This window comes from Podarcis pityusensis, assembly GCF_964106645.2.
Source record: "Podarcis pityusensis genome assembly, chromosome: 14".
In the NCBI taxonomy this organism is placed as follows: Eukaryota; Metazoa; Chordata; class Lepidosauria; order Squamata; family Lacertidae; genus Podarcis; species Podarcis pityusensis.
This window is the reverse complement of record NC_138039.1, coordinates 1514900-1585880: the sequence shown is the minus strand read 5'-3', so window position 1 is coordinate 1585880 and position 70981 is coordinate 1514900. Positions and strand designations below refer to the sequence as shown.

The following is a 70981-nucleotide window of genomic DNA, read 5'->3' as shown; positions in this document are numbered from 1 at the left end:
GGTCTGAGACAGACCAAAGCCATCCTGGGTAGGCTAGCAGCCCTCTCCACCTTCATGAATTTGTCTGAATCTCTTCTAAAGCCATCCAAGTCGCTGGCCGTCACTGCCTCCTGTGACAGGGAGTTCCACAGTCTAACTACGTGCCACATGAAGAAGGACTTCCTGTCCCACCGCCTGCCTCTGGCTGGTCACACAAGCGTGAGAGGTCCTCACACGACCCCCATTTTTTTTGCCATCACTGCCAGTCCAGGTGCCCAGTGTGAAGGTGTGCTGGAAAATGCAACCCACTGGTTGGCTACCTGAGCTTCAGAAAGGAGCATCTCCCTGGGTACCAAAGTATTTATGTTCGGGCTTTGGCTGGGCTCCACCCACCCAAGCTGCCCATTGGTCCCTTCCTAGCCAGGAAGTCCTATAAAGGGCTTCCTGTTCTGACTCAGGCGTTGGTCTTTCCTGGCACAGCTGCACAGACTCCTGGCATCGTTCCTGTTTCCTGCCTTCAACAGCCATTCTGCGGGCCATTAAAAACAAGAGAGTAAAATCAAACGGCTGTTCTGGCTGCATTTGTCCAGCAAGAAATTGCAGCTTCCTCCTTCCCCCACAAAAAATAAAAAAAGAAATTCTGAAAGGAATTGGACGCATCAGATCTCCAAGGCACCAAAGACCCCGGCATTATTGGCAGCTGATGTGCTTTATTCTTCAAGTGTTAGCTTCTTCTTCTTTTTCTTTGGCGATCCCTCGTAGCTGAGTAAGATTGTCTTCCATGAACACGGTCTTAACAGTGAGTCCGTAAGTGACTGTGGAGGCCAATTCTGGATCCGCACGTCCTTCCACAGTGGGGACAGTGGTTTCCAGGCAGGAGTTGATCCCAGCGAGGGTTTGCCAAGTGTGCCTTCCTCTTAGCACATTTCTCCCTTGTGTCCTGAGTTTGAGTGTCTTCAAAGCCCAGGACACCTTTGGTAAAGGCTGTTCTCCAACTGGAGCGCTCGCAGGCCAGGGTTTCCCAGTTGTCAGTGTTTATGCTACATTTTTTAAGATTTGCCTTGAGACAGTCCATAGGACAAGTGTGTTTTAGGACATCTCTGATCAAATTTGTTGTCCATGCGCTGGATTATTGCAATGCGCTCCATGTGGGGCTGCCCTGGGGCCTGGTTCAGACGTTCCAGATGGTGCAGAATGTGGCAGCCACGTGGCTGACGGGAGCGGCTGGTCGAGAGCATGGGGCGGCAATTGCAGCCCGATGCCTGATACTACTGAGCCGGGTTCAAGATCCTCGTATTCATTTACAAATCCCCGAACAACTTTGGTCCAGGGTTCCTCAGGGATCACTTGATCCCTTCTATCCCAGCTGGATCATCTGCAGGAGCATCGCTGGTTGTTCCCCAAACTGGTGAGGCTCATTTGGCAGCGACGAGACACTGAGCCTTTAGTGTCGTCAGCCGAGTGCTTTTGCCCCTCTGAATGCATGACTATTAATTATCAGAGCCAAATGGAATATGCCTGGCAATAACATTTCATTACATTTATCCCAAATTTTAATAGCTGCATCCTGAATCTTCCTGCTTTCGCTCTTTCTTGTTTACTGAACCACATCCAGTCTCTCCCCACACATCTATAGTTAATCCCCTGCTCACACATCCATGGGGTCTACCCATGGGACTATTGCTGTGTCAAACTGTTGTCAGTAACTTCACGGGCATTTTCTCACTTTTTTGGGAACTTGTGTTTCGGTGGGTGCCTAAACAAGGCTAGTTGGCTGCACTGAGGCCAAGAGGCCACCTAGTGGTTTTGCAGCAGAGGCGATGTTCAAAACTGGGATTTTTGTCTCAGCTCGGAAAAGGCAGAACTTTATCCTCCTAACAGACAGGGCTCAGCACCAGTAATCCTGGGGCATTTGGTTCCAGAATCCACATGCCAGGCTCTGGAATGGCTTCCGAAACAGAAAGAGATCCACTTTCCCATGGACCTATACTGCAGTGAAATCTACTTGGCTGGTTGTATATTTTAATTTTCCCGACTTAAGGAGCATGCCAGGACTTTCCTGGGAAGCCTCCCTTTGCTCATCCAGAACAAAATGTTTCTGGAACGCATTCAGAGCGCTCATTTTCTCCCACCAGCCTGGCAAGGGGAGAGCTGGCTTCGGTGGCACTTTCCCATCAACGGCAGCTGAGTGTCACAGCCAGCATGCGAGGAGGGAGGGGGGTAGCAAATGGGGCAGCCGCCAGGACCTGTCTCTTGGTCCCAGGAAGCGAGCTGAGCAGCAGTCCAGCAGACATACCTCTGGCTGAGCCCTCGGATGGGGGGTCTGCGCTGGATCTGGCACAGAGATCTTGCATAGACCTCTCCAATAAAAGACAGGAGGTCATAATAGCCCAAGGGGCTGGTGACTTCCAAGCCATGGGTGCTCTTCAGGTCTTCTTTTTGACCTTTAAAGCCCTTTGTGGCTTAGGGCCCTCGTATTTCCTGTAAAATACCGCCTCTCCTGGTATGTCCCACGGAGGACCTTAAGGTCCATGAATATCCATAGCTTAGAGGTCCCGGGCCCTAAGGAAGTCAGATTATACTCCACCAGGGCCAGGGCCTTCTCAGTGATGGCTCCGACCTGGTGGAACGCTCTGTCCCATGAGACTAGGGCCCTGCAGGATTTAACCTCCTTCCGCAGGGCCTGTAAGACAGAGCTATTCCGCCTGGCTTTCAATTTCAACTTAGCCTGATCGTTTATTCCCCTTCCTTCCCTCCCCCTCCCCTTTTTATGAAGATTACCCACTCTGGGATCCCACAGCTAATTCTCCCCTGGTCTCCTCACTGGCCCAAATAGGACTAATTCAGCCAGCTAGCCCTGGTGATCATCTAATGTTTATTGGATGGATTTCCCCCCTAAAATGATTTTTGAATTCTGAATTTATTGTTATTCACATTTTATACTGTATTTCATGCTGTTTTTTGTTGCATCAATTAAGTGTTTTAAATTTGTTGTTAGCTGCCCTGAGCCCGGTTTTCTGAACCGGGAAGGGCGGGGTATAAATAATAAAAAATTATTATTATTATTATTATTATTATTATTATTATTATTATTTATTATTATTATTTTTATTATTAACATCATCATCTTTCTCCTCCTTCATTCCCTCTTCCATCATGGCTCACTGTCACCCCAAGCTCCTTCACCACCTCTTTCCCAAGGTCCCACTGTATGGGCAATTTATCCGGAAGATATTTGTATTTTGAGGAGACAGTGCTCTAATGTGGTTTCCTTTCCTGCCTCTGTTTGCTTCCCCCTCTCTAAGCTCTTTGATGGCTGAAGAACAGCCTTTAGTTTCCTAGTCCTAATCTGTTGGAAGGAAGTGATAATACTTGGCACCTTTTGATGTGGGACATTGTTTTAAGAAAGTGAGGCACTGGGAGAGGTAGCTAATGAATAATCTGTACGTAGCTAGTAGCACGCAGGCAGTCAGGCAAGCCACACAGGTTGTTGTTGTTGAGTTGCGTCCGACTCTTCGTGACCCCCTGGACCAGAGCACGCCAGGCACTCCTGTCTTCCACTGCCTCCCACAGTTTGGTCAAACTCATATTGGTAGCTTTGAGAACACTGTCCCACCCTCTTGTCCTCTGTCGTCCCCTTCTCCTTGTGCCCTCCATCATTCCCAGCATCAGGGTCTTTTCCAGGGAGTCTTCTTTTCTCATGAGGTGGCCAAAGGATTGGAGCCTCAGCTTCAGGATCTGTCCTTCCAGTGAGCACTCAGGGCTGATTTCCTTCAGAATGGAGAGGTTTGATCTTCTTGCAGTCTATGGGATTCTCAAGAGTCTCCTCCAGCACCAGAATTCAAAAGCATCAATTCTTCGGCGGTCAGCCTTCTTGATGGTCCAGCTCTCACTTCCATACATCACTACTGGGAAAACCAGAGCTTGAACTATACGAACCTTTGTTGGCAAGGTGATGTCTCTGCTTTTTAAGATGCTGTCTAGGTTTTCATTGCTTTTCTCCCAGGAAGCAAGCGTCTTTTAATTTCGTGACTGCTGTCACCATCTGCAGTGATCATGGAGCCCAAGAAAGTAAAATCTCTCACTGCCTCCATTTCTTCCCCTTCTATTTGCCAGGAGGTGATGGGACCAGTGGCCATGATCTTTGTTTTTTTGATGTTGAGCTTCAGACCATATTTTGCCCTCTCCTCTTTCACCCTCATTAAGAGTTTCTTTAATTCCTCCTCACTTTCTGCCATCAAAGTTGTGTCTTCTGCATATCTGAGGTGGTTGATATTTCTTTTCTCGCGCCACTAGATGGCAGCTTTGAGGCACAAAGGCACCCACGAATCCGCCCTCTGGGCAGTGAGGAGGCAAACAAAGGATTTCTCTCCTGGAGCCAAGCTATGCTGGGGGGGGGGCATGTATGGAATCTGCCCTAGGACACCTGCTTCGGATGCAGAAGGTTCAGTCCCAGCAGCATCTCCAAGCAGGGCTGGGAAGGGCCTTCTTTCTACCCGAGACTTGGGGAGAGTCGCTGCCAGTCAGTGTGGGGCATATGGAGCTTAGCTGGTCCAGGGGTGACTCCAAGGGACAGAGAATCATAGCATCGTAGAACTGTAGAGTTGACCACATATGTGGTGTTGGACCTGTAAAAGGGTAAAAGGGCATTGGGAAATGATTTATAATGAATTGGGGGGGGGGTGTCTAAAATTACTTTCCCCAAAAACAACAACACAGAGTCCTTTTCGTTGGGGATAATTCAGAGGGAAATGCCCAGGTGTCAAAAAAGGTTATTTATGTATGCCGCTACTGCGGCCCGTGTTTTGTTAGCCCCAAAATTGAAAACGAGTGAGGTCCCGACTAAAGAAGAATGGCAACTTAAGTTGACGGAATATGCGCAGCTTGCGGACCTAACATATAGAATAAGAGAACAGGAAGAACATACATTTAGAGAAGATTGGAAGATGTTTATTGAATATATGGGGGGAAACTGTGCACACTTGAAAACGTGGACAGCAATCAGATATATTCAACAGTGTAAACAAGTCTTGATGCATGTATTAATGGAATACTGAATGGTTTGGTTTATGTAAAATAGCCAGGGATTTATGATATGCAGATTGAACCATGGAAAGAGAAGAAGGAAGTCATTGATATTTTAAGGTTGTTTAAATGAATATTTTAAATTGTAAAATGGAAAACTGAAAATTGTAAAATAGAAAATTATGTACAAATTATTGTTTTTAGACGGGTTCCTGAGGGTCATCTAGTCCAACCCCCTGCCCCGCATGAGGCTCAAACCCGTGACCCTGAAATTAAAAGCCTCATGCTCTACCGAAGCTGCGTTACATTGAGTCAGACCATGTGGTCCATCTAGCTCAGTATTGCCTGCACTGACTGGCAGCAGCGGCTTTCATAGAATTGGAAAGGACCCCCAAGGGCCATCTAGTCCAACCCCCCCATCCGCAATGCGGGGGTCACAACTCCCCAGGGTTTTTGGCAAGAGCCTGACCTGCAGATGCCGTTGAGGACTGCACCTAGGAAATGTCTGCATGCAAAACAGATGCTCTACCCACTAAGCTGCAGACCCTTCTTCCCCCACAGCCAGGGTCCTGTGTGGGGTGTGACAGGATTTGAACTCAGAGCCTGGTCCTGCAGGAGGGCGAGGGGGTCATCCTGTTCTCCTGCTGCAGCATTTTCTCAATTAAAATTGCATGTGCTCCCCCCCTCTGCCCGCCCCCGCTTCCTTTCTTCAAAGCCCACGACACCTTTGGTCAAGGCTGTTCTCCAACTGGAGCGCTCGCAGACCAGTGTTTCCCAGTTGTCGGTGTTTATACTACATTTTTTTAGATTTGCCTTGAGACAGTCTTTCAACCTCTTTTGTTGACCATGACAGGCAGAAGAAATTACGTTACAGCTACATAAGCAACGCTTGCTAGTATATTCCTGTATTTTAAACTGAGGCCTAAGAAGCAAACTCCAGCCGTGACACAGAAATAAGATGAGCTGCCATGTTGACAGTGGGCCATGCACATAATATAATCCCATACGCTTTTAAATTGTGGCTCTTGGGGGGGTATTATTGGGTTTTTGATTTTGTTTTTATTTTATATACTATGATCTTTTTATGTGAACTGCCCTGAGACCTCCGGGTATAAAAGGTAAAGGGTAAAGGGACCCCTGACCATTAGGTCCAGTCGTGACCGACTCTGGGGTTGCGACGCTCATCTCGCTTTATTGGCCGAGGGAGCTGGCGTACAGCTTCCGGGTCGTGTGGCCAGCATGACTAAGCCACTTCTGGCAAACCAGAGCAGTACACGGAAACACTGTTTACCCTTCTGCCAGAGGGGTACCTATTTATCTACTTGCACTTTGACGTGTTTTCGAACTGCTAGGTAGGCAGGAGCAGGGACCGAACAACGGGAGCTCACTCCGTCTTGGGGATTCGAACCGCCGACCTTCTGATCGGCAAGCCCTAGGCTCTGTGGTTTAACCCACAGCGCCACCCGTGTCCAGGTATAGGGCGGTATATAAATTCAATAAAGAAGATGGAGAAGGAGGAGGAGGAGAAGAAGAAGAAGAAGAAGCTGATGTACACTTCAAGAAATCATGACCTCACTGACACTAGCCAGTCAGTTCTAGTGAAGTGGGGAGATTCAAGCCGGAACTCTAGGTTTGTGCAAGTACAATGAATAACATACTAAAAACATTTTTGTTCTTAGCAAGCCTACCCAGATCCCTAGAAAGCTTAAGTTTATTGCTGGTTTCAATTTTTCAAATGTTTTAAATCCATGGTCCTCAAAGTAGGTGGTTGCACCCCTCCCAGGGAGGCGGACATGGGGTTGCTACCAGGCAAGGGGCAACTGAAGGTGTAAATTAGGTATAAATTCCCTGTTCAGGGAAGTTTTTTTATGTTGGATGTTTTATCCTGCTTTTAATATTCTGTTGCCAGCCACCCAGAGTAGCTGGGGAAACCCAGCCAGATAGGCATGGTATAAATAATAAATTATTATTATTATTAATTACAGTACTATCAGAATTTGAAGAGCTAACATGGCTGGATCACGTTCGTCAGTGTTGTCAAATTAATTAAACTGAATAGCTTTACTTGGTTTTGAAGACTGTAAAAGTGCAATTGACTGTCACTGTTTTGCATTTTATTGTCTAATAAAATGGGGTCATGCAAACTGCAGTTCTGAATGATGTTTGATGTTTTTTATAGTGTAGGGTGGGGAGCACTGGGGATGAGTTTATGGAACCAAGGAGGCAGAGGCCCGAAAATTTTGGGAACTACTATTAATATTTTTATTTATTACATTTTTATACCACCCTTCATCCGAGGATGACAGGGCAGTTGACAGTATAAAAACACAAAGATATGTAACATAATAACAAACAAAATAATAACCTCCCAACACAAAGATTGTTTTCAGTCAAAGGCCTGGGACAAGAGGGATGTTTTCACCTGGTTCCAAAAGCAAGGAAGGCACCAGGCAAGCCTCCCTGGGGAGAGCGTTCCACAAATGGGGAGCCACCACAGAAAAGGCCCTTTCTCATGTTGCCTCTCTTCAGATCTCTCATGGAGGGGGAACACAAAGAAGGGCCTCATATAAAATTTTATAGTTGTTTTCCTTTTTTTTACCAACCATTTTATTGTTTTATTCTTTTCGCAAACTGCTTTGAGGGTGGGGTTTTCGTTTTGTTTTTCTAAAATCAAGCAGCATGAAATAAAAATAAAGGAAACAATTTCTTTAAAGCTCTCTGCCCCCCCCCCCGGCAGCACAATGAACCCACTTAAAAGCAGCAACAGCACGCTTTTTGCAGTTAGGAAAGCGATGGGGAATTCCGCTGGGAAGCATGGGATGAGCTAAGAATGTGAAGGTGTGTAAATATCCCACAAGGAAATTGAGATGGAAGCAGGATGAAGGCTCATGGTCATAAAACCGCCCCGTAAAACAAATGGGAGAATATATATATATATCCTTTGGAGTGCAACAGAAATGTTGTTTCACTTCCTGGGGGGAAACCATCTGGGCCTCTCAGCTCGTTCCTGTTTTGCACAACCTCATCCCACAGATGTTGCAGGAATCAGGATGCCCAGGTCTCCCAACATATCCATGCAGGAGAGAGAGGGAGTAAGATCAGCAGGCTGAAGGGAAGCGGGGGGGGGGGGGGTTGCAGAAGGAGAAATGAAATATTTTGCGGGGGCGGGTGGAGAACCTTCCAAAATAATTCTGTACCACATTTAAAAGTTTGGGGCTCTGGAAAAGCTACATGCAGGTGATAAGAAGATTTTGTTGAGGAAAGAAACGGGGAGAATAAAAATAGTGGGGAGCTCTGGAAACCCCCCCCCCCAGGGCTTGATGGGAAGGGAAGGGACAGAATTTGGAGATGCTCACTCGGACGTCCTTGCAAGCGTGTTGGCAAAGAAAAGTCCTTGATTTCTTAACACAAATTAACACCACCTGCTTATGATTTTGTAGCAAATGTGTATAACTCGTTGCTTTCAGATAGTCATTCCAGTTGCCCCTTTAAGTGAAAGAGTGATACAATTAACAGAGATCTCTGCAGATTTTGAGCCAGTATATGCGGACTTATATACAATTCGTACATATACAGTGGTACCTCAGGTTAAGGACTTAATTCGTTCCAGAGGTCTGTACTTAACCTGAAACTATTCTTAACCTGAAGCACCACTTTAGCTAATGGGGCCTCCCACTCCTGCCGCGCCGCCGGAGCACGATTTCTGTTCTCATCCTGAAGCAAAGTTCTTAACCTGAAGCACTATTTCTGGGTTAGCGGAGTGTGTAACCTGAAGCGTCTGCAACCTGAGGTACCACTGGAATTGATTTAAATGTTGACTGTCTCTGGGATGTATCGTCCTTTTTTACAGTCCCTGAGGAAGGACCCCTCAGCAACAGGATGAAATTGGGCTTTAAACAAAACAAAACAAAACCAAAAAAACTCTCCTTTTGTCAGCATCTTGAGATACTGGGTGTGTTCTCATGACCATTTCAGCTGCATCCATCCACTGCTAAATTTTGAAGCCATGTTCACACAACAATCCCTCTCGATCCTATCCTTTCTGGACAATTACTGCCACTGGGCGCATCCCTCCCCTCTCAAACCAGCTGGTGGGTTTCCCTATGGGACATCTGTTTGGCCACAGTGGGGACAGGATGCTGTGTTAGATGTCCCCCCTCCCTTTGGCCTGATCCAGGAGAGCTATTCTTAAAGTCATTTGCACCTGCAAAAGTCTTTGGGGAGGAAGCAGTGCTTCCTTTCTGTTATGTACTGAGTTGAATAGGATCCAAAAGGCAGCAGTCTGATTGGTCCTAGAACAATAGGATCCAGAATGCAGCAGTCTGATTGGTCCGCAGCAGCCACCCAATCCAACTCCAGGTGGAAGTGAATCCGCAACCTGATTGGCCTACAGGAGAATCCCAGAATTAGCCAATCACGTGGGGCCCATTGTGTAAATAACGTCTATAAAGCAGACATTCTGGGGGAACTTCCATTCCTCCTCACTATTATGAGCTGAATAAAGAGCATGAAATCCGCCCTCGACTCCGAGTATATTTCACTTTCTATTTGGCACACCTCCCTAGCCCCCTGTTGAAATCCTGCAATTTTCCACACCGCAAATGTCCCGGGGGTCTTTCCAACCTGCTTTTGCTGTGCCATAGCACCAGACTTCCCCTCCAGGCACAAGAAACCCATAACATTGGAGATGCATCAGAGAATTAGCAGGATAAACCCACTGCTAAAGCGCGTTCTTGTTGCCTCTGCCCTCCCCCCTGCAAAACCCTTTGGAGGGTCCCATCAGGCTACAGCAGCAGGCAGAGGGTGCTCTGGTCTGTCCTGGAAAAAGCTGCAAGTCAGTTCAGAGGCTTATGAGCAAATGCGGAGGAACCTTAATAGCCTGAAATTCCTCTGGGGATATCAAGTCACTTCAGGTCATCACACGTGCAGAGTGGCCCATAAAAGCCTTTTTGTTCTGCAGCCCTGGCTGGATTGGTTCCCTGTTTGAGACTGTTTTTGTCACTGGGGGGGGAAACAAGAAATTCCCCTGCAATATATCTGCATCCCAACAACTATAGAAAAGGAGAGAAAAGGATTCGCTGATTCGTGCCTACTCAAAAGCAGGCCCCGTTGGCACAAGATATAGGGCATAACATACAATTGGAGGATCGGGGAAAACTGTGGAAAACAGATTTAAAATTTACAGACTGTTCTCTTTTGAAAGAAAACTATATGAAAATGATGAGTAGATGGTATATAACACCAGTACAGATAGCAAAAATGTACAAAACCGGGCCAAACATATGTTGGAAATGTAAAGAAAAGGAGGGGACCTTTTATCATATGTGGTGGGAATGTAGAGAATTAAAAAATTTTGGGAAATGATATATAATGAATTGAAGAAAATGTTTAAAATGACATCTGTAAAAAAACCAGAAGCATTTTTGTCAGGGATTGTAGGACAAGACCTGCCAAGAAAAATGAAGAATTTATTTATGTATGTGACAACAGCGGCAAGAGTCTTGATAGCACAAGGATGGAAGAATGAGGAAAAACCAATGAAAGAACAATGGCAAGAGAAATTGATGAACTATGCAGAACTGGCGAAACTGACATGCAAATTGCAAGACAAGGACAACTGTGACTTGAAAGAAGAACGGGAACTTTTTACATATTACTTAAAAAGACAACAACATGAATTGGACTCCTTGGCAGGTTTTGAATAAACATAACAAATTTATTGATTGTTAATGTAGTAGATAGACATTATAAGGATTTATACAATTTTACAGTATGCAGAGAACAATATGAGTTGAGAAATCAGAGAGAGGATCTGAGGGAAGTCTGCGGGGGGGGGGAGGGTATGATGGGGAGGTGGGGGGGAAATGATGAATATGAGATGTTTTGATATTTTGTTATGTTGAAATTGTTGTTATTATTATTATTAAAGCAGGTCCCAGGTAAGGATGGCAGCCTAAAAAGGGTTCCTGCCGCAACCCAAATACGAGAGTTGAAAAAGAGGACAGTGTGGCAGATCATCGTGAGACCCCCAAGTTACCGCAGCACTCAGATACTGGAATCCCCTGACAGAGTGCTTTTGAGAACAACAGTGCTTTGGAGCATGTGCAGAGTGCCTTCACTGCAAAGGGTAGGGAAGCTTTATCCCATGAATGGCTGATACGTTTGGCAACATGGGTCTGCAGTGGCGGGAGGTGAAGTCAAACACAAGCATCCTTTGTTCCTGGGCAAGAAGGGTTGCCGGGTCAGGAGCATCCCAGACCCTGAGATTTCAGAGCCCAAAGGTGATATGAGACCTCGGGGCAGGCCCTGGTGAAGGGCAGCCCCCCCAGAATGCCTGTGCTATAATTTGCAACCAGCTGCTGGAGGGCTGAAGCTTGCAAGCTGTACACGCAGCCGTCTTAATTGTTTATTACTGTTACCCGCCATCACAATCTCCGAGCGGTGAGAGAATCCATCACTTCTATTCAGGGTTTGATTTCCTTGGAATGAAGGCTGGCGGAGACTGTAGTGTCTTCAGGATATATGGCTTATTTTCACATAGATACAGCCTGAGCGTAAGATGGAGGGGCGGGCAGCATTAACACCCCAAAAGGTGTTGCTTCTCTACCCAGCTCTACCTCTCTTTCAAATCAGAACCAGTGAAGGCGGTGAAGGTCCTGTGTGAGTGTCTGGAGGCGGTTGGAGGACGAATGGTGGCTAACAGATTGAGGTTGAATCCTGACAAGTCAGAAGTACTCCATCCCAATCTCCAAGCAGTGAGTCCAGGGGTTCCAGGAGCCTACCAAGAGTTTGGTTTCCACAGAATAAGGGACAGCGGAGACTGTGGTGTCTTTATGATCTATGGTTTTATTTACACCTAGATGCAACCTGAGCCCAAGATGGAGGGGCTCAGAGGATTTTCACCCCAAAACGTATTACTTCTCCCATAGTCCCAGCCTTGGCATCAAGCATGAACCAAACATGGTTTTCACTTCTGCTTAATAATAATAATAATAATTCATTACTTATATCCTGCCCATCTGGCCGGGCCTCCCCGGCCACTCTGGGCGGCTTCCAACAGGATATTAAAAACACAATAAAACATCAAACATTAAAAACTTCCCTAATCAGGGCTGCGTTCAGATGCTTATCTGCCTGCAGCCTGTTTCAGCTCAGCTCTCGCACAACTGCCCTGGCTGTTGTTTCTCTCTAGCGTAACAGCCCAGTGAGGGCCACCCATTTGCCCTCTGGCACACAGCAACTTATTTAGTGATATTAATGGTGGTACTTAACTAAGATCATGGCCACTGGTCCCATCACCTCCTGGCAAATAGAATGGGAAGAAATGGAGACAGTGAGAGATTTTACTTTCTTGGGCTCCATGATCACTGCAGACAGTGACAGCAGTCACAAAATTAAAAGATGCCTGCTTCTTGGGAGAAAAGCAATGACAAACCTAGACAGCATCTTAAAAAGCAGAGACATCACCTTGCCAACAAAGGTCCGTATAGTTCAAGCTCTGGTTTTCCCAGTAGTGATGTATGGAAGTGAGAGCTGGACCATCAAGAAGGCTGATTGCCGAAGAATTGATGCTTTTGAATTCTGGTGCTGGAGGAGACTCTTGAGAGTCCCATGGACTGCAAGAAGATCAAACCAAGATGGTTGGACAGTGTTCTCAAAGCTACCAGCATGAGTTTGACCAAACTGCGGGAGGCAGTGGAAGACAGGAGGGCCTGGTGTGCTCTGGTCCAGGGTGCCACAAAGAGTTGAACACAACTAAACAACTAAACAGCAACAACAACTTACATGGTTGCTACTGCTGTTCCTGCACAATGAAACCCGGTTCCATTGGATTTGAACCCTTGCTGGACCCAGGACCCCAGGAATTAGAAGGGACTCAGACAGGAATTATGAGGACCAACATCCCCCCAAACCATCAGCATCATCAGCCCTCTTGCCCACCTGGAGACCCACACCTTCCCCCTGCCTACCTGGAGGTCTGGCTACCCTATGAGTCCGATACAACCTCACTGCAGAGAAGGGTCCCAGGTGCATCTCTTCCTCAAGCCCTTTCCAACTTTTGCATTTTCTGGAACGGCTGGGGCTGGTGGGAGGAGAGACCGTTTGCTGCAGGCGAGGAAGAGGACGAAGAGGAGGAGGCTGGCTGCGGAACTGACAAACGGTCTCCTTTCACCAGAGACGACAAAGGGCCACCCAGGTGGAACCTGAGATAAAAAAAAGTGGGGTTGTGGGGAGGGGAGAGACAACGGAGGGGAGGAAGGCTTCCTTTCAGCCAGCAGCTGGAGTTTGGACAAGGCCACCTCTATAGATCACACCAAGTGGCCTTGGCTAGATTTTGTGATATGCAGAGGCAGCGAGAGAGGAGAGGAGATGGAGGCAGCAGCTGCCTCAGGAGCAGCTTTGGGTTTTTTGTTTTTAAATAATTTTATTAAAGCTTTAAACAAAACATATTATCCAAAAACATATCATCCTTAATTCTCCCCCCCCATTTTCCTCCCTCCCCCCACCCTCCCACACAAAAATAAATAGCAAAATAAATAGCAAAACCAAAAGTGCCAAATACAGTGGTACCTTGGTTCTCGAACTTAATCCGTTCCAGAAGTCCGTTTAACTTCCAAAATGTTCGAAAACCAAGGTGCAACTTCTGATTGGTGCAGGCGCCCCGGAAACAATAGCTGACAGCTGCATCATTCGGCTTCCGAAAAACGTTTGAAAACCGGAACACTTACTTCAGGATTTTTGGTGTTTGGGAACCAAGGTACCACTGTATTCTTCTCAGGAAATTTGGAGTACTTTCTGTGTGAGGAAAAGCTGAACGTGTCATAAAAGCGTCACACTGGAGAGTCACCCAAACCACCCTCTTGCTCAACACAAGACCTACAACACTGTTATACTAGAAGGAACATTGTTATGGGTGCCATATAATCTCTCTTCCACATTTGTAAGAATTCAATTTTTTCATGTGGCGGCATCTACACTTTGAAACTTCCTGCCTATTGACATCAGGCAGGTGCTTTCAATGTACTCTGCTAAAAACATTTTTGTTTAGGGAAGCCTACTCAGATATGTGTGGGATGTGGGTGACGCTGTGGGTTAAACCACAGAGCCTAGGACTTGCCGATCAGAAGGTCGGTGGTTCGAATCCCGGCGACGGGGTGAGCTCCCGTTGCTTGGTCCCTGCTCCTGCCAACCTAGCAGTTTGAAAGCACCTCAAAGTGCAAGTAGATAAATAGGAACCGCTCCAGCGGGAAGGTAAACGGAGTTTCCGTGTGCTGCTCTGGTTCACCAGAAGCAGCTTAGTCATGCTGGCCACATGACCCCGAAGCTGTATGCCAGCTCCCTTGGTCAATAAAGCAAGATGAGCGCTATAACTCCAGAGTCATCACTACTGGACCTAATGGTCAGGGGTCCCTTTACCTTTACCTTTTTACAAATTATTGGTGAGTTTCTCCATCTATTAGTACCCCAATTGGGGCAATTTTTGAGATGGTTTATTTAAGACCTCTCTTTGCCTGGCTAGTGTTGAAATCTAAATATAATAAAAAGAAAATACATCTACCACCTTCAATTTTAGCTACTGGAGAGGCACGGTATAGATTGGCTTGAAGGCTACAATTTGGTCCATGTGCTCATGCTAAATTATCCTTATTGGGTAATCCAGATCTGACGACAGAGAGGTAGTCTTTCTTGTGTATGAAATTGGTGGAATGTGGGATATATGGATTAGAGAGCATGGCAGCTTTGACAGGCAACACAAATGGCTACCAGTATTTCCCCCCTGGCAAGCGAAGTATGTTTGTGGATTTGGGGTTTTTTGCTTTTTAGAAAATTGCAATCCACTCTGGAATTGCTTTGAAATTAAGGGTGAACATGGAATGTTTTAAGAATAAGTAAACAAGGGAGATAAACGGAGGGAACAAGAGCAAATATTTGGGTGTGACCAGCGCCTGTCTCAGCGCAAACATGCATCTGTCTGTTTTTATACCACCTCCATTGTTGTGGTTCCCTCTAAAAGATCCCAAGAATTTTCATCTGATGAGACTGCTGGGAATTATCTGTCAGCTGCCGATAGAGTTATCTACTGTATCTTTCCCTGTCCTGTTGATGGGCAAGGACAAGGGACAGCTATCAAAATCTGTTAAAAGGCTGCTTCTTCTGCCATCCCTCGTAGCTGAGTAAGATTGTCTTCCATAAACACAGTTTTAACAATGAGTCCGTAAGTGACTGTGGAGGCCAATTCTGGATCCACACGTCCTTCCACAGTGGGGACATAGGTTTCTGGGCGGGAGTTGATCACGGTGAGGGTTTGCCAAGCGTGCCTTCCTCTTAGCATGTTTCTTCCTTGCGTCCTGAGTTCGAGGGTCTTCAAAGCCCATGACACCTTTGGTCAAGGCTGTTCTCCAACTGGAGCGCTCGCAGGCCAGTGTTTCCCAGTTGTCAGTGTTTATACCACATTTATACTACATTTTTAAAGATTTGCCTTGAGACAGTCTTTAATCCTCTTTTGTTGACCACCAGCATTGTGCTTTCCATTTTTAAGTTTGGAATACAGTAGTTGCTTTGGAAGACGATAATCAGGCATCCACACAACAGGACCAGTCCAATGAAGTTGATGTTGAAGAATCATTTCTTCAACACTGGTGATCTTTGCTTCTTCCAGTACACTGGTATTAGTTCGCCTGTCTTCCCAAGTGATGTGTAAACGTTTTCGGAGACACCATTGATGGAATCTTTCGTGGAGTTGGAGATGGCATTTACAAGTGGTCCACGTTTCACAAGCATACAGTAAGGTTGCAATCTAATGCACACTTACCTAGGAATAACAGTTCCAGAATTCAATGCAGTCGACTTCTGAGCAGGCAGGCATAGAACGTCATTGCATGCCATACCAAATATATACACGATTAGGGATTTGTTAAGAAATCCACATTTAGTTCATTTGGGGAATTAGTTTGTGTTGGTCTAGGACCTGGCAGAAACCAGGATTCAAATCTCCACTCAGCCAGGAAGCTCACCTTGGCCAGGTGCAGCCTCTCAGCCTAATCTGCCTCACAGGGTTGTTGTGAGGCTTAAATGGGAAGCAGAACGCTGTACGTCACCTTGAGCTCCTTGGAGGAAAAAAGGGAAATCAATGCAATTAAAATTAGTGTGGCAGCAGCACCAACACTTTGGAACTCCCTGCCTGTTGATATCAAGCAGACGCCTTCACTTTTTTCTTTTCAGCACTTGCTGAAGACAGGGCAGTGCTGTTTAGGGAAGTTTTTAATGTTTGATGTTTTACTGTGTTTTTAATATTCTCTTGGGAGCCCCCCAGAGTGGCTAGGGAAACCTGACCAGATGAGCGGGGTATAAGTAATAAATTATTATTATTATTATTATTATTATTATTATTATTATTATCCAGATGCTTTGAAAGTTTCTATGAGTTTCAGTGTATTCTATCGTGGCTTTAACTTTCTGTACGTTTTACATTGTGACTGTAATTATTTTTTAGTGATCGTTTTATTGCTTTAGCTTTTGGTAAACCACTTTGAGGGGTTTTTTTCCTGCGCTCAAGCTGTATTTTATGAAACAAACAAACAAACAAACAAACAGCAAAATGGGTTGCTAGACTAAGGTGGTGGAATTCGACTTGCAGGATCAACTTGCAGGTGGGTGTATTTTTGAAACCTTCCTTCCTCAAGCAAGACGGCATCCTGTATCTTGTAAAATCATAGAATAGTAAAGTTGGAATGAGTCCACAGGGTCATCTAGCCCAACCCTTGCAACACAGGAATCCCAGGTTAGAAGTGGCCCACTTTTTTCAGCTCAAGGGCAATGTCAGGGCTGTCTTAAGCATATGTGGCACCGGGGTGCAAAGATCCACCTGCCCTCCCCCAGGTTGCCCAGTCCCAGGCGCGAAGGAGGGTGGAGCTGGCCAGCTGCCTCAGTGTCTCACTGGCTCTGTCGCCCCCGAACTGGCGCCAAAGAGCTGCCCGCAGCAGAAGAGCCCACCGCGGCACTCTGATCAACGGGCAAGCTCTTCCCCGGACTCAGCTCTCAGGACCCGGACTCTTAGCCTGGCGCCCCTGAGAGCCCTGCGCCCGGGTGCCCCGCCCCCCTAGCACCTATGGGTAAGATGGCCCTGGGCAACGTTGAAGGTTGGCCACTCCTCAGAAGATGGTGCGCCGGAGGTGGGAGTGGACATTCAGCCATTTACGTGCACACCTAGATATGCTTGCGACCCACGTCCGGATCCTAGGATCCCCCCACATTGTTATCAGTGGGAAAACTGCCATGATTCAGACCAGTCACACTCCAGTCGCTAATCAAGGACACCTCTGGACCCAACCACTGGGGGAAACCCTTGTCTGATTCATCATTTTCTTTTTTTTAAAAATAATATTTATTAAAATTTCAAAAGAAAAAAATCACATTAATAAGAAAATTAACAATAAAAAGGAAAAATACAAAATACAAAAAAGAAAAAACAGTTAAAAACAATTCCATCTTTTCATCACTTCTTTTACATTTACTTGTTTCCCGGACCTCCTCATACCTCCCTCTTTTGTATTCCAATTCAATATGTTAATCCAGCAATTCCTTTCCCTCCTTTTTAATCCTGATCTTTAATCTTGATAAATTATAACATTAAATTTTTACATATTAAAAACCAATTTTTCCATATTCTTTTATACCATTACAGCTAGAAACCGCTTAAGTTCAATCCGTCATCATTCTAACATTCATTAATTTTACAATATTTCTGTAAGTAGTCTTTAAATTTTTTCCAATCTTCTTCCACCGACTCTTCTCCCTGGTCTCGGATTCTGCCAGTCATTTCCGCCACTGATTCATCATTTTCCTTCAGATAAAGGAAAGAAACTTTCAGGAGGGTCTCCTGGCGCCTTCGTTGCACATCTTTAGGCACCAGGCAGAAACATTTCTCTCCAACCAGGAGTTCGGCTGATTAACATTCTATGGCTTTTTAAATATGTCTGTGGGAGGGGGAGCTGGTTTGTCCTTGTTCTTGTCTTTATTATGTAACCATACCTTTCCATGTATAAGACTATGTTTTTTCCTTTAAAAATCATGCTATAAAGTTGGGGTCGTCTTACACATGGATAGTGCATAGGGTGGACGTTTGATTGGTTGCTGCCGCGGCTGTCAGCAGCTATTGTGCGTGTTATTGGTTGCTGCATCAGTGGGTGGTGTTGATTGGCTGACGCTCTGGCAACTGGGTGGGTGCCCAATTCTGTGCCATCTCTCCCCATTTTCTTAAATTTGAGTCCCCAAAAATAGGGAGTGTCTTATACATGGGGGTTTCCTATAGACGGAAAAGTACAGTATTTTGTGTTCTCATTTTGTATTTTTCTGTTGTGGAAGCTTCAGATGAAGGGCGATATACAAATTTGATAAATATTACTACTACTACTAATAATAAACATGGATTTCATTTCAGTGATCATTCTACTCAAAATATATCCTGACCTCATTCAGCCCTCCCAATGCTACTTTGATATAGATTGACATATTTCCATTTTACCATTGACACGTCCAGAATGGGACGTAGCAAACTCGCAGCGCACATGTTCATTCCGACCCCCTTCTGCCAATTAATGCATGCAGCCAATTAGCACGCCAGAAAGGTAGGCTGAGCATTGTTCAGCTGTCAATCCCCTTCCCTGAGTAGTCCCTGCACATATATTAATTTGTACATGAGAAGCAAATTGAACCTTTCCCATTCACTCCAGCAGCAGCTCCCAGGCATTTTGACAAAAGAGGGTGCTGAATATGCCACGATTCCTCACTCCCCCCAAAATAAAATAATAATATAGATCTCAAAGCAAAATTATTTACCTCATTTTATTTCATAAAATGTAAACATTGTTTGACTGTAAAGAAAAAAAACACCATCACAGCAGTTTACATGAAAAGATAAAACAATAAAATTAGCAAGAAAAAAATTAGGAAGAATTTAAGACATTTGAAAGGTTTAAGTAACGGAAGACTAAAGGTAAAGGTAAAGGGACCCCTGACCATTAGGTCCAGTTGTGGCCGACTCTGGGGTTGCAGCGCTCATCTCGCTTTATTGGCTGAGGGAGCCGGCGTACAGCTTCCAGGTCATGTGGCCAGCAGGACTAAGCCGCTTCTGGCGAACCAGAGCAGCGCACGGAAACGCCGTTTACCTTCCCGCCGGAGCGGTACCTATTTATCTACTTGCACCGACGTGCTTTTGAACTGCTAGGTTGGCAGGAGAAGGGACCAAGCAATGGGAGCTCAACCCGTCGCTGGGATTCGAACCGCCGACCTTCTGATCAGCAAGTCCTAGGCTCTGTGGTTTAACCCACAGCACCACCCGCGTCCCTTTTAACAGAAGACTAAGAACAGAGTAAAACCTGCATCGAATTTCTAAGCATCTGGGTGGGCTTGTCTGAACAAAAATGTTTTCAGCATACAGGATACAGTGATGGCATCAACAGGCAGGGAGTTCCAAAGTGTAAATGCTGCTACACTAAAGTATTGATTTCTCACAAAGAAGGATGGATGCTTGTGATTCCTGCATTGCAGGGGGATGGAGGCCCCTTTCCAAGTCCACAACTTTATGTTTGTATATTACGTGGCCAATGACCCTTTTGCTCCCCCCATAGATGCTTGACCACTCGCAGGCCTTGGAGGGTGTCTGAGGAGCAGCTCCAAGACATCACGAAGCCGCCTAGTCTCCTTACTCATGAGGAGAGCTGGAGGGTGACTTGCTAGCCTTCTACTGACAAAAAAAATGCAGTCAAATTTCAAATGTCTGTTCTCCAAATCCGTTGGATTTATTCCATCCACTCCTGGCAGCCATCCTAGTCCAATTAAGATTTTATTTGCAAAAGAGGGGTTGAGAGGGAGGATAAACAAAACTAAAACAAAGGATGTCCTGTGAACGCGGCCATGTGGAGTCAGAGAGAGGCCCAGAGTGAGCCTGGAGAATCAAAACTCTCTCGTTCCTGCATCTTTACAACGGAAGAGTCCCTCGCCAGAGTTGCCAACGGCTCCTGTGCCTTTAACAGCACCTTAATCTGCAAGAAGCACCACCAGCTGATGCTTGTTATGGTGTTGAAAACTCAAGCAGCTGTGTGTGGGGTGATGCGTTTGTTTTAAGTGCTCAGGCAGAACACAACATTCAGATAACTGCAGATAAGAAAGCAATATGTGCTTAAAAGCAACACATTCCTGGCTCTCCCTCTCAAAGAGCCAGGAATCAAGGCCAGGAGTCTGGTCTGGGCATCGATGCCCGGGGTCTCTTTCCAGCATCTGGAGACAGGACTGTGTCAGGTTCGGGACACTCCAGGTTCACAAAGGTGTAGGCAAACTGAGATGGGCCCAGGAAATGAGTCTTGGGAGAAGGGATGGGGCTTAAAGGCCCCATATACTTTCTTGGGCATCTTCAGGAATGGCTAAGTCTGAAACTCTGGAGAGCTGCGTCAGTGTGGGCGGCACTGAACTGGATGGCACAATGCTTGCACTTCTATAAGGCCGCTTCTGTTTTCCTAAATGGGTATGTTTAGTCTAAAGAAGAAAAGGGGGGGTGATAGCCCTCTCCAAATTCCTGGAGGAGTCACCTAGAAGGAGGCTATTGGTGGCTACTGAACACGGTGACTATGCTTCCTAATAATAATAATAATAATAATAATAATATTTATACTTCACCCATCTGGCTGGGTTTCCCCAGCTACTCTGGGCAGCTCCCAACAGAATATTAAAAACATGATAAAACATCAAACATTAAAAACTTCCCTAAACAGGTCTGCCTTCAGGTGTCTTCTAAAAGTCAGATCTTGGGAAAGATGGGGGGCACAAGGAGAAGGGGATGACAGAGGACGAGATGGTGGGACAGTGTTCTTGAAGCTACCAGCATGAGTTTGACCAAACTGCGGGAGGCAGTGGAAGACAGGAGTGCCTGGTGTGCTCTGGTCCATGGGGTCACGAAGAGTCGGACACGACTAAACGACTAAACAACAACAACAGTTGTTTATTTCCTTGACATCTGATGGGAGGGCGTTCCACAGGGCGGGTGCCACCACTGAAAAGGCCCTCTGCCTAGTTTCCTGTAACTTCAATTCTCACAGGGAGGGAACTGCCAGAAGGCCCTCGGAGCTGGACCTCAGTGTCCGGGCTGAACGATGGGGGTGGAGACGCTCCTTCAGGTATACTGGACTGAGGCCGTTTAGGGCTTTCAAGGTCAGCACCAACACTTTGAATTGTGCTTGGAAATGTACTGGGAGCCAATGAAGGTCTTTCAGGACCGGTGTTATATGGTTTCGGCATATTGGAGGCAGCAATGTTCCTGCATCCCAGTTGCTGGAAACTGCAGGAGGGGGAAGAGTTGCTCACGTGCTCAATCCTGTGGCCACTTTGAGAACAGGACACTGGACTAGATGGGTCACTGGCTTGATCTAGCAGGCTGTTCTTATCTTATCTACTTACTTGTTCACTGCTGCCCCAGAGGACGGGATGAGAGCTGATAGGCTGAGGTTAAAGGAGGATGATGACTAACAGTCAGGGATCATAGAATTGTACTGCTAGAAGGAACCCTGAAGGTTCTCTAGTCCAACCCCCTGCAATGCAGGAATTTTTTTGCCCAATGTGGGGCTGGAACCCACGACATTTGGATTAAGCGACTACTCCTCAAACGACTGAGCTCATGGGAGCTGGAGACCTGCCACCCCCAGAGGGCCCTGACAGGCTTCCCAGCCCCCCACAAATTCTAGCCAGTTCCACTGAAAACAAGGAGACCCAAGAGCTCAGGAAGAGACCTCACGCCACTGGTCAAGGACCCCTGGACGGTTAAGCCCAGTCAAAGGCGACTCTGGGGGAGCTGGTGTTTGTCCACATACAGCTTTCTGGGTCATGTAGCCAGCCTCAGAGGTGTAGGAAGGTCAGGTGGTACCCGGTGCAGAGAATTTCTTGTGTCACCTCCCCCATTGATTCCCCCCCCCCCCGCAAAAATGGTTTTACATTATTTCATATTTTCTTACAAAGGAATGTGGATCCTGGGCCTCTGATAACAAGTAGGTGACTGTGGACAGATACTTAAATCTACAGGATGGATTGTGTTTTGACTTGTGTTGTTTTATTTATATTTAATGTTTATTTATTTAATAAAATTTATTTTTTAAAAACGTGAAAAGTGAACTTTTTTTTTTTTTAAATGCCTGCTCCACTGAATTGAAATTTCAGCCTTCACAACATAGGGAAACAGCCAATTAAACAGCTATTTTTGTAGAGGAGAGTGAAGATATTAACTGATATGCATGAAATTTCATATATAGCTATATAATCCCTAGTGTAGTAAGATAAGACCTTTGGAGCAGGCATTTTTTAAAAAAAATGTTTTTTATGAACGGCCCTAGTAGCGCAGTAATTGTTCCTTGATAATTTGTCACACACACACCCTTCATGGTGGCACCTGTGGCGACCTGCCCACCGCCCCCTTTCCTATGCCCCTGGCCAGCATGACTAAACTACTTCTGGCGCAACAGGAAACCGTGATGGAAGCCAGAGCGCACAGAAATGCCATTTACCTTGCCGCCACAGCAGTACCTATTTATCTACTTGCCCTGGTGTGCTTTTGAACTGCTAGGTGACAGGAGCTGGGATAGAGCAACGGGAGCTCACCCCAGTTGCGGAGATTTGAACCGCCAACCTTCTGATCGGCAAAGTATGATATGAGTAGTATGTAGTATGAGCTACACCAGGTGGGGGGCCCTCTGGCCCTCCAGATGTTGTTGGACGACAACTCCCAGTACCCTTGGCCACTAGCCCATGCTTGCTGGTGCCGATGGGAGTTGTAGGGCAGCGACATCTGGAGAACCAAAGGGTCTCCATCCCTGGTCTGCATCTCCTGGGGGGAGGATGTTGGGAGCTGGGAGACCATGGGACCCTCTCCAGGGTTTTCGGGAGGTCCTGGAGAAGAACCCTTCTGCCTGCAAATGGTGGGCTCTGCCTCTGACTTATCGGCGTAGGATTGCACCGCGCAACTGCAGTCATTTAATACATATACTGTAACCAGGACTGCAGCAAGCCAGCGCGCGCTTCGGTAGCCTAAGCCTAAAAAACGCTGTGGATGTGCTCTCCCCCGGGGAAAGCCGACGCGGGCTTCATTCTGATGCGCTTCGAAATGGTCTCGCCCTAGACATCTCCCTCCCTAAGAAGCCCCATTGTTTCCCACGCGGCTTACTCCCAGGTAACAGCGTGCCTCGCCAGCGGCACGCTCCTACTCAGAAGCAAGCCTCGGTGCCTCCAAGCGGGACTTACTCCCGGGAAAGCAGCTCCCACCATCGCCCTTTGCGCAGCATCGGGTCCGCAAGCAGACGCAGCTCCCCTCGGCGCGCCCCAAAGGAAATGCGCCCAGATGCGCTTGGGGATGGGCGCGCGCGGAAGGAAAGCGGAGGGGGGTGCGCGCGTGTGCGGCTGCTTTCCTCTTTGCTGGGGGGTGGGGGTGGGTCAGCCTTTTGCATTGTGGGTGGAAAAGGGCCCGGCAGCTCCGGATGAGGCCCCCTCCGTGCGCGGACTCCACCCCCTCTCGTCTGAGGCGCCTCGGAGGCGGGGTCGCCTTTTCTCTCCGTCTCTTATTAAAGAGGGGACCTGACATCACCCGCGCGCTAGAGAGAGGCGGCGGCGAGGGTGGCAACAGCAGCAGCAGCAGCAGCTGGGCTTTGTGAATCGGCCTTTGTGAATCGGGCAGGGGGAAGGCGAGGCCAGGCAAGGAGAAGGGGGGGCAGCAGCAGCAGCAGCTGGTCCGCCAGCCAGCCAGACAAAGGCAAGCCGAGGAAGGGGCCCCGCCAGCCAGCCAGCCAGCCAGCCAGCCAGACGCCGTTTCCCCCTCTCGCCCGGCTTTTGCGCGCCCCGCCATGACGGCCAACGGCACTTCGGAGTCGCTCCAGATCCAATTCGGCCTCATCAACTGCGGCAACAAGTACCTGACGGCCGAGGCGTTCGGCTTCAAGCTCAACGCGTCGGCGCCCAGCCTGAAGAAGAAGCAGATCTGGACGCTGGAGCAGGCGGCCGAGGACTCGACGGCCGTCTACCTGCGCAGCCACCTGGGCCGCTACCTGGCGGCCGACAAGGACGGGCACGTCAGCTGCGACAGCGAGGCGCCCGCCTCGGCCGACTGCCGCTTCGTCATCCTGGCGCACGACGACGGGCGCTGGTCGCTGCAGTCGGAGCCGCACCGTCGCTTCTTCGGCGGCACCGAGGACCGCCTGTCGTGCTTCGCGCAGAGCATCTCGGCGGCCGAGAAGTGGAGCGTGCACCTGGCGCTGCACCCGCAGGTGAACATCTTCAGCGTCACGCGCAAGCGCTACGCGCACCTGGCGGCCGCCCGCGACGAGATCGCCGTGGACCGCGACGTGCCGTGGGGCCTGGACGCGCTGGTCACGCTGGTCTTCCAGGAGCAGCGCTACAGCCTGCAGACGGCCGACCACCGCTTCCTGCGCCGCGACGGGCAGCTGGTGGCGCGGCCCGAGCCCGACGCCGGCTTCACGCTGGAGTTCCGCGCCGGCAAGGTGGCCTTCCGCGACGCCGACGGCAAGTACCTGGCGCCCTCGGGCCCCAGCGGCACCCTCAAGGCCGGCAAGAGCGCCAAGGTGGGCAAGGACGAGCTCTTCGTCCTCGAGCAGAGCAGCCCCCAGGTCGTGCTGCGCGCCGCCAACGACAGAAACGTCTCCATCCGGCAAGGTGAGGCAGCCGAGAAGGCCGTTCACACGTGCGGCGGCGGGCGGGCTCCGGGTGCGCGCGTTCCCTTGGCCAGCCGGGTTGGCTACCCTCCTCCTCTGTTTCCCCGCGCACATGCTGATTCACACGTGCGTTACTTCGCACGTGTAGGTGCCTTGCCCCGGGATGCGCTTTCCCTCGCGGGAAGGGAAGAGCAGAACACGTTGTCATGGGCGGCTTGGGCTCTCCTCCTTTGTTTCCCCCGCGTAGATGCTGATTCACACGTGCCGGGAGGGGGCAGGCTCCAAGTTCGTTCTTTCGTTCGCGGCTGCAAGTGGGAAACGTGTTCCCTTAGGCGTCATTGTCTCCCTTTCCCCACTCTGTTTATGCTGATTCACACGTGCGTAACTCCACGCGTGCATGACTTTGCGCTCCCCCGATGTCGGTACTATTAATGCCTCGCGGCCGGAGCGCCTCTCTTTGCAAGAAGTTGTTTCTAAGGAGATCCCCCCCCCTTTTTTTTTTGCTGGAGGGGGGGCAATTCAGATGTGGAAATTGCAGGATTAGGCCCTCGAATGGTGAGCGAATGGGCGGAGCGGCCCTTGGGGAGCGGCAAGGGAAATGGAACTTTGTTCCCCAGGCGGAGGGGGCGTTTTCCTGCCGGGGGGGAGCAGCAAAGGGGATCTTGTTGCAGGATTTCCCCCCTGTTCGGCGGGATGGGCGGGAAATCCTTTCCCCAAAAACGTGGCACTCCACGAAGTGGGAGGGGGCCTCCTTCCTGCCCTTCCGAAGTGTCTTTGATCCAAACCAAGCCCTTTGTGAATGGGAAACAGGGAGCGGAAGGGAACAGTGAGTGGCGGAGATCCTGGCTTTGCAAGATGGGCACTCCCCCCCCCCCCGCCCCCAGATACAAAATTGCTTTGTCTCCTTCGCCAACCCGTCTTCTGAGGAAGAGCCTGGTGGATCAGGCCCACCTAGTCCCACATCACAGTGGCCAAAATACCCCACAGAGTATAGGAATCTAGATAGACTGCTCCTGTACCTGGAGGTTCTATGAGAACACCTGAAGAGTCCTGCCGAATCAGGTCAAAGGGGGCTCATCCTGCGCAGCATCCTGCTCTCTGCTGGCTGGCCAGGTGTCTCAGCTGGGAAGCCCAACAAGGCCCCAAGCCGGACGCCCCTCTCTCCTCCCTGTGGCTTCCAGAGCAGAGCCCTGGGGGCCAGTCTGTAGCCCTGGAAGAACATAGGCTGGGAAAATAAAAGGTCTTTGCTGGTTAGGGTCCTCCTCCAGATGGACTGGTCTTGAAGACCCCCCCCTTTCCCAATGGAGATTGGCTGCCACTGGCCCCCCCCCCCCAGGCTAGCAACTAGGAGGGGAGGGGAAGCACAGGGCTCTCATTCTCCATCTAGGCCTGCAGCAGCCCCCTCTCTTCCCTTTCTTGCCCCCCCTTCTAGAAGTCTTAGCGTTCTCTCCCCCACTTCCGTGTCTCATCAATTTAAGGGGGGGGTAGTATTTGCAGAATCAGAACCCAAAAAAGAGCAGGTATGCCAGTTGGCGTGGAAGCATCTCTATGCACAATGGGGGGGGCATCCTTTCAAGTTGACGACAGCATGAAAAACCTAATAATCCAGTTAATACTATTAGTTATTTGCTTTGTTTGTAATAGTAATAGTTTATAGTTTATTAGTTATACCCGCCCATCTGGCTGAGTTTCCCCAGCCACTCTGGGCAGATCCCAATCGAGTGTTAAAAACACAGCATTAAATATTAAAACCTTCCCTAAACAGGGCTGCCTTCAGATGTCTTTTAAAGAGAAGATAGCTGCTTATTTCCTTCACATCTGAAGGGAGGGCGTTCACAGGGCGGGCGCCACTACCGAGAAGGCCCTCTGCCTGGTTCCCTGTAACCACTTCTCGCAATGAGGGAACCGCTAAAAGGCCCTCGGCGCTGGACCTCAGTGTCCGGGCTGAACGATGGGGGTGGAGACGCTCCTTCAGGTAGCTCAAGGTGGTTGGTGCACATAGTTCTTCCCTGCTTTTTGTTGAATCCTCACAACGACCCTGTGAGGTAGGTTAGGCTGAGAGGCAGTGGCAGATTCCCAAGGTCACACACACACACACACACACACACACATGAATGGGGGGATTGGTACCCTGGTCTCTCCCAGACCCTCGTCCGACTGTGTCCCCCCTCCCCAACTGCCCGTCTTAATCTTGTGCAATGCAGGGAAGCAGAGCATCATCTGGACTGTGAGCAGCTGGAGTGAGCAAGCAAGTCTGTGCACATGCGCACCTGGTCACAGGCCCCCGCCCCACCCACATCCTCCCCAGGCACGTGGTCCTCAGCCAGCAGCATCACTGTTCCTGCCTCTCCTCCCTGCATGCTGCCCCCTCCCCTCATGCTTTTACCACCCCTCCCCCCTCTCTCTACCCACCCCCCACTCCAGGCCTGCCTTCTGCCTCTTCCTCAGCTGTCCTGTTCCACCTGCTGCTCAATTGCCTAAATGGGGGGGGGGGGATGCTCCTCCTACCCGCATAGCACTGCCGGATCAAATTCCCCGAATCATCCCTAAATCTAGGGGACTTTGTGTTGGTGGTGCTAGGTTGGTTCTGGGGTGCGTTGTGCACAAAGCATGGTCACCCTCTTCTGGGCATGACTTTTTGGGTGGAGAAAACCTCAGCAGACAGCCTCATGGGACAGAGGTGATTTTTTATGGGGGGTGGGAATTGAGTTTGATTGCAACGCAAGCCACTAGTCCTTCTGATCTCCTTTTCCAAATGTGTTATTTCCCTCCCTCTCTCTTCTCCTTCCCAGCATCACGATTTGTGCATCTGAATCCTAGCTTTTTTATTTATCCCTCAAAGTGTGTGTCCTCCCCCCAGCCCCCGCTGCCTGCTGGGTTTGTAGCATCTATTTTTCACAAGGAGCGAAATGGAGGAGGGGGTCTTTCACTGACCTCTACTCTGATAGCCCCCCCCCCCTTCAAATTCATGCTGTGTCTGATTTCTGTTCTGGGGTGGGTACAGAGGCACCATAAGGTCAAAAATCCCCCCCCCCAAGCCCCAAGGCTTCTCTGAAGAAGAGAGCAAACTCTGCCTCCTGCTTAGTTCTAAATTTGGGGTAGGCAGTTGTGGCTATTGATGGTCTGCCTTGGGGCAAGACAGATCTTTTTCTTTTTCCTTTTGACTAATTGCATCGCTGCTGTCTGGGCTTTCCTAAACCTAGAAATCTCTGGCTCATTTTCCCTTTAAAAAGCTGACTCAACAGGAGATCAAAGGCGGCTAATTCCACCAAGAAAACCTTCCATCAGAGCTCGCACCCGCCTCCCTTTTCTTTCTTTTTTAGAAAGCCAGTGATTAAGTTCTGGAAGCAATTCACTCCTCCCCACCCCCTTAAAAAATTACAGAATCTCATTAAACAGCCTGTCTTTGTGGTGGAAGGAGCCATGAGAGGGTCTTAGCAGTTCCATTTTGTTTGGTTTTTACTTTGGCCACTGAAAAGTGAAGCAAACCCTTAAAATTCTGCGCCTGGGCAGTCTGAATTCTGCAACATGTATGAACCATGAGGCCTAGGAACTTGATTTTTAAAAGGGCAAAGGAACCTGAATTCTGTAGCCCAAACAGCAGCATCATTTCCCCCCCTGCCCCCACCCCATAACCACCTGAAGAATTGTGGCATGGATCCATAGCTGATTTTTGGGGGGTGCAGAGGGGTAGGCAGAGTGTAGTGCAGAACGCAGTGTATATGCAAGCCATAGTCAATGCCTGCTTAAAGCGCACAACTTTGCTCCAAAGAATCCTGGGAGTTGTAGTTGCAAAGGGTAGCTCCATGTGGCTGGAACTGCAGTTCCCAGGATTCCTTGGGAGCAAAGCCACACACATTGAATGTGCTTCAGAGGCATCGGGTGGATCTGCCCCGTGTGTGCTGTGAATCCTTTCGCCTCTCCGCAATTCCCCAGCCTAGCTGGGCTTTGCTGGAGCCTGAAACTGACACAGTTCCATGAATGGGTTTCAGCTGAAAATCTGAGCTGAGTGGCCGACTTCTTAGCTGACCTACATTGAAGTAGCACAAAGGGAGCTTTGCGCCTGCTGGCCGGCCCTTTGGCTGAGTCAGCTGCATGCCAAGTCTGTCCTCCGTGCCCCCCCCTTGTCTCTGGGCTTGCATGCCTGCAGCCGGGTGACCGCCTCAGAGCCCTTTCACAAGGGGGGGGGGGAGGAGAACAGAGCCCCTGAGGATTTATGGGGGCACAGCCTGGCTGGCTGCAGGAAGTATGTGTGCAGGCACATGCAAGATTGATGGTGGTGGCCTGCTGCTTAGGAACAGCCCTGGGTACCATTTTAACGAAAAAGAAAGCATTTTGCTGGAGAGTTCTTAAAAATTATAGATAACCTTGGCTGGGCCAGGGGGGGTTCGGAGGTTAAGGCTAGGACTGGGGAGTTGTTGTTGTTTAGTTGTTTAGTTGTGTCCACCTCTTCGTGACCCCCTGGACCAGAGCACGCCAGGCCCTCCTGTCTTCCACTGCCTCCCGCAGTTTGGTCAAACTCATGCTGGTAGCTTCGAGAACACTGTCCCACCATCTCATCCTCTGTCGTCCCCTTCTCCTTGGGCCCTCCATCTTTCCCAACATCAGGGTCTTTTCCAGGGAGTCTTCTCTTCCCATGAGGTGGCCAAAGTCTTGGAGCCTCAGCTTCAGGATCTGTCCTTCCAGTGAGCACTCAGGGCTGATTTCCTTCAGAATGGAGAGGTTTGATCTTCCTGCAGTCCATGGGACTCTCAAGAGTCTCCTCCAGCACCAGAATTCAAAAGCATCAATTCTTGCAGGTTCAAATCCTCGCTTAGCCACAAAGCACCCCTGTCTTTCAGCCTACCTCACAGGGCTCCTGGGAGGATAAAAGGGGGGAGTGCTTTGTACAGGACTCTATAAAGTTTAAACTACTCAGAATAAGGGGAGAAGAGAAGAATGCATGATGCTGTGCATGGCAGATGTTTGCCTTGATGCGTCAGTGCTAGCGAGCTATAGGATTATCCCAGTTTGTAGAGTGGCCGTGAAGAGAGATGTGTGGTCAGAGCCCCTTTCCAGATCAAGCACTGGCCTCGGGTTCAGGAGGCGACTGCAGGCAAACCACTTCTTCAATCTCAAACCCCACCCTGCAATCCGGAGGTAGCACTGGCCTACTTTGCAGGGTTCCTGTAAGGGCCACCAGTGCACAAGACGTGCTCTGAATCAGCCTTTCTCAACCTGTGGCTCCCCAGATGTTGTTGTACTACAACTCCCATCACCCCTAGCTAGCAAGGCCAGAGCTCAGGGATGATGGGAGTTGTAGTCCACCAGCATTTGGGGACTCGCAGGTTGAGAACCACTGCTCTAAATGCTTGACAAGGTGCAAGGCGCTGAGTTCTGTGGGGCTTCTGAGCTTCTCCTGAGAATCCCAAAGGAGGGGTGTCCGCCATCCCATAATGGGGTGAACTCTGGCGCCCTGTCCCTTTGCTGTACACCCTCTTCCAGTTGCTCCTCCCATTTTGGAAATGCCAGGGTCTTCTCAAGCGAAAGTTAGATAGAAGGTGACTTGGGCTCCCTTCGTTACGTCCCTTTCCCCTGTTGGGGTGGCAGTAAGGCTTGAAGTGCCTGTATATTTATTTTATTGCATCAATATCCCACCTTTTCCTGCAAGTTGGCGCACATGGTTCTTCCCCATCTCATTTAAGCCCTCACGACAACCCTGTGAGGTAGTTTGGGCTGGAGGGACAGAGACTGGCTCCTGAGTTCACACCCTGTGAGCTTTGTGGCCAGTTGATGGGGATTCGAACTCTGGTCTCCCAGGTCCTAGCCCGAGGCTCTTAACTGCTGCACTACGCTGGCTCTCCCATGCAGGCACACCGCAAAGAGCAGCAGGCCAAAGCATAGTTCTCAACTTATTAGACTCACCATGACTGCTATCCTGTGAACAGCTTCCTGATCTTGGCTTCTGACTGCATAGCTTCAAGCTGTAAGACACAATGAGCTTTAGCAGATGAAATGCAACTGTTAGCTTTCAGTTAGATACGCAAACCGTCTTGCAAATAAGTGTTAGCTTTTAAAGTGCTAGGGTGAAGTAGGAACACTATCAAAGAAAAAGCAAGCAGTATCCAGCCTTTGCCTGGTTTGTTTTTCCGGCTTCCTCCATGCTAAACCACCACAAACAAACTTGAAAACCTCCTTATCTCCTCACTTGCCAGGGCATGGAAGATTCACCATCGATCCTGGCCCCTCTTGACCACTGGCCACGTGGACTGGGGCTGATGGGAGTGGAGTCCTTTTGGCAAGGATAGCCTGGTGACTCAGGCTCTGGTAACTGCCAATGGAGCTGCCCTTGAAAATTACCCAGAAGCTGCAATTAGTACAAATTACAGCTGCCGGATCATTAACTGTTTCAAGGCTGGATAGAATTCTGTGTTTAACACAGAGAGTCTAAAGAAGGTCCATTGGTTGCCTGTTTGCTGCCTGTTCAGTGCCAGGCCAAATGCCAGGTGTTGGCATAGGGCCAGAAAGCCTTAAAAGCAGGAGCCTAATATCTGTAGGCAGGTCTCTCTGTGTCCTGCCCTGCCTGTGCCAGGTGATGAGACCAGTCAGTGGGTGAGCCAAGGATTGTAAAATGCACACCGTGTGTCCTTTGTCATGCAGGGATCACCGGGTGAGTCGCAAAATGTAAAGCCACACAAAAACAACCACAGAAATATTGAAAGCACCTAGGACCACAGGAAGCTGCCTTAGACTGAGTCGGCCCATGACATTCACCTAGCTTAGTTGTGTCTGCACAGACTGGCAGCAGCTCTCCAGAATTTCAGGCAGGGAGTCGCTCCCTCCCTGGAGATGCCAGCAGGATTGAACCTGCGACGTTCTGCATGCAAGGCGGTTGCTTTGCTACTGAGCTAAATCACTTCCTCTCAAATTCACAGTCCAGTTTTGTATTCAACACCACTCTATCCACCATGAAGACTTACCTTATTAAGAGTCCTGGTAGCCCAGGCTTTGTTTGGTACAGCCCAAAGGGCCCTCCTGGTATACTCAAATCTCAGAGAAAGCTGCCTTGCGCTGGGGTTGGACTAGATGACCCTGGGTACCCCTTCCCACTGCACTTTTGTGATTCTATGAGATCAGCCTTGCCATCCCTGAGTCCAGGGTTCCAGACAGGGGTTTTACCTGGAGACTGAACGCAGAACATTCTGCAAGCCAAGCAGTTGCTCTGCCTTTGTACGCTGGCCCTTTTCTACTTCACAGGCAGGACAGGGCAGCAAGAGGCGCTACGATGGGAAGCCGGATCCTAAGCTGTTCAGGGCTCCATATAGTGATGGGACTGGTAGCCAATAAGCAGCCAGGGGAGGGCAAAGGGCCCTCCTAGTGGTGGTATCCTGCCTGCAGAACGCCCTCTCCTTGGAAGCATGTGCGGTGTTGGCACTTAGAATTTCAGCACCAAGACTGAGTCGTTTGCATTGGTCTTGGAGCATTCCTTTGCTTGGGGTGTGTAACTCACGCTAGGTATTACTGGGGGGTTTTAGCAGCTGTGATTTAAACAGTCACTGTGGTTTGAGATGTTTCTTGTCATCTATATATTTTGGAGAATGGTTTGCCTCTCTGTGCTCTATGCATCTGGGCTCTTCTTCAGATGCCACCACCAAATTTAGCACAAAGGTTCCCAAGATGGAGGGGCCAGGTTTTTGTCTGTATTTGTATGCCATTGGCTGGAAGAGCAGGTGCCGGTGTGCATTTTGGGACACCATGAGTTGCCATTTTGAAATAAGATGGCAGACTGTACCCTTCCAAGCTGCACAAGATGCCTTTGAAGATATTGCCACCCGATTTTGTGTGGCAGTTCCCAGGATTGGAGAGCAGGTTTTATTGAACCTTTGGATACCTTCAGGTGCCATTTTGAAACAAAATGGCGGACCGAAATTTTTTTTAAAGGTTTCATAACATTTCCAAGCATCGCCAGCTACTTTCTGCAAGAGTAGCTTTGATTCTGTTCCACGCCTGGGGTTCCACTGTGAGGAACATCTGGAGGGCCACAGGCCTTTAGAAAAAGGGGCCCTTGGCAGCCATCTTTGTTTGCTGTGATGCTTCAGTGGCGCAGATTTAGCTGCATTGCGCAATATGGATGGCCTTTGTGGACATGCACACAGGTGAAAGTCATTTTTTAAGCAGTGGCCTGGCTTACAAGCTTTCTGGGCTAGCAAAGCAATTGGCAGAATTGGGGTGTGGTTTTATTTTTTTAATAAAAAAATTGCTGATGCAGTTTCCCTCCGGTTACGTTTTTTCTTGCAGGGCTTTTGCCAACCAGAGGCCATGGCAGGCAGCTGCCTCGACGCCACCCATTTGCCCTCCACCCTCTTGACATGAGCTGTTGGGTTCTCAGATTCTGGCAGATGTTAAATATTTGTCTGACGGGAGGAGGAGGAGGGAGGTTGGGAGAACAAGGGCTGGATTGTGATGGTGGGAAGAGAGGCGATTTCGGAGCTTAGTTGCAGAGGGGGCTCGGTGGGGCGGGAGACGAGGCTCCTGTTTCAGTCCTTTGTCACTTTGGAAAGCCAGATGTGATGGAGGATGGGGAGAGAGGGAGGGAGAGGTTGGAGGGTTTGACTGGGTGGAGAAAAGTGGCTGTTCTCAGCTCTGCCTTCTTGTGAGCTGCTTGACAAACCTCTTTGCAGATGCAAAAGGGGGGCAGCATTCTTCCACCCCCCATTCCGTTGGAGGAGGAGGAGGAGGAGGAGGAAGGCTGTCAACAGCTGCTAACCATAATGACTGTGCTGTACACCCCCAGTTGGAGACAGCCATGCTTTTGCATTCAAGTGTCTGGAAACCAAAGGAGGGGAGAGGACTTTTGCAGTCACTATGAGAATTGGATGATGGACTCCATGGGCCATTGGTTCTCTCCCAGGGAGGGAGGCCTTTTAAGTTGTACCAAGTCTGGGCTACCAGTCCTCTTAATAAGGTAGCCATCTCCCAGTTAGGCAGGTACTGGTAATGGTTAGCTTTGGATGCAAGGTGTGAAAGCAGTAAAGGTAAAGGGACCTCTGACCATTAGGTCCAGTCATGGGCGACTCTGGGGTTGCGGCGCTCATCTCGCTTTATTGGCTGAGGGAGATGGCGTACAGCTTCCGGGTCATGTGGCCAGCATGACTAAGCCGCTTCTGGCGAACCAGAGCAGCGCACGAAAACACCGTTTACCTTCCCGCCAGAGCGGTACCGATTTATCTACTTGCACTTTGATGTGCTTTCGAACTGCTAGGTTGGCAGGAGCTGGGACCGAGGAACGGGAGCTCACCCCATTGCAGGGATTTGAACCACCAACCTTCTGATCGGCAAGTCCTAGGCTCTGTGGTTTAAAGCATTGGTCTCTCTCTGTTTATTGCATTTATCTCCCCCTTTTTCTCCCAAGGAGCTCAAGGTGGTGTACATAGTTCTCGTCCTCACAAACAACCCTGTGAAGTAGGCTAGGCTAAGCGTGTCTGGCTGGCTGTCTTGCCAAATGCAAGGCAGTTCTTTTCATGAGATTCAGAAGCAATACAAACACAAGTGAGTGAGAAGGTTAAAGATTTTGTTTTCTAAACAGCAATCATTATATACATTACCAAGAAGTGGCCAAGTGACCCCTAGGTAGCCTTCGTTTGCACAGCCCTTCGATCAGTCCATGCACTTGTTTCTCAGAACTATGCCCCAAAACCATTGGATTTATAGATACTAACTTGTTAGCCTACATGCCTTGCCCGACTAGCTAGTGCAGATTATTAATTAGCTAGCCCCCTCTTCAATACAGCACGTTCCTCCAAACAATGTCTAACATCAAAGAAGGTCAGAAGGTACCCATCACTATCTGCTTCTTCCTTCCACCAGATTATACATTAAAGGCTGCTCTCAGCCATCAAAGAACTTTAACAAGAGATAGAGAGGGGCAGTAAACAGAGGACCATGTCAGATCACTAAACTCCTCAAACTACACTGGAACTACACTGGCTAGCAACAAGAGGAACAGCCATTTTAGATCTGGTCCTAACCAATGTTGATGACCTGGTTAGTGGGGTAGAAGTGGAAGGATCATTAAGCGCAAGTGATCATGCTCTTCTGAAGTTTACTATACAGCGGAAAGGAGCAGCCAAGCATACTAGGACTCAATTTCTTGACTTTAAGAAAGCCGACTTCATAAAACTTAGGGAAGTGCTGGGTGAGATCCCATGGACAGTAATACTAAAAGGAAAGGGAGTTCATGATGGCTGGGAGTTTGTTAAGAGGGAGATAGTAAAAGCACAACGTCAGGCAATACCAATGAGACGGAAACATGGAAGGTGCCTAAAGAAGCCAGGGTGGCTATCTAAAGAACTTTTAACTGAGTTAAGATTAAAAAAGGATGTGTACAAAAAATGGAAAAGGGGGGAAACCACCAAAGAGGAATTCAAACAAATAGCCAGCACGTGTAGACACAAAGTCAGAAAAGCTAAAGCACAGAATGAACTCAGGCTTGCTAGAGAGGTTAAAAGCAACAAAAAAGGCTTTTATGGGTATGTTCGTAGCAAAAGGAAGAACAAAGAAACAGGGGGGTCACTCAGAGGAGAAGATGGTGAAATGCAAACAGGGGACACAGAAAGGGCTGAACTCCTCAATGCCTTCTTTGCCTCAGTCTTCTCCGATAAAGAAAACAATGCCCGACCTGAAGAATTTGGAGCAAATGATTCAGCAAAGGAAACACAGCCCAGAATAACTAACGAGATAGTACAAGAATACTTGGCTAGTTTAGATGTATTCAAGTCTCCAGGGCCAGATGAACTGCATCCAAGAGTATTAAAAGAACTGGCAGATGTGATCTCAGAACCACTGGCAGTCATCTTTGAGAATTCCTGGAGAACTGGCGAAGTCCCGGCAGACTGGAGGAGGGCAAATGTTGTCCCTATTTTCAAAAAGGGGAAAAGAGAGGACCCAAATAATTACCGCCCAGTCAGTCTGACATCAATACCAGGGAAGATTCTGGAGCAGATCATTAAGCAAACAGTCTGTGAGCACCTAGAAAGGAATGCTGTGATCACCAATAGTCAGCATGGATTTCTGAAAAATAAGTCATGTCAGACTAACCTGATCTCGTTTTTTGACAGAATTACAAGCCTGGTAGATGAAGGGAATGCAGTGGATGTAGCCTACCTTGATTTCAGCAAGGCATTTGACAAGGTGCCCCATGATATTCTTGTAAAGAAGCTGGTAAAATGCGGTCTTGACTATGCTACCACTCAGTGGCTTTGTAACTGGCTGACTGACCGAACCCAAAGGGTGCTCATCAATGGTTCCTCTTCATCCTGGAGAAGAGTGACTAGTGGGGTGCCACAGGGTTCTGTCTTGGGCCCGGTCTTATTCAACATCTTTATCAACGACTTGGATGATGGACTCAAGGGCATCCTGATCAAATTTACAGATGACACCAAATTGGGAGGGGTGGCTAACACCCCAGAGGACAGGATCACACTTCAAAACGACCTTGACAGATTAGAGAACTGGGCCAAAACAAACAAGATGAATTTTAACAGGGAGAAATGTAAAGTATTGCACTTGGGCAAAAAAAATGAGAGGCACAAATACAAGATGGGGGACACCTGGCTTGAGAGCAGTACATGTGAAAAGGATCTAGGAGTCTTGGTTGACCACAAACTTGACATGAGCCAACAGTGTGATGCGGCAGCTAAAAAAGCCATTGCAATTCTGGGCTGCATCAATAGGAGTATAGCATCTAGATCAAGGGAAGTAATAGTGCCACTGTATTCTGCTCTGGTCAGACCTCACCTGGAGTACTGTGTCCAGTTCTGGGCACCACAGTTCAAGAAGGACACTGACAAACTGGAACGTGTCCAGAGGAGGGCAACCAAAATGGTCAAAGGCCTGGAAAGGATGGCTTATGAGGAACGGCTAAGGGAGCTGGGCATGTTTAGCCTGGAGAAGAGGAGGTTAAGGGGTGATATGATAGCCATGTTCAAATATATAAAAGGATGTCACATAGAGGAGGGAGAAAGGTTGTTTTCTGCTGCTCCAGAGAAGCGGACACGGAGCAATGGATCCAAACTACAAGAAAGAAGATTCCACCTAAACATTAGGAAGAACTTCCTGACGGTAAGAGCTGTTCGACAGTGGAATTTGCTGCCAAGGAGTGTGGTGGAGTCTCCTTCTTTGGAGGTCTTTAAGCAGAGGCTTGACAACCATATGTCAGGAGTGCTCTGATGGTGTTTCCTGCTTGGCAGGGGGTTGGACTCGATGGCCCTTGTGGTCTCTTCCAACTCTATGATTCTATGATTCTATGGCTTTGAACTCCTCGAACTACTCTGGCTTCCAAGGTCCTCCAGTGACCTTCATGGCAGAGTAGGAGATTGGGACCCTTGGTCTCCTGGGTCCCAGTCTAGCACTAATCACTACACTACACTACTGCTCTCCCTCCCTCTCACTGTGTGTGTGTGTGTGTGTGTGTGTGTGTGTGTGTGTGTGTGTGTAGAGATAGAGAGAGAGAGATGCACAGATGAAGCAGTGTTGAATACAAAATTGTATTGTGAATTTTAGGGAAATTTGGCTTGAATCTAGGGGTTTCAAAATCATCTCTTAAAAACAGGCCTGGGCATGTCATCTTTCCCAAGGCAGATAAAGCAGCATACCAGCTATCTAGAAGAGATAGCACAGACCTCAGACATCATGTTTGGCCTGTGATGAAGGAAACCGTCCCTGTTTCTCCATCTATCTCATGTGGTTCCAAGGCATAATCTGAGCCACTGGTCTTCAGCTGGGGATTCAGGACTTTGGGAGTGTGGCCTGAGCCAAGATGGGTCACAACAGGAGCACTGCCGTGCAAGGATGTGGCAAAAGATGAAGAAACGTGTCTCCAAAAAATGCTTTTTTGGGTCTGAAGAAGGTACTTGATCTAAGCCTTGTTGGAGCTCTGGAATTTTCCTTCTCCCTGTCTGTGGCAGCCAATGTGTTGAGCTCCCAATTCCTACTTCTGTGGCCATTAGCTCAGCGGGCCAGGGTTGATGGGAGGTGTTGAGGGGCACCCTGTTGGCTCTCGCCACTGTGGCACAGAGGGCATACCCAGTTTGGGAGATGCATTCTAAAGGGGTGAGAATTGAGTTGCACTTTGGCATGTGAACATCGGAAGAGCCCGCTGCTGGATCAGGCCACAGGCCCACCTAGTCCAGTGCCCTGTTCTCACAGTGGTCCACCAGGTGTCCCAATGGGAAACCCTCAAGGAGGACTCAGCTGGGCTTCAGAGCACAACCATCATGGCTGGTAGCTTCTCCTCCTTGAATTGGTCTCATCCCTTTTTAAAGCCATCCTGGTTGGTCACCATCGCTGCCTCCAGAATGCGGCAGCTAGACTGGTGACTGGGAGCGGCCGCCGGGACCACATAACACCGGTCCTGAGAGATCTGCATTGGCTCCCAGTACGTTTCCGAGCACAATTCAAAGGCTTGGTGCCGACCTTTAAATAGACTCGGCCCAGTAGACCTGAAGGAGCATCTCCACCCCCATTGTTCTGCCCGGACGCTGAGGTCCAGGGCAGAGGGCCTTTTCAGTGGTGGCACCCGCCCTGTGGAATGCCCTCACTTAAGATGTGAAGGAAATAAGCAGCTATCTTATATTTCAAAGACATCTGAAGGCAGCCCTGTCTAGGGAAGTTTTTAATATTTAATGCTGTATTGTTTTTAACACTCGATTGGGAGCTGCCCAGAGTGGCTGGGGAAACCCAGCCAGAAGGGTTGGGGTATAAATAATAAATTATTATTATTATTATTATTATTATTATTATTACTCCTGCAAGAGGGAGTTCTGCAGTTTCACTCTGCCATTTGTGAAGAAGTCCGTTATTTTTATCTGCCCTGAATCTTCCAACATTCAGCTTTGTTGGGTGATTAGCTGCTTCAGAAGGCTGCGGGGTGGGTGGGTGTTTGCTTTTGGGAGCAAACGGGGAACGATTCCAGTAGATGGTGCAGTACAGCAATACAGAAGCTGCGACGCCCCTGCAGGTCTGTTGGACTACAACTCCCATCAGCCCCTGCCAGCGCGGCCAATAGCTTAGAATGGCCGGGGAGGGGGATTGCCCCCTCCATCTCCTCCTGGACCACTGGTGTTGGGGAGGGGCTTGTGCTGTTTGGCTTCTCCCTAATCAGCTTGCTGGGAGTTAATTAACTTAATGGCTAGGAAGCTATCAGTGCCAGCCTAGGATGGCAGCGGGCCTCTCCTCACATGGGAGGGGGTTGCTCTCCAGCTGAGCAGTGTGTGAGGCTGATGGGAGAATAATGGGACCATAGGACTGTAGAGTTGGAGGGGATACCAAGAGTCATCTAGTCCAATTCAGGAGCCACAACCAAAACATCCCTGATGGGAAGAAGATTTGGGGTGGGAATGTCAAATATTTGGCTGCTGTCTCACAGACCCCAATAGGCATGAATGAGAGACTTTTCTGCCCCTTGTGAACCAGGCTGTATATGTGTGTGTGAGAATCTGACTTGGACTGTGATGGCTGCAGTTGGTTGAATTTCCCTGACACCCTCCCCATTCCATCATATCTTCCACCTCCTTTATTAAAATAAACCCTCTATGCCACAGGTAGGCAAACTAAGGCCCAGGGGCCAGATCCGGCCCAATCGCCTTCTCACTCCGGCCCGTGGACAGTCCAGGAATCAGCGTGTTTTCACATGAGTAGAATGTGTGCTTTTATTTAAAATGCATCTCTGGGTTATTTGTGGGGCATAGGAATTCGTTCATTCCCCACCCCCCAAGCATAGTCCGGCCCCCCACAAGGTCTGAGGGACACTGGACTGGCCCCCTGCTGAAAAGGTTTGCTGACTCCTGCTCTACGCAAGAGGAGGAGGCACAAGGAGGTTTGGCTGTTTGTCCTGATCTGTCACGCCAGATAAGACAAGCCCTTGTCCCTCTCCCTGTTGCAATGTTGTAAATACCTGAGGCCCATAAAGTGTGGCCTTTCCTCTCCCCCATCCCACCCCAAAACTCACTTCTAAACTTGGGTGAACCTTTGCTCTCTGGAGCAAGCATCCCGACCTTAAAAAGGAGTTGCCTTCTTTAAGCCATTTGCCTGGCAACGCTGCCCCTCAGTTTGAAAGCCCCGTGATGGGAAGAAGGAGGATCGCCTATCCTGACCGCTGCCTTCACACACACCCTCTCTTCCCCCCTTTTCCTGTTGTGATTTGAGGATTGATTCCTTTGTCCTCCCCCCTCCCCTTTCCCCCCAAAGGTAGGCAGAAGAAACGGCAAGAGAAAAGCAATAACCCACAGTTCCGCCATGGCCAGTAAATAGCAGTTAGCAATTCCTTGCAATGCAATCTCTGCTCCCTCTCTCAGAAACCAGAGAGTTTGTTTCCCTCCAGCTCATCTTACCCAGCACTGAATCAACAGTGGCGGCTTGTGCTCTGAGCTTGCAGCTGGGACCCATTTGTTCTTCTGACTGGGTTTCCCCTCCTCCCCTCCCACAAGCAGGGGGAGGGAATAATTTTGTTCCACACTTTGATTGAAAGCAAACCTGAAAACTCTCCTGCCCAAACCATCCCTGCTCACCTCTCTTGTCGCTAGTAGGGTTGTGCATTGTGGTTCACTCTAATGCAGCTGTTCCTGAACTTGGGGGGGGGGAGCATTGCCCCCCTTGGATCCATGAATTTCTCCCCAGTGCCCCCAACTCTGTAAAAAAAGCATTATTCAATATCATGGTTTTCAGGAAGGTGATAGCACAATAAAATTCAAGGCAGTGACAGTTAATTGCACACTTGTTCAAAATCCAATTGAAAGTACTGTATTTAGTTTAATGAAATTGAAGGAACTCGATCCATGATGCCAGCTATTGCCAATATTTGTTTTAAAAATATTTGTATACCGCTGTATCGAAACAGGAAAAAAGTTTTAAAAGTCACTATCTTGTGACAACTCAGCATTGTAAATATGAACAAACGAGATCCCAAAGGAAATGGCCTTGAAAGCGAGAACAACAGTAAAAAAATTAAATATGAGGCTAGAGGTGTTTTGCTCTAGGTTCTAGTTTGGTCAATTTTAAATAAGCGATCAATGCATCATCCCACACCCTCCTACCTCCCCGTTGCCTCTTAGCACCCCCTGTGTAATTCCCCCTGGGGTGTGATCCTGCCCACTTTGAAACCCCTTGCTTTAATCCATGAAAAGCCTTTTGTGCCTCTGGGAAGCAGTGCCCAATTCAATGGTGATGGAATGACTAATATTCAAATGGTTACACTCTGAATACTGGAAAATCGAGATTTCGTTCTGCATGCATAAGAGGGGAATGTTCTTCCATTCTGTGCCTGCTGGTCCCTCTTCTCAATGTGAGATGAACTCTGTGATCAGCGGTGACGACAGGACCTCTTTTCGCCCAAAGGCCAGAGTGGGTGTGGCCATGCCGAAACCGAATTATGCACGGCCACCTCATTCCAGCTCTCTGGCTAGTGTAGACATAACATAACCATTTGGGTTGCACAATGTGCCCCTTATTGTAGTGGTTGTGGTTCCTTCGGAGCTGGGAGATAAGCATTCCATGGGATTCTTTCTGGCAGGAAAGTACCACAGGGGTGAGGGAATTCCGTGCAGATGATGTCTTGGCTGGTGAAAAAAGGATGGATCTTTGCATCCTCTTGAGGTGGATCAGATGTCCTGGCAGGTGATGGAAAGTCGCAGAAGAAACGTGTGCAGAGGGGCAGTCTTGAGATCCCTGCATCTTGCTATTGCAGATACGTAGTTTTCAGGATGCAATTGCATTTCAAAGCTGGAAGTTTTCAATAGCTGTCAAGCAAGGCCTGCAGTTCAGCAGTGCACTGGCCTCTATCTCCTTTTTTTTGCATTTTTGTACTAAAACAACGGCGTTCTCTTTGTCTTTCACACAGTTGGGACAAAGGGGTTTGGGAGAGCCTTAAGCCTCTGATTGGCTGCTGCTGGGAATGAGATGATGGGCTCCTGATCTTAATCCAGAAAGGCTGGTCTGTTGCCATATTGGTGGGCTTTCTTTAGACTGCATCTCTGTGGGTGTGCCTGCCTGGGGAGTGGGATGCATATTGGAACATGAACTTGGGAATGATTAAGGACCCTCTGGTTTCCTTACAGATTTTCCATTCATGTGCAGTTGGATGGTTGCTTGCACAGGCAGGGCTTCACTTTCCTTGCCACCCCCCACCCTGCAAATTAATTCCATGTCATGTAATGTATGGACCCTTTATTCAATTGTTGGTGGCGCACCGTGATAGGAATGACATGGATTTGCGGTGGGATCCTGCTTTCAGCTGCGTTGGGTTACGCTGAGGTTCTTCATCGCCTTTCAGAAATATCAAGCATTGCAAAAAGAATTTTGGAAGTGTGTGTGTGTGTGGATACCATGCCTTTTCAACAGATCAAAGCTCTAATATGATCCAGGATTGTGGGGGCAGCGGTGGACCATTTGGAGGGACAGGCCAGGAAGAACACAAGACACACACACGGGCGCCGGGACACACATGCAATGCGCACACCCAAACATTGCCCGAGCATGCATGCAATTTCTTCACCCTCGGTTCCCCAGCGCAGTTCCAAAGGACGCTGTTGGTGGGTGGCCTTTGTCTGGAGCAGAAAAGGGGATGAGATACTTGCCCATCATCTCTCCTAATTAGTAGCGGAGCCTGGCAGATGGCGAAGGTCCTTGGAGCATCTGCCCCTCATTACGGCCGAGCCCCCTCCCCTTTAATGGGACACCACTTAGAATGGAAGAAGGAAGGACTTTGGGGAGAAAACAGAAACAGGTTCCGGGGGGGGGAGCGGCTCTGGGGTGGGCTGCTCCTCCCCACAGGAAGTGGGGAGGCTGTTCAGCATGCTGGGATGAGCTTGTGGCAGCAGCTGGCTGCCATTCAAGGCCGGTGGCTCTGGGAACGATGCTGGTGTCAATGGCTGTGCGAAGCAAGGGCTGACTTAGCAGGAGGGCATTTGGGGTGGGTGCCCTCTAAAGTGGCTCTCTTTGGAGCCCAGAACCGCCTCCTAGCTTTCAGCAACAAGGGAAGACGAAGTGGGTTCTGCAACAGGGTTGCAGGATGGAGAGCTTCCATTCAGAATTATCCCCGAGAACAGCCTGGAGGAGATTTTTGTGGCCATTGAGGACGCTCTGTTCTCCATGGGCTGTTTGGGGAGTTCTTCTTCTCCCTGGGATTTTTAAAGAAAGAAATGTCACAGGTACTTCTGAAAACTCTGAAGCTCCTCCTGAGCAGTGTCAGAAACTCAGATATATAAGATAATCACCAAATGGCACCTTCAACCCAGGTTGTGGTCATCTAGGCACCCTACTGGCACAACACATCAAATAAAACAATTCAGAACAAAACAGATTCAAGCTTCAAGGGAAATCACTCGGATCCTTTAAGTGACATCGTGCTTTCCACATATTTATTTCGTAAAACATATACAGTGGTACCTCTGGCTACGTACTTAATTCGTTCTGGAGGTCCGTTCTTAACCTGAAACTGTTCTTAACCTGAAGCACCACTTTAGCTAATGGGGCCTCCTGTTGCTGCTGCGCTGCCGGAGCACGATTTCTGTTCTCATCCTGAAGCAAAGTTCTTAACCCAAGGTAATATTTCTGGGTTAGTGGAGTCTGTAACCTGAAGCAGATGTAACCCGAGGTACCACTGTACACCACTCGATTGTAAACAAACAACAACCCCAGCAATCTCAGTGATTCGCAAAGAGAATGAAACAATAAAATTATCAGTAAATATAGTTCAGAGCAACCATTTAAAACATTTTTTTTAAAAAAGCAGCAGGAGACTAGAAACAGATTAAAACTTGCACCACAATTCCATATCTCTGGGTTTATGGGAGTTTGTGGGCGCTGCTTGCAGTTTCTGGTTGAGAGGAAAGTGTTAACTGGAAGTTTGGCTTTCCTTCCTGGCTGGCTGTTGGGGGTTGCTGCACTAAGGCACCTTCTCCTGTGTGAGCCCCTGAGGCGGAAAGCCTTGGCTGCCGTTCCTGTCTGAGTCCATTTGCCAGATGTTCACCTTCCTCTGCCCCCGCCCTTCCCTCCCCAGCGCTTCCTGTGTGGAGCAGGGCTCTTCCCAAAGCGGCTCCTTTCCTCTCCCCGCTTCCCATCCAGCCTTCCTCTGCTCCTCGGGTCCCCATGACGCAGAGGGTGTTGCACGCTTCTCCCTCTTTCCGCACCAGCCGGTTTCCAGAGCATGACTCTGCAACCGCCTAGCCCCTTTCCCCTGAAGCTACAGGGGAGCACATCCAGGAATACACCTCGGTCCTTTTGCAAAATGTGGGAGGTGAGTCTTAGAATCAGAATTGCAGAGTTAGAAGGGACCTCCAAGAATGTCAGCTCAAGCATCCATGACAGATGGCCATCTAACCTCTGCTTAAAAACCTCCAAGGAAGGGGAGCCACAACCTCCCAAAGGGAGTCTGCTCTATTGTCAGAAAGCTCTTTGTGATATTGAGCCAAAATCTCCTATCTTGTCATTGGAAGCTATTGGTTTGAGTCCTACCCTCCAGAGCAGGAGAAAACAAGTTTATTCCATCTGTGACAGCCCTTAAGATCTTTGAAGATGGCTCTCGTATCATCTCTCCATCTTCTTTTATCCAGGCTACACAAACACAACATATCCAGCTCCTTCAACCATTCCTCATCAGGCATGGTTTCCAGGCCCGTAATCATCTTGTTCATCCTCCTCTGCAAACCTTCCAGCTCATCAACGTCCTTCTTAAATTGTGGTGCCCAGAAGTGGACACAGTATCCCAGGTGTGGTTTGACTAGATTCGAGTGGTGCCCTGACTTCCCTTGACCTGGACACTAGACTTCTCTTGTTGCAGCCTAGAATAGCATCAGCTTTTTTGGCTGCTGCATCACACTGTGGACTCATGTTCAGTTTGTGGTCCACCCAGACCCCCAGATCATTTTCACTAGTAAGGCAGGTGTCCCCCATCTTGTATCTGTGTAGCTGTTTCTTCCTGGCTTACATTTTGTCTGGCGTCAGGTTGCCCAAGACCTCGATTCTATGCTGAGCAGATGGAAGCTACAAGAACAGCCCTGCAGCAGGATCAGACCACTGACGCAGCATCCTGTCCCCACCCCTGCCATGGCCAGCTGGGTGCCCCAAGGCAGCCCCAAGGCAAGGCAGCAAGAACTGCTGGGTTTCCCATAATAGGCACCTGGCTAGATGGGTCATTGGCCTGATCCTGTAGCCAGGTTCATATGTTCCCATATGTTCAGGAGCATGCTAGCTCTGAACAGGGGAGGTTCCTTTTAGTCTAGGGTGACATTGGCACCCAACTTTCTCTTCCATGACTTAGCCCTGCATTGGAAGCCGCCTGAGCCAGCACCCGTCTTCCATCTCATGTGCCAGTGAGTTTGCTTAATTTTGGGGGGCTGCTTGTCAGCTGGATGGCCCCAAACTCCTCCATTTGGCTACTCTAAGAGGCAAGCAGGCACAGACTACTTGCTTGCTCTGGGGACCTTGCTTGAGCAAGACGGCAGGACTGTGGCTTGGACGAGGAAGGCGGGAACAGAGGCCTCCAGAGTCTGTTGGACTCGAGAGCCCATCATCCCTAGCTTGTGTGGTCAAGGGTGATGGGCATTGTAGTTCAGTTTGCTAGAAATTACAGGAAGGGGAGAGTACTCTTGTGTCCGAATCCTACTTGCTACTTTGCCATAGTTCAGCCACTTAGAGGTCAAGATGCTGGACTAGGTGGGCCATGGGCCTGATCCTGCAGGCTCTTACGATGTTGTGGATATCTAGAGAGCACATGTTCCACATCCTTGACCTATGAAGGGTGGCTGTGTGAGCTGTGTGTCTTAAAAAGCTTTGCCTCTTAAAAGCGTGGGATGGGGAAAGCGCTGTGTGTGTGTGTGTGTGTGTGTGTGTGTGTGTTGAAAATCACAATGTGCCCAACTTGGACTAGAACCCCATTTCCCGCCGCTGCTGTTCTCCCAGCTCCTGGGGTGCAGCAGGTGGCAAGCAGGCCACAAGCTGTTGTCCGGTTAATTTCGGCTGAGCTGCAAATCTGGGAATGAGCCTTGTGAATTATCATATTATCCACCTGATCGCACAGCTGGCTCATGCTGGCATTGGTGGAGATGCCAGCCCTGCGGGGGCCGCCAACACTCTTGATGAGGGTGAACTTAGCTGGAATGCGAGGCCTTGGGAAAAGGGGGAAGCAGCCGGCTTCGCTTGAGGACCTGGGGGCTGGCAGTCCCAGGAGAATCGCTTGGAATTTTCTCAGAATTGCAGTTGCTTCTACATAGTTACCAGCAAAGTAGTCTGTCTTGGGAGCCTTTGGTGAAACAAAAGATTTCTGAAAGTGCAAGTTTTCAATGCCAGCTGGATCAAATCTTTGTGTAGGTCAGGCTTCCTCAACCTCGGCCCTCCAGATGTTTTGAGACTACAATTCCCATCGTCCCTGCTAGCTAGGGATCATGGGAGTTGTAGGTTGTTGATGCTCTCAAATAACTCTTAATAGGTTCACGAGGAAGGACTTCTTGTGAAGATGTGCTTTCCCAGGTGAGGCTCACCCAGTGCACTCCAGGTGTGATGATCTCTGCATTTCCCCCAAATCCCGGAAACCTGACTGCGTGATTTGTGCATGTGATGGGAGTGGGCGCCCCTGTCTCCAGGGAAGGCCAGAGATCCCTCTCCTAATGTTGTTCTAGACTTGGTACCGTAGGCAGAGTGTTACAAACTTAGATATATAAGCTAGGCATCAAATGGCTTCTTAAACCAAGGTTACAGTTGCCAAAACAGAATGCCTAGTTTCCATTTTGGGGCCAGTCGTATCTTCCCATAAAACGTTTTGGTTCCTGAAATTCGTTCTGATTGGGCAGATAAAATTTCACAGACAGAGTTCTGCAGGATGTGCTGTTAGTGTGTGGAAACAGGCAAGATATAGATGGTGGAGATGTCAGGCATCATCCTGGCACCTGGGCATCCTCACTTGGTCGCAAGTGGCTGATAGCCAGGTGCAAAATGCACCTGGCAGATTTCGACTGCTGCATAGAAGCGTAGAGTCCAGGAGAACACCATCGTCAATTGTATTGAAAGCTACAGAGAAGCAGGAGCCAGGTAGCACTCCCGCCACCCTGCTCTCTGCAGAGGTCGTCTGTTAGGGGTGGCCAATAGCAACTCGGTCGCACAGCCAGGCCTGAACCCAGATTGGGACGGATCTAAATCATCTGTGCCACAATAATCTTTCCCCATTTGCACCTGCAAGACTGTTGCTCCAGTCCAAGGGGTCCAGAGCTGGTTTCTTCTGGAGTAGCCACACAAGGGGGGGGTCTCTTCTCGCTGTATATAAAAATGCGTGAGGTTTAAGTTCTTGCTTAATCGACTTTTGGGAACTTTGAGCAGGTCTGACTCTGGAGAGGCGGCTGAGCTTGTTTTCTCTCATATGTCATGCTTGCTTCAAGGAGTAACCAGCAGGGCTTCCTCAGCTGGGCTTGTAATTGTCCTGTTCCCCGTGGAATGCAAATGCACGGTTGCGTCCTCGTGCTCCCTCCAGGATATGATTATATGGCCCCACGGAGCCATTCCTGGCTGCCAGAGACTTGCCACGACTTGCCCCAGAGAGTTGTACTCAGGAGGAAATCTGGGGCGCCGATTCGGACCTAGGAGCAAAGCGGAGAGCTCTGAGCCCTGAGGGCTTGTTGCTCTTGCGAGACTCCTTCCATTTCTGCACAGTTCTGATCTCGCCCCTGCGGGGTTTGTTTTCTAGCCCACACTGGGGAAATCTTAGAACGGTGGCCAGGCCAGTCCAGCTCCCCTGCAATGCAAGAATCACAACCAAAGTATCCATGAGCTCTTTCTGGGTCTGCTGAAAACCCTCTGCATGTTTGTGGCATTGCATGTCAGGAAGATCTTTGAGATGCCTGTTGGTGCTGACCTTTAAAGCCCTAAACTGTGTTGGTCCAGTATACCTGAAGGAGCGTCTCCACCCCCATCGTTCTGCTCAGACACTGAGTTCCAGCTCTGAGGACCTTCTGGCAGTTCCCTCCCTTCGAGAAGCCAAGTTACAGGGAACCAGGCAGAGGGCCTTCTTGGTGGTGGCACCTGCCCTGTGGAACGCCCTCCCACCAGATGCCAAAGAGAACAACAACTACCAGACTTTTAGAAGACATCTGAAAGCAGCCCTGTTTAGGGAAGCTTTTAATGTTTGATGCATTGCTGTATTTTAATATTTTGTTGGAAGCTGCCCAGAGTGGCTGGGGAAACCCAGCCAGATGGGCGGGGTAGAAATAATAACATTATTATGCCTGCTTCTCCACGCCAGACCAATGAGATCTTGCTGCTGCTCCCATTTGAACAAAGGACACCGTCCCCAGGTGTCACTTGCTGTGCATGTGGCTTGGTCTTCGTTGGAGATGTCCAACCAGCTGATCCAGGGAGCTTGTCTTCCAATCCCTCACCTTGTTGAAAAACTCGGGACGGTCTCCTGTTGCTCCCGGAGCCCAGCTTGGAAGGTGCTGCGCCCGACTGCCAGAAGAAGCCCCACTTTGGGCCTTGAAGCTTCTTCCTTCTGCAGTTCCCATTTCTTGTGTTGACACTCGACCTTTCTTCCAGCCTCCTCCAACCTGGTGCCCTCGAGGGCAGGTGCTTGAGGAGCCATCCCCAAGAGGGGGTCCAGTCACTGAGCAAGCCTAGTCCTAGAATCAGAATTGGTTTTATTTATTTATTTTATTAACATATAAAACACATACATATACAGTTACACAATACACGTACACAACACACTACGTAATTTTCATAACATGAAAGATACCTACATTATATAATACCTACCTATACTGTACATATCAACATACCTACACACCTGCCCCACACGGACACCCACCAAGTGACTTGAGTTCCAGCCGTTCTTGTTACGCTACTTTATTTTTCCAACTAGCTTAAACGCATTTTATTATTTCTTTAATCTCTTCTTTTATCTTAACTTTACTCTCCTTTCACTCTAATCATTTTCTGGATTCACTCAATATCTGTCAGAAATTCTACTTTTCCCACATAAATTTTGATGTATTCCTTAAAGATAGCCCACTCCTTATTCACTTTTTGTACCAGATCTCCTCTTATCCTCCCTGTTAGTTCGGCAATATGGAAGTATTCCATCATTTTAGATTACCAGTCTGTTTTACTTGGGACGCTGCTGCTTTTCCAATTTCTGGCAATCAATAACCTTGCAGTCGTAATTGCATACATAAATATTGCTCTGACCGTTCTTTTTATCTCCTCTGACATGATACCTAGGAGAAAGGATTCTGGTTTTTTTTTCAAATGAAAACCTAAACATCTTTTTTCAGTTCATTATAGATATTTTCCCAGAATCCCACTATCTTTTTGCACTCCCACCACATATGTAGAAAGGTTCCTGCCCCGTTGTTGCATCTCCAACATACATCACTACAGTTTTTGTTACAGAATTGTACAGAATTGTAGTGTTGGAAGGGAACCCCTAGGGCCATCTAGTCCACACACACACACACACACACACACACACACACACCCGTGATGTGTGCCATTTGCACAGGAGGGCGATCCAGCTGCTGTGGTCTCATCCGGCAGGGATGCTCTTAACAGATATTTGGGGCAGAGCAGCTGGATCCTCAGCCCTTCCCTCCGGGATCTGGCCCAATATGGTTTCTGGTTTGGAATTCCTGTGTCGCTGTGAATACGGCCGACAAACATCCTGCGCTGCGGGGGGAGACCAGAGGACCCTGTGGCCGTTAGATGCTCCAGCCTGCCCCTTCTCTGCAAGTCTCCCTTCCCACAACTTCCTTCAGCCCTTTCAGGAACTGGTAAAGACAAGTTAAGTGTCTTCTCTCTCCCTTTTCTTAATTGCCGCTCTTGCGTGGATACCAGATGGGAAATCACCCGACTTCTCTGGCGGCTCTGCCTGACCTTGGCAAGACGGGTAATTAAAAGTCTGACTCTGCCGTTATCGGCAGATGCGCTCCAACTTGGAGAGGCATCACAGGGAAATAAAAACAATGCTCTTCGGGCTCTGGAGGAGGTCTGTAGGGGAAGAGGGCTGCAGGCTGAGTCCCCAGAAACTGCAGGCAAGGGGGAGGGGTGTCCCCTTGCCCCCCAAAACGGTGGAGAGAGCCGCTGCCAGTCTCTAGGCAATACTATTTATCAATTATTATTTTTATTTGTTGCATTATTCTATCCCACCTTTCCTTCTAAGGAGCTCAAGGTGCAGTACCTGCTTCTCCCCCTCCTCATTTCCCCCCCACAACAACCCTGCGAGGTAGATTTGGCTGAGAGGCAGCAACCCAGCTACCAAGGTCATACCCGGTGAGCTTTGTGACTGAGCAGGGATTCGAACTCTGGTCTCTCGCAGGTCCCAGTCCCAACACTCTAACCACTACACCACGCTGCTATATAGGGCAAAGATCTGACACCTCCCTGTGTACATTTTTTAAAAAACCTTTACATTTCCTCGGAGGAACCACCCGCAACCCCAAGAAAACGCCACACATTTATATTAACTAGTGAATCACTTAAGAGGAACGTGTTTTGCAGATGTGCACTGTTGTGGCGTGCTAGAAAGGGAGCACAGCCTTTTGGAAGTTGTTAGGAAACTTTGGCAGATCACGGCTGAAACAGCTGCTTAGGCATGAATCTCCCTTTGTCTGGGGGGCAGAAGCATTGAAGCCGCTCTGGCTGGCAGCTGGAGAGACCCCCGAGGAACCTCTCGCTTTTCAGACTCCATTGAGGAAGAATGGCTAGTTGGGAAAGGCGAGAAAGAAACGGACATGGCAAATATAATAGCCAGCCCTTCATTGCAGGCAGGAGCCTCATCTGCTGCAGCAGCACAGAATGTGGCTCGGGCTGTGTCAATGTGACTTTAATTTTCCCGTCTTAGAAGTGGCTTTATGTCAACAACAACAACAACAACAACATTTTTAAATTATTTATACCCTGCCCATCTGGCTGGGTTTCCCCAGCCACTCTGGGCGGCTCCTAACAGATTAAAAACAGAATAAAACATCAAACATGAAAAACTTCCCTAAACAGGGCTGCCTTCAGATGTCTTCTAAAAGTCAGATAGTTGTTTATTTCCTTGACATCTGCTGGGAGGGCATTCCACAGGGTGGGCACCACCACCGAGAAGGCCCTCTGCCTGGGCTTTCCATCACCCGCTCCCCGGCCATTTTTGCCCGCAGGTGCCAGGAACTGAACCAGGGGCCTTTCTGTATGAAGTGTGAGCTAGTGTTGCCCCCCCCCCCCAGTTAAGGTTTCTGCTTTTGTTAAAACCAAGCTTCTAGTCCTCATGGTATGTCTGAAAGGCATTGAGCAGCACCTACACTGGAAGCTGGAACAGTCAGATATTTGGGATGTGGTGCCTCTGCCCTTCTGTGACAAGTGAAATAAGAAATAATTTGCAGATGTTCCTAAATGTATAAGAGCCTCAGAATCCGATGCTTCTCAGCATGAATTTCTTGAAGTGTCCGATGCACCCAGAGCGGGGAGGAGCTGGCGTGTCAAGGCAGGCAGCTGTCTTTCTGGTGCTCCAAAGGCAGCGACAGGAAATGCGCCTCCCGTCCTCATGGAAAGGTGGATGGTGCAAACACAGGCTGGAGGTGCTGCAAAACGCCTGATGTGCAAAATTGGTTTGCCAGGGCAAGGAAGGAAGGAAGGGAGCAAAGCTGTATGGACAATTGGGATGCTGTTGTGTAAGGGAAATGGAGGAGAAACTCGGGAGCGAGTGTTTCTTCTTAATTGTGTTTTATATCGTTATTAAATTTGTATACCACCCCGTACCCATAGATCTTGGGGTGGTTCACAATGTAAAATTACAATTTGAAGAAGACAAAGTACAAGGTGTGACCGGAAGTCAGGCAGTGAGAAATGTTCGAACGTACAATTGGCAGCGGAAACCCACGAAATGCTCACAGTTGTGTGGGGAGATGAAGCTGTAACTCGAAAGGCCGTGTGTCCGTGGTTTAAGTGTTTCTGTGAAGGGTGGCAAACCATCGAAGATGACCCTCCATCTGACGAGCAGAACGGTGGCAAATGTTGACAGAGTTTCTGAGTTATTGATGCGGGATCGGCATTTGTCCATCTGAATGATAGCGGAAGAAATTCATATTCCGCGTGAAATCATTACTGACGTTACTGAGTTGTCCTACCCTCCATAGTTTCCCAATCTGGCCCCACCAGATTTCTTTTCCAAAACTGAAATCAGCACTGAAAGGGCACAGATTTTTCCAACATTTCACACATCCAAGCTGCTGTGATGAGGGAACTGAAAGCAGTATGAAAAGAGGTTCCAACAGTTCTACAAACGTTGTCAACGGTGCATTGTATCAGAGGGGGCCTGCTTTGAAGGCCTGTAAGGGACCCGGGTGGCCCTGTGGTCTAAACCACTGAGCCTAGGGATTGCTGATCAGAAGGTCGGTGGTTCGAATCCCCGCAATGGGGTGAGCTCCCGTTGCTCAGTCCCTGCTCCTGCCAACCTAGCAGTTCGAAAGCACATCAAAGTGCAAGTAGATAAATAGGTACCATTCCGGCGGGAAGGTAAAACGTCATTTCCATGCACTGCTGTGGTTCGCCAGAAGCGGCTTAGTCATGCTGGCCACATGACCCAGAAAAACTGTCTGCGGAAGTGGACAAACGCCGGCTCCCTCGGCCTGTAAAGCGAGACGAGCGCCACAACCCCAGAGTAGTCCGCAACTGGACCTAATGGTCAGGGGTCCCTTTACCTTTACCTAAGGCATGTATGTTCGAATATTTCTCACTGTCTGATTTCTATGACCATTCACCGAACTTTCTGGTCACACCTTGTACATAATAAAAATAAGAACAAAAACACCACCAGGCTTAGGTTTGCCTGCTGGCAAAATCCTGGGGTTTGAGGCAGCTGGGCTGCATTAGCCATGAAGCTAAGCCTTCAAAGAACCCTGCAGGATAAGGTCCATCTAGTCCAGCCTCCTGTCCTCCCAGTGGCCAGCCAGATGCCCCCAAAGGGAAGCAAACTTGCTCTCTCTGCTATTCTAAGGTAGACTGGCCCTGTCCATGGAGGTTCTGCATAGGAATCATAAGGAATTTAGAGGAGCCCTGCAGCAGCTGGAGCAGGCCAAAGTGGGGTGGGGGAAGCCGGCAGTGCAGACTTGCTGGTCCATGGAAGGCCGGCAAGCCAGCAGAGTCGGGTTTTTGCCTGATTTTTTGACCCTCCTGCACAGTTTCAAGTTTCGGCCTCCTTCGAAAGAAGGCTCGCTGCAGTTCTGGCAGCATTCCTTTCCAATGAATCCATGTAACCCAACTCCCCGGCTGGCTTTTGGGGCAGGGGCTCGGGAAATTCTTGGCGAGTCCCGAAGCCTTTCTCTCTGCCGCCCCACTCCTGAGTCCTATTTCTCAGCTACTCACTAAAGTGGCGCATCCCTTAAAATCTTGGTTGCAAAAACTTCTTCCCTAAACAGCACTAAACGGAAAAATCTTTAGTGCCTTTTTCCGTCCTATCTATTGCTAGGGAAATTGTTTTTACCAATAATGATATTCATGGCATTCATATCCCTCCTTTTTCTCCCCAAAGAGCTATAGGCAGTATAAAGAGGAGAATGTCATTTTCAATGGTGAAAATGGGAAGCCGTTCGAAAATGGAAACAATTGATTCCGGGTTTTTGGCATTCGGGTCCCGAAATGATCGGCTTCCAAGATGCTCGAAAAATGAGGTTCCACTGTACCTGGGCAGGGTTGCAAAGCAGTTCATAAGGAGGCGAGCCAAAGGTTTAGGCTGGAGGATTTGTGAGTGGCCCAGGGCCTTCCCCCTGGCCGGCCAGCCAGCCCCCACCAAGGCCTCAGGGGTGTCTGCCTTGACTATGGAGTTGGGAGCAAGGAATTGCAGTCTGTTCTTCTGTAGGGAGAGTGAAGAGGGAGTTTTCAGGCCCTTTGCCTAGGCGAGGGTCCCTCTGAAAGTCTTTGGGTCTCTGCTCTGGCAGATATAAAACGAGGCAGAAATATACGCTCAAAGCACTTAGCAATTCTGTGAACCCTTGGTCATTGAAGGGAGCTGCCAGGCCTGTGGTCTACTGAGCTCTCTGCAGATATATTTGCAAAAAAAAAAAAAAAAAAAAAAGGTTCACTTGCGCTTTTGTTTTCTCAGAGGCTATGTGACCGTCCTAGAGTAAAGTGTGTGTGTGTGTGTGTGTGTGTGTGTGTGTGTGGAACAACACAATGCCAGTTGTCTGAGAATCTGGCATCTCTGGGTGGTACCGGCTTGGTGGACAAATGGCCATATGCCAAATTGGTCTATGGGATGACCAGTATGACAGGCAGTAAATAAAAACCTTGAAAGGAGCAGAAAAATAAACGATCTTCTTGCATGTGGGTGAACATCGGAAGCTGCTCTGCCTAGCTCCGTGTTTTCTCTGCCAAGGAGGTGCAGCAGAGGGGCTTCTGGATTATGTTGCACTACAACTTCCATCAGGCCTAGCGGCCAGCATGACCAACGGTCAGGGCTGATGATAGGAGTTGCAGTCCATATGGACGGCCGCCGGGTCCCCAGCCCTGGTCTCCCATGGTGGGCTGGTTTTGGGAAGAGAGTCTTCCGCAGCCCTACCTGGAGACACCAGGGCTGCTTGCAGGCAGACGCTCAGCCCAGCCATAGCAGCTTTGCCGCTTCATACAAACCAATAGTCAAGGATGGAGACTTGTTGAGTCAGTGATATTGTCCTCCTCTTCTCTTGCTGGAACAGAGAGGAGCAACCTTCCCATTCCTTAAAGCTGCCTCTTATTCCCAAGGCAACCCAGCAGCTGCCTTTGTGCTGTGGAAACGGCTCAGGTCTTCTCCCCCCCCCCTCCATTGCAGCTGTCTTCCCTTTCCCAAAGCTGTTCTTGGCCGCCTCTCTCCTGCATCCCAGATTGTCCCCAGAAGGGAGATCTCCTTACTCCCCTCTCCTTCCCCCTTAGATGAGCCTGCTAGGTCAGGCCAGGGGCCCATCTAATCCAGCCTCCCCTTCTCTCAGGGGCCAACCAGATGCTATTTAGGAAACCCACAAGGCAGGTTTTGAGCGCATGAGCAGCGCACTCTCCTCCTGGGGTTTTCACAACTGAGATTCAGAAGCATTGCTTCCTCCAGCTGTGGAGCCAGGGCAGAGATATCCTGGCCAGTAGCCATCAATCGCCCTCTCATCCTCCATGCATTTGTCTAATCTTCTTCTAAAGCCATCCAAGTTGGTGTCCATCATGTGGGAGGGACTTCCACAGTCTAACTCTGCACTGCATGAAGAAGGACTTTATCAGCCCTGAAGCTTTGTTGGGTGTCCCCGAGTTAGAGTGTTAGGAGGGAGGGAGGGAGGGAGGGGGGAAAATATCACTTTCTCCATGCCGTGCATCAGTGTACAGTCATACCTCAGGTTACAGACGCTTCAGGTTGCGTTTTTTCGGGGTGTGGACCGCCGAAACCCAGAAGTACCAGAACGGGTTACTTCTGGGTTTTGGCGGTCACACATGCGCAGAAGCACTAAAATTGCACTTTGCACATGTGCAGAAGTGCTGAATCGCAACCCACGGGTTGCAAACGTGTGCCCTGCACGGATCACGTTCACAACCCGAGTGCCCACTGTATAAAGTTCTTCCATGTCACCCCATCCTTGCCTTTTCTCTAAATTATAAAATGCTTCAAATTTCACAGGGAATTTGCCAGCAGGGGCACTTAGGAAATATTCAGCCATTCACCTGATTGGTGAAGCAAAATGATTGGAATCTGGCCATGGTTTTTAATATGATTTGCAAAAAATGGGCCCCTCCTGGCCATGACGGCATTTTCAGTTTTGAGAAATCTCTCTGCTGTGCCCCAGGCTTCTAGCCATGTGCCTTTTAGAAAGACAAGCCCCTTTGCTGCCCCCTCGCTTCAGAAGGCAAGCTCAGGCGCATCTGCCTTAAGGGGCCGGGGGTCCCCATCTCAGAAGAACTTTGCCGTGGCCTCAACCGCAGACCTCCCTGAGCGAGCCTTGCAAATAGGAACTAGCTGCAAGCGTGAGGGGGGCTGGGGGGGTGGGTTAGGCACCCTGCTAGGGCGAAACATGTTTCTTTTCTGAATTGATAGTAATTATTCCCAAATTTGCACCTCTTATGTGCAAATTAGAAGATGCGAATCTGTTTGCTCTTTTTGTCTAAGTGGCCACCCAGTGAAATCTAGGGACATAATTCTCCTGGCTTTGCTGGCAGAGAGATGCAGAGCAGATGACCAGCTTTGCCCAGGTGGCGTCCAAAGGGAGGCTTTTGTTTCCTTCCCCATCTCTGCAATGGGCATCGTTTTCAGCAGTGATGCTTTTTTGGAAGCCCTTTTGGAAAAAGCTCCCCCGGTCCGGGTTGCGTGGAGCCCCTGACAGTGCAGTCTCCTCGACCCCCACATCCCATTTACATGAGACACCCGGCAGAACCAGCCTCCCCCCCTCCCTTCTACATGACTTCTGCATTCTTTGACTGGCCTATTCAGCTTGGAAATTCCAGCTCCCAGATGTGAATGAGCCCCAGCTGTGGAGAGGAACTTGAAAGGCAGCTTGGGGCTGCCTTGGGGGATGGGAGAGGAGCTCGGGTCCACAGGATGGGGGCCCACATGCAGACACAGAGGGGGGGACTGCGGTCTGTGCAGCCCCAGGGAGAGCAGATTTGGGGGGCCTCCAGCTGTTCTGGTTGAGAGTGGATTCTCCCATTTGGCAGATGAAAAGGTTCCTACGTTCTTTAGGGTTGCCAGACCTCCAGCTCTGACCTGAAGTCTGCAGGTGGGTGAGAAAGCCCTTAATAAGAATTTAAAAATCGCCAAGAAGACTGTGCATTGCAGCTTGCAAGCCTTCAGAACAGGAGCTGGCTGCAAATTCTAGCGCAGAGTCATAGATTCAGAGTTGGAAGGGCCCCTTTATCACCTAGTCTAACCCAGGCACCCCCAACCTTCAGCCCTCCAGATGTTTTGGACTACAATTCCCATCATCCCTGACCACTGGTCCTGTTAGCTCGGGATTATGGGAGTTGTAGGCCAAAACATCTGGAGGGCCGCAGGTTGGGGATACCTGGTCTAACCCCTTGCAATGCAGGAATCGCAACACTCAGCAAGATCTGTGCTCCTCTGCTTCCTTCTCCCAATTAACCTCCGTCTCCAGGGTCCGTCCTGTGACATCACTTGGGGCCACTCCTAGGTATCAGGTTTGGGCCTGAAAATCTCAGGGGCTAGAATGCTCCTTACCTGGCAACCCTACACCGTAGACTCCACTTCTTTCAGGATTGCATTCTCAGCCACAAAACGGATTTTCACAGTTGCTGTCCTGTTCCGTTGCTTTCAAAATGAGGCTCGGGACTTTCAGTGACTTGTGTGAAACTTTGTGGTTTTGCTGACTTCCATGTTGAAAAATGCCAAAGCACCAGGATGGCTCCCAAATTAATTCCAGGCGTGTGTTTGTGGAGGTGTGGTGGTTCAGTGTGGGAATGATGCAAAGAACCAACGTGGCGTTTGGCCTGATGGGAATCTGTGTCACCAAGGGATGTGAGGGAACTGGATCCTGCCTTGAAAGTTCCAGGGCCAGTGGAGTCCAAGAAGGCTCCACAGCAGGGGCTGCCAGCGTGGCGCCCAGGGGCACACTGCTACCCCTGACCCTTGAACAACCCCCACCCCTTGGCCAGGTGGGGGGTTGCCTTTTTCCTCGCTCAGAAATCCCAGGGGCCCCAAGAAGGCTGGTTCCTGTGGGAGGGAGTTCCACAGTTTTAACCATGTGCTGAATTTTCCAACGCTCGTCTTCACGCCATGTGCTCTAGAACGGGGTGTTTGCATTGCAACTCTGGAAAACATGTGTGGAGGTGGAGACTTGCCCAGCTTTGGAAAGCTGTTTTATTTCTCTCTCTCTCTTTCTGTTTCTTTTGCTTTTTTTGGAGCCTGCATCTGCTGACGAAGCAAATTTTGCCTTGGCTTCCTCTCTCCTGGGAGCCCTGCTTGTTATGTCTAGCTCTCGCAGCAAACAAGAACCTCCAAGGCTACTCCTGACTGTGCCAAGGACTTGAATTTTTGGAAAGCCAGAGTTAGCTGCTGCCTGAAGTCCCACGCTCTGGGATGGGGCCCCTCTAGGCCGGGGTCTTCATTTTTATGTCTCTCTTGATTTCGAGGCCCCTGGAGCTCCCAGACCAGGTCTTCTCTGAGTCAGCTTGGCTGCAAACACAGCCCAAAGTGGGTGGTAAGGGAACGTTGAAAATAACGGCTGAGGTTTCATTTTGCAAGGCATCCTTAAGGCGGCTCCAGGCTCCTCTGAAATCCTCTTTACAGCAAGCTATAGTTGCGCCTGGGTGTACCACAATTCAGAAGCAAGTGTGCACAGTTCTACTTAGTACATGAAGCAGAGTACAGGGATCTGGGCCACCCAATATGTTTCATGGTTGACGGACGCCATTTCTCTCTTTCTTTCTGTCTTACTCCCTTCCCTCCTTTCTTAGGAATGGACCTTTCTGCCAATCAGGACGAGGAGAGCGATCAGGAAACCTTCCAACTGGAAATCAACAAAGATACTAAGAAATGCACCTTCCGGACCTATACTGGGAAATACTGGACCCTGACCTCCAATGGGGGGGTGCAATCCACTGCCTCCACTAAGTGAGTTCTCTTTTAGGCAAATGTGTCTGAATGAGCTTTTGGGGCATCCTTGTCATCCTGTAAATAGTTTAGAATAAGAGATTTTTCGGGGGTTTTAAAGGTTGCTGGTTTTTTTATTTAACTTATCGAGTGCCATAATTTCTACACCCCATTTCTTTTTAAAAAAGAAAATAAATTGTAGTGGTGAACAACACAAAATCAACCACAACATTATGTCAATAAAACAAATACGGGATGCATCATAAATCCATAGAGGAGAGTAGGGCATCAACAGAACTGGATCACTCTTCCAGGAAAGACGGAGTGAGCAGGTGAATTTCAAGCAATACGGTAGGTTCCTGTCTGGTGTTTGCTGGAAGCGCATTCGAAGGAGGCGGGTGCCACCACACTAAAAGCCCTGGTCTCAATGAGCATAAGACAAACCATGGGATGAGGAGAGCCTTTGAATTCAATCCCTTTCCCAGTTTATGAATAGGGAATGTGGGTCTCTCTCTCTCTCTCTCTCTCTCTCTCTCACACACACACACACACACACACACAGTGTCTTGTGGCACCTTAGAGAATTATCATCCTTATGGCATAATCTTTTCTTGATTACAGTCTACTTAATCAAATGCAAGTAAACAAAAGCAAAGTCCATGAAAGCTTATGTTAGTATTTGAAGATGCCACAAAACTCTCTTGCTGCTGTCGCTGCAAGAGACTAATGAGGGATACCTCTCTGGAAAGAGAAATCTAAGCTTCCTTGAAATTGTCACCTGAGTCTGAAAACCTGATCACCAGGGTGGCTTGTAAAATTCCAGCTGCTGCCATACAATGCTGTCATGCCCGTGTGCCAGCCAACCACTTGCTTTCCTCTGTGTGGATCGAGGCCACACAAAGCGCAGGGGGCCCCACTTCTCCCTGTGGGAATGTTCAGGGAGAGGATATATTGTTTATTAATATCCTTCCTAACTTGCGCTAGCAAGTTCCTTTACTTAGAGTTTTACTTTGCCCTTTTCAACGCATGGCGGGTAGCTGGTTGCAGGCTCGTGTAAGCTTCTCACTATTAGGTTCCTAGTAAGTTCCCTTATATCTCTCTTAAAATAAACACGCCACAATCTTGTGTAAAGTATATAAAAGATTTTACTCACATCAGATCATAGTTGGATCCCTGAAGGCAGACTTAGTTACAAAGTATATCCATGTGGATCTATCCCATGTGGGGATAATCCCAGTGCATCTCTAGCTAAAAAGCTGCTCCAATGACGAGGAAGTCAAAGAGAGAGATAGTTCTGCTTGCCTTGTCCCTTTTCTTACCTGGGCAGGTAAGGTCAAGCCCACCTCTAGTCACATGCAAGGGGAAGGATGCTCCAGGCCAGGAGGAAACAGGAAGTTTTCGACTGGCTGGACCAAACATTCCCCCGCATCTCCACTCTAGGAAAACAAGTAGTACTTGACTGCTACTTATATATGACATCCCACACTCCCTGCATGGAAAGCGAACCCCAGAGCAGCTGAGTCAGGGGCTCCAAGCTGTGCGCGTACCCTTCCCCACCCCAAAAGAATAAAACCTTAATGGCCGGGCTGTTGCTTCTCACGCTCATGCGCTCTCTCTGCCACAGCAGGAATGCCAACTGCTACTTTGACATCGAGTGGTGCGATCGGCGCATCACCCTGAAAGCGGCAAATGGCAAATACGTCACAGCAAAGAAGAACGGGCAGCTGGCCGCCACGGTGGAGACAGCTAGTAAGGATTCTTTGGCTTTGGAAGTGGGGGGAGTTGGGGGGGGGACTTAGATCCATGGGATGCCCAGGGTGCGTGACGGACAAGACCTTATTGCCCTAGACCAGAGATGGGGAGCCTGCAGGACTCCTCCAAGTGAGGCTGGATCCCTGGCCCCCCCCCCATCATCCCTGACCATTCACCCATTCCCAATTCCTATATAAGAATCCAATGTCTCTATTCAGACCAGGTCTCTCCACGGTTTTAAGTTTGGTAATAAGTTGCAATACCTGGAGCCGAGGGGGTTGGGGGCCCAGCAGCAAGAGCCCCCACCTACAGGTGCCCCTCCCCTGCCTCAAACCACAGTCCTTTGATGCAGATGAGGTTCACCATCAGCCTTGCATGCTCTCCCTGAAAAGCTACAACCTCTGCCATCTTCTGGCTGAGTATTGCTATTTTTAAAAAGCTTGTATCAATCAAGCCTGCAATAAACCCAGATGCCAACTTTACTGCCACATACACCCGGATGCGGGTGGCACTGTGGGTTAAACCACAGAGCCTAGGGCTTGCCGATCAGAAGGTCGGCGGTTCGAATCCCCGCAACGGGGTGAGCTCCTGTTGCTCGGTCCCTGCTCCTGCCAGCCTAGCAGTTTGAAAGCAAGTGCAAGTAGATAAATAGGTACTGCTCCGGCGGGAAGGTAAACGGCGTTTCCATGCGCTGCTCTGGTTTCGCCAGAAGCGGCTTAGTCATGCTGGCCATATGACCCGGAAGCTGTACGCCAACTCCCTCGGCCAATAAAGCGAGATGAGCGCCGCAACCCCAGAGTCGGCCACGACTGGGCCTAATGGTCAGGGGTCCCTTTACCTTTACACCCGGACAACACCATTACTGGCCCCAACAACATCAAACATACCATTTCAGGACTATTTAATTGCTCATCTTCTAACATTGTGCATGCCATCAAATGCCAACAGTGCCCTTCAGCTCTCTCTATTGGACAAACAGGCCCAACCCTACGCCAAAGGATAAATGGACATAAATCTGACATCAGGAATCACTAGACAGAGAAACCAGTAGGAGAACACTTCAATCTCCCAGGACATTCTGTACAAGATCTCAAAGCAGCTGTCTTATTACAAAAGAATTTCAGAAATAGACTGGAAAGAGAAGTTGCTGAATTGCAGCTTATTACCAAACTTAAAACCATGGAGAGACCTGGTCTGAATAGAGACATTGGATTCTTATCTCATTATACATGATTAAGCTGTTTTTAGCCATCTCACCCCTTGCTTTTTCCTGTAAGACCAATTGCAGTCGTTAACAGTCGTCAACAGGTTTACCACACCTATCAGCCAATCACTCATTCCCACCACCCTTCTGAGTAATACCCCTCCCCAACCTCCCACTATATATAAGGGTCCGGTGACTTCTGTTTCAGTGTATCTGAAGAAGAGTGCATGCACACAAAAGCTCAGACCAAGAACAAACTTAGCTGCTCTCTAAGGTGCTGCTGGAAGGAATTATTTTTATTTTGTATCAATCAGATCTTTAATACTGTCCTAGACTTGCATAAGTAGAGGGGGGTGGTACAATCATTTAGAATCTGTAAAACGTTTTGGAAAGCTTAAAAGTATTAAAACAGAAGGTATATCTAAAAGACTATAAGAATCTGAAAGAAGGGTTAGGAACATTAAACGGATATGAAAGAGGATAAAAGATTAGTATATAAAAGACTACAACTATCAATTTAGAGAGCACTCTGATGTGAGTGTTCATTAAATCTAGTTTGTGGCACAGGTCATCATCCGTCAGATCTTGAGCGCTGCTTTGCAGAATCCAGAAACGTATGTTGTAGCAGGATTGGTATCTGACAGCAAGCAGGGAGATATAAAATTGTCCTGTGCACCCTAGGTACTTACGAGTCATGGGGAGATGAGGCCAATACGAATACGAAAAGCTTGTATACAGTGGATGCTCGGGTTGCGAACATGAACCGTGCGGGATGCACATATGCAACCCGTAGCGTTCGCAACCCGCGTCTGCGAGTCTGCACATGTGCGACCGCTGGAACCCGGAAGTAACCCGTTCCGGTACTTCTGGGTTTCGATGCTTCATAACCCGAAAAAATGCAACCTGAAGCATCTGTAACCCAAGGTATGACTGTATTTCTATCTGCAAAGGTATCGAGGCTGTGTGTGGAGATTAAAAAGCCAGAGTAAAAATGATCTCGTGATAACAGTAAGTGGGGAATTTCTGAGCAGCAGAATCGAAGGCCAGGAAATGCCCCGAGAAAGAAGAATGCCTTATTCTTTTTAATCGCTGGCAAAACTTAAGAGGGGAAGCTCTTCCCTGGCATAACTGAAGCCTGTTTTCCCGAGTGTTCTTCCTTCCTCTAAGACAGTACCAGAGTCTGACTGAGCCAAGAGCGTCCGCCTGGTCTAGGACTGATCTGGCGTGTGCAGGAGTTGGCCATCCCCAATGTGGTACTCTGCAGCCGTTTGGGGACTACAGATCCCATCAGCGCCTGCCAGCATAGCCCTGCTCCCCATCATGGCTGTTAAGGAGGGGGCTGCTGCTTAGAAGGAAGGTGACCAACCTCTGGACTTCTCTCGAAAGAGAGCCTCTGAGGGTCAAAGCGTCTGGGTAGGATCTCATGGGGAAAAGTATATTGAGTCCCCAAGCTATGCAAGGCCATGGAGGTGAAAACCGAGCGCTCAAAAGCAGTGCAATGCCCTCCGTCAAGTCTTGTTCCTGCCAGGAGCTGGGCCTCTGAATTCTGCTCCAGCTGAAGTTTCCCAACAGTCTCTATAGAGTCGTAAGGGACCCTGTGGGTCATCTAGTCCAGCCCGCCCTGCAGTGTAGAAATCGCAGCTCAAGCATCCCTGACAGAGGAGCATCCAGCCTCTGCTTAAAAACCTCCAAGGAAGGAGAGTTTGCTGCTGTCCAAGATCTTTTGCAGCCAGGAAGTCCTTCCTGCTGTTTAGTTGGAATCTCCTTGGCCTGCAATTCGAACCCGTCTCCCGGCCCATGACCCTCCTTCTGTCTTCCCTGACGGACAGGTGAGACAGAACACTTCCTCATGAAGCTGATCAACCGGCCCATCATCGTTCTGCGGGGGGAGCATGGCTTCATCGGCTGCCGGAAAGTGACAGGAACCCTGGATTCCAACCGCTCCTCCTACGACGTCTTCCAGCTGGAGTTCAACGACGGGGCCTACAACATCAAAGGTGGGGAACTCCTCCTTGGGGTGAGGGGCTTGGCTTTGGTTCTGCTAGCCCAGGGTTTCCCAAACGTGGGCCTCCAGCTGTTTGTGGACTACAATTCCCATCATCCATGTCCACTGGTCCTGCTAGCTAGGGATGATGGGAGTTGTAGTCCCCCCCAAAAAGCTAGAGACCCATGTTTGGGAAACTCTGGGCGCTAGGCAGGGCTGCATTGACGTTCCGCAAGAATGTCTTCTTTCCTTCTGAAAAGAGGAGCCACATTTCTAGCCCTCCGTGTCCCCTGAGGTACCTCTGCTACAGGCATGACCAAACTTGGCCCTCCAGCTGTTTTGGGACTACAGTTCCCATCATCCATGACCTGTTAGCTAGGGATGATGGGAGCTGTAGTCCAAAAACAGCTGGAGGGCCAAGTTTGGCCATGCCTGCTCTGGTACCATGTTGCTGGACTAAAACTCCCAGCAACCTGACCCTTGGCCCTGCTGGGCACTGGAGTTTCTCTCAGCCCCCTCTGCAGGGGGGCGGCCATGTGAGCAACCCCTGGCGCTCAGTGTTCCAGGGAGATTCTTCCTCCGCAGAGCAGCGTGACCCCTTTTCCCTTCCCCGCTTCCAGATTCCACTGGGAAGTACTGGACGGTGGGCAACGAGGCCTCCGTCTCCAGCAGCAGCGACACGCCGGTGGACTTCTTTTTCGAGTTCTGCGACTACAACAAGGTGGCCATCCGAGTGAACGGGAAATACTTGAAGGGCGACCATGCCGGAGTCCTCAAAGCCTCTGCCGACACAATCGACCCCTCCACCCTCTGGGAGTATTAAATGCACTTTAGCACTTCCCTCTCTGTGTTCCAAGCTCTCCATCCATCCACCCAGCCCTCTCCCCTCCCCTCTCTCTGTGTCTCCCCTCTTCACTTTCAGTTGCCAATTTCTCTTGTTTTTCCTGTTCGGTTGCCTCCCTTCCTAAAACAGAGAGGCTCCCTTCCCCAGCTGTCCTGCTGCTTCTCTCCCGCCGTAGAAGTTTTGGGTTGATCTTGTCTCTTTGAAACTGGAAAAATGTAATTAACCTGCAGGAAACGGTGCACTTCTTGCGGGGTGTGTGTGTGTTGCTTTGTTGGAATACCAAACTCGGTCCTCTGAATTTGAAAGGGAATAAATCCCGCTAAAGTAGATCAGCCTCTGTCGCCCCCTTTATTGGCATCTCCCCTGATGCCATTTATGTGGGGCGATTCTAGTATTGACCTAAGCCAAGAAGCTAGTTTAGCGAAGCCTCTGCTGTTTCCGCTTTCTTGGTTCAATGCTGGCCATGTGGATAAGCCTGAAAAGGGCTTCTCCCTTCTTCTGTAGCCGGTCAGGATCTGTCTGTCTCTCTTTCCTCCTTGGCTTTTTCATAAACACTTCCTTTTCCTTACTCAGGCAGAGGAGTCTTCTCCTGGCACCCCTTGTCCCTCCATGAAGTGTCCGGGGGGACAGCCAGATGGACGGTGTGTGTGGGATAAGTCTGAGCGTCAGTATAGAGACTGACTTTGGCCAGCGAGTTAAGTACAGTTAATAAGGACTAGACGCTTTGCCCACGTTTTTAAAAATTAGCGAGCTGCTTTTGGTGGACCACTGCTACGTCATTCATCTCGTCGGGGGCTGAGCTTGAGGAAGAGCTCACCCTCCGTTGCTCTTAGGTGCCCAGGGAGCATCTCTTGAGTAAAAAGGCTTGAAACAACCGCACTGACAAAGCTGTGCCACTGCCTTACTCTCCCTCTCCATGTCCCTCGGGTGCTGCAAGTTGTTCTTAGAGCCCCTTTCCTCCCCTCTTTTATATTACTGTCTTTGATATCTCGAAATAATAATAGAAGGGATCACAGCTACCTGTGAAATTACTGCCTGTCCATGACGGCATCTGATAGATGTCAAACTGCACATCTGATCTGCACCAGTCCCTCTTCCTTGCCTCCGATAGGGGGTGGGGGCCGTGAAAGACCTTTATTTTACTCCTCCGTGCCTCCCAACAAGGAGTGGATGGCCCCAGAGCCACGGACGGTGTCATTTCCCTCTTCCTAAGTGACCCTCTCCTGGCTGGGACTTTGTGTCTCAAGGGGAGTCTTATCTCAGTTGTGTTTGTGTGGGGGCAGAAGCAGAGGTTTGGGCTGAGGAAGAGGCCAGGAAAGGTGATGAAAGGGGGCAGTGACACCCATGTTGCAGAGGTCTTTGAGAAGGGGGCTCTCTACACTTTTCAACCGCTTCCTGGACTCTGTGGGGGAAGCGAGTTGCCGCTCTCAATTCACAGGAATAGACAGCCTTTTTTTAAAATTAGCAGCCTTTGCACAGTAATAGCACAGCACATTTCCTCCCCCCCTGAATATAACTGGAATCTCTGCCCTACCCCTTAAGCGTTCTTCACCAAGCGGTTTTTCAGAATTGAGGCATCACTCTCCCATCTTGGGGGCTACCTCTTCTCTGCCCCCCGCAGCCCCTCACGTGCCTCTTCCAGGGTTTCCCCCCAAGGTTGCTCTGAACCCCCTCTTGCCCCCCAGCCGATCGCTCTGCTTGTGGGGTTCCTGGGGCAACCCAAGGTGACCAAACAGCGTGTTTCTTGTCTATTTATATATGCTCTTTCCGAAGAGCCCATCTCCACTGTCTGTACTAGATTTGCAGTATTGTATAATCCATTTGTAGCATGTTGCTTAACGGTTTGGGAGTTTGGAAAAAGTCTTGTGTACCTTGGTTTGTTCTTCTGGGCTGCCTTTTTGGGGGTCCCCTCCTTTCCCTCGGCCAACCCGGGGCCCTCCAGAGGTTTGGCACCCCAGCTCCCATCTGCCACAACGTCATTCAACCACGTTGGCTGGGGCAAGTGGCCCAAAACATCTGGATGGCGCCAGCTGTGGCTCTTTGCTTGGGCAGCCTCTGCCTGTTCCAGCACCCCGATTTCTCATGCAATGCAGAGGGAGGAAAAGATTCCCTTTGTGACTGAACTCCACCTGACCATCAGCACCCGTGCAGCCACGGCTGGAGCCCGCCTGGGTTTTCCTGTTGCCAAAATTCAAAGCACCAGCCCTCCTTTTGCTCAAGGCGGGAGGACGCTACAAGCCTTAAACGTGCCATGCACCCTTTGCCACCTTCAGGGGCCTTTTCTGCACTTGGTGCTAAATTCTGAAGCAACTGGAATGATTTGCCTTACGAGGAAAGGAGGGTCACTTCTGGGGTGGCCCAGGAGCTCTGCGTGGATTTATCGGGACATTTTGGGAGTGGTGAAGTCCAGGGAATTCTCAAGGGAAACACACAGAGCTTTGGGAAAGGGGGCGGCTGCTGGGGGGCTGAGTGTCTGCCACCCCCCCCCAAATCCTTCAATACTTGCTGGCCTTCATACTTCATGCTGCACCCCCACCCCAAAACCCCTTATTTCATGGATGACTGTTTGAAACTTGTAACCCCAGCTGGCTTCTCCCATGTAACGATTTTTTAAAAGCCGAGAATCCTCCTTGCCTTTCTTCCTTGGCTGTTGTGGCTCTGAAAAAAAAACCAACTACTCACGTTCTGGTATATTTGGTTCAAGTTTTTTTTCCCTTGATATTTTTTTTTGTAAGTGCCATTTGTATAACAAGCTTCAAATGGAGAAGTGACAAAATTAAAAACCTGCATTCAAATAAGGAACAGAAATGTGTAATTTCTCTTCTTTTCCCCACCCCCCAAAAAACCCTCCTATACGTGTACACACACACACACACACACACACACACACACACACACGTTTCTGGTTTGACTAAGCACACTTCAGAAATCCTACAAAGCTAATGCTGGTCAGTACAGACCAGGGTTTCCCAAACTTGGGTCTTTTAACGGCTTTTGGATTAGAATTCCCATCACCCCTGACCCAGACTGGTTTTGCTAGCTAGGGATGATGGGAGTTGTAGTCCAACAACTGCTGGGTTAGACAGTACTGAGCGAGATGGATCCACAGCCTGGCTCTGTTTGAGACACCTTTTTCCATGGGACAAGTCTTGCTGCAATTGAAGCGCAAGTCCAAGTGCTCCATTGCCCTGGCTTTCCATTTCAGTCGGTGAACGCTGAACATGCGCAGTTCCCATTGCCTTTCTCCCTTCAGGTCCCTTAAAATAAAAATGCCAAATCCCGAGTTCCTCAAAGCCTGCGGATCACTTCCCTCATGCACAACTCATGCTATTTTGACCCCGTAAGCATAGATGTGAACTCCTAAAAACCCGAGGCAGAACATTCAGTGGGCATTGCAGACCCTACCTGTTTGTGGTTTGACTAAGCACACCTGCATGTTAAAAGGTGGACACCAAGGATCCCCATCCCAGAATGCAAGAGCCACTCCTGCAGCTGCTGCCAGGACTCCTCCAGCCCATAAGCATCCCCTGTCAGTACGCCTTTCAACCGATGCCAGGGGCTGGGCTCAATATCTGGTTCTTCCCCGACTGGGCTAGACGACTGGAGCACTTTCAGAGACCTTCCAATCCTGGAAAGCAGGTCTCAGTGCCCTGGACTCACAACTGTGCACTGTGAGCACCAGACTCAGCAGAGTATAAATAACGCAGAAGATAGCTGTGAAGTAGAACTTCTTTTATTTCTAATAGCTACTGCAAACTAAAGAACTACTGGCTTGCTCAAGTGTGTTACACCTCCCACTCAGCCATCTAGTCACTACATAGATAAGACTCTCAGGCAGGAGTGGAAGAATAGAAGAGCAGTTTCCGCCTCCTCCTTTCTCAAAACATCAGATCAGGAGATGCTTGCAATGGGAGGGGGTGAAAATATCAACATCCCCTGCCCCCAGTCTCTCTCAGGAGGAAGCGCTCAGCCCCCCTCACGTCTTTGATCCAAGAAGAACATAATTGCATGCTGGGTCAAGCCAAAGGCCCCCCCCCCCAAAGTCCATCATCCTGCTCTTAAAGGTGCCAATTTTGGAAAATCTTGAAGCAGGACCACAGCTCAATAGCCCACTCCCCTACTGCGGTTTCCAGCAACAGATATCGCCCTCATCATTGAGTAAATTGGTATACTGCTCTTCATCCACAAATCTGAGGGTGGTCTACAACATAAAATTGCAGGATTAAAACCACAAAATCCATAGCAAAAATAAAAACAACAAACCAATACTTGTCCGTCCCCCTCAAAAAAAACCCCACATTTAAAAGGGCATCAGCTGCCAATCACCCAAAGGCCTGGGAGAAGAGGAACGCTTTCACCTAGTGCCTAAAAACATACATAGTGAAGGTGCCAGCCGAAACTCCCTAGGGCCACCACAGAAAAGGCCCCGGTCTTGTATTGCCACCCTCTGGCCCTCTCATGGAGGAGGCACATGAAGAAGGGCCTCAGAAGAGGAGGATCACAGGGTCTGGCTTTAGAAGAGGATTGGACAAATTCACACAGATGACTAGCTACCATGGCTCTGCTCGGCTTCCACAGTCGGAGGCAGCGATTTTTCTGAATCCCAGGTTGCTGGAAACTGCAGGAGGGGAGAGTTGCTTTTGTGCTGTGATCCTGCTTGCGGGTTTCCCATTGGAGCGTCTGGTCAGCTATTCTGGAGGACTAGAAGGCTCACCTTGTACTATGGTGCAGCAGGTCTCCGTGCACTCACAATCTTGTACTATGGTGCAGCAAATAACAATATTCAGATTAAAGTCTTTTGTAAGACCACAGCATCCATACGCAGAGAGGAGGTTGGCCGCTGCATCTCTGCATGATTTGCTGTTCTTGATTTGCCTCCTTCCAGCCGGTGGTGGTGAGAAGCCCTAGTCTCAGCAATGGAATGGGGTGGGTCATTTAATAGCTCCTCATGCAGAAAGCAATGCTTAGCACCACAGAACCATAGCATTGCAGAGTTGGGAGGTACCCGGGGGGTCATCTAGTCCAGCCCCCTGCCATTTGGGAATCCTAACTAAATCATCCCTGATGGATGGCCATCCAGCCTCTGCTAAGAACATCTGCCTAGGAGGGAAGCCTCAGGAAAACACCAGAGAGCTGCTGGTCAGTTTCAGCAATACTGAGCTAGGTGGACCAGGGGGCAGTTCCAACACTGCAGGAATCCTGAGGAATCCCTACATTTGCCCAGTCCAGAGCGAGTATGATCAGAGCAGCCTGTTAGGAGTTATGTGTGCAGCAGCTTGTGAAAAGTGGGGGGTGGCTCCCCCAGGGCGGGGGGGGTCTCCTATAATGCTCTTCTGCAGCAGCTTTCCAGACTGCGGCCGGTGTGTGAAAATGGTTGGTCCAGAGGTGTCTGAAAATAAGAAGCTGCAGCCGGGTGCTCCAGTCCTCGTTGCCAGTAGCAATTTGCTGGAGGTTCTTTTATTTGTGGCAGAATCTGTTCTGCAGCCCGGCTCTGCTTCTCCCTGCACAGCAAGGCTTGAGGGCAAGGGGAGTGGGGTCGCCTCTCCATCCCCCTTTGGGAAAGAAGGGGCAGCCTTGCTCTGATTTGTTGTCTGAGAGAAACGGGGGGCCCTCGCCTTTGGGAGGGGAAAGCCGCCCTCCTTGCAGGCCTCCTGGCTAACAGGCATTTGGTCAGCCTGCTTTGGACAGCAGCGCTGCTGAATCTGGTTGGCCACCATGAGGACAGGAGGCTGGCTAAGTAATGGGGCTGATCCTGCAGGCTCCAGTGTTGCTAAGCAAAGCATTTGGTCCCTTTTGCTGGCAGGACTGTGAGATCCAAAGCAGTTCAGCGTTACCTGCAAATGCATGGAATGCAAGGAAACCTTGTCTCAGGGGTAGCCTTAAAACAAACTCTGCTCAAACCCAGCTGAGCTCAACAGGGCTTGCTTGAGAGTAGACAGGCTTGCCCCGCGAGTCTCCCATTGGAGAGTAATTGCTGGTTCCATAAGCAATTCCAGCCATCTCAGCTGCTGCACGAATTAACATTCATTGACGGCCCTTCCACTGGGCTGAGGCAGCCTTCCCAGATACTGCGTTTATGTCCTAAATGTGCAGCTGGACAAATGTTTTGTGCAGTGTCAGAAAAGTGCAGTGTGAAGCAAGTTTTTTTTTTGCAGTTGGGCATGTGGAGTTTCTAAGGAACTGGGCTGTGTCGATAACAGAAATAAGGTGAGGAAAAGAATGTTAAAAATGAAGATGAAGGCTGGTTCCTTTCATATCTCCCTATCCTGGCCAGGCAAGAGAGGCGGCCTTTGCCCTCTTCACCTCTCCTGTCCCCAGCACTCAGTTCATGGAGTTTCCATCTCGCCCCCCCCCCACCCCCTTTTCCAAGGCAGCCAGGCTGAACTCTGGCCCTCTTCTCTTGAAGAGGGGAAGGGTCTCTGACCATGGAGAGGGGCTGCCTGACGCTTTGATGCTGCAAGGAAGGAGGGAGGGAGACACCTTGGCTCTGAATAGCAGCTTGGGGGGGGGGCTTGGCTTGTCCTCCCTCCTCTTTTCCCTTCACCTCCCCCACCCCCACCTCCTTTATTTGAAGAGGTCAGGGAGAGAAAGGCAGGAAGAAAGACAACAGCCCCCAACCCCCTGCCCTGCTTGGGCCCAGACAGGCCTTTCTCCTCCACACAAAGGAAACGCTTTCTGCAGCAGTGGAGGCTCCAGCAACCCACAGATCAGGCTAAAACTGACATGTCAGGAGGGGGGGGGATGTGGGCCACTCCTGTTAAGAGGAAGGAGCAACAGAGCTGTCCATTTTCAAATCAATTTGCAAATTAAATAAAACACACAAGCCTCCGTGAAAATTCATCGAGTTCCTCCTGATACGCAGATCTGTTTGCAACTGTCATTTTTGCTTATTTGAACAAACCTGGTACAGTTGGGGTCTTGCTTCCTAGTTCGAAGAGACGCT

The 70981-nt window shown here is 49.3% G+C and overlaps 1 protein-coding gene across 2 annotated transcripts; it reads left to right on the top strand.

Annotated features, from left to right (window-relative positions):
- The first annotated feature begins 23480 nt into the window (after positions 1-23480).
- FSCN1 (fascin actin-bundling protein 1) lies at positions 23481-66846 on the top strand. 2 transcript variants are annotated; one of them, XM_080981134.1, is made up of 5 exons: positions 23481-24708; positions 58119-58275; positions 59879-60003; positions 63040-63207; positions 63815-66846. In XM_080981134.1, the coding sequence occupies exons 1-5, from the start codon at positions 23883-23885 to the stop codon at positions 64015-64017; spliced, it is 1479 nt and encodes a 492-aa protein (XP_080837260.1). In that variant the 5' UTR covers positions 23481-23882; the 3' UTR covers positions 64018-66846. The 2 variants fall into 2 exon arrangements, with proteins under 2 accessions (XP_080837260.1, XP_080837261.1); XM_080981135.1 differs by having other exon boundaries at positions 23485-24708; positions 59882-60003.
- Positions 66847-70981: the final 4135 nt, after the last annotated feature.

Excerpts from the sequence above, each read along its gene's own strand:
- FSCN1 (XM_080981134.1), top strand. The coding sequence starts at position 23,883 with ATGACGGCCAACGGCACTTCGGAGTCGCTCCAGATCCAATTCGGCCTC. Across the intron at positions 60,004-63,039 it reads CGCCACGGTGGAGACAGCTA|GTGAGACAGAACACTTCCTC; the intron begins GTAAGGATTCTT and ends CCTGACGGACAG. Across the intron at positions 63,208-63,814 it reads CGGGGCCTACAACATCAAAG|ATTCCACTGGGAAGTACTGG; the intron begins GTGGGGAACTCC and ends CCCCGCTTCCAG.